Source organism: Cornus florida, unplaced genomic scaffold, assembly GCF_030987335.1.
Source record: "Cornus florida cultivar Cherokee Brave unplaced genomic scaffold, ASM3098733v1 CherokeeBrave_3.0.0_Hap2_Chr02, whole genome shotgun sequence".
In the NCBI taxonomy this organism is placed as follows: Eukaryota; Viridiplantae; Streptophyta; class Magnoliopsida; order Cornales; family Cornaceae; genus Cornus; species Cornus florida.
The window spans coordinates 25,814,369-25,870,568 of NW_026775572.1; the positions used below are offsets into that span (position 1 = coordinate 25,814,369).

General features: G+C 35.1%; 2 protein-coding genes and 1 non-coding gene across 3 annotated transcripts; 2 read left to right on the forward strand and 1 right to left on the reverse strand.

The window, feature by feature from the left end:
- Positions 1-4,585: 4,585 nt before the first annotated feature.
- On the forward strand, positions 4,586-8,568 carry LOC132295884 (multiple organellar RNA editing factor 1, mitochondrial-like). Its single transcript, XM_059794149.1, has 4 exons — positions 4,586-4,980; positions 7,395-7,492; positions 7,573-7,638; positions 7,802-8,568. The coding sequence occupies exons 1-4, from the start codon at positions 4,586-4,588 to the stop codon at positions 8,566-8,568; spliced, it is 1,326 nt and encodes a 441-aa protein (XP_059650132.1).
- A 1,599-nt stretch (positions 8,569-10,167) lies between these two features.
- LOC132294373 (phospholipase D delta-like) lies at positions 10,168-28,450 on the forward strand. Its single transcript, XM_059792200.1, has 13 exons — positions 10,168-10,207; positions 10,301-10,434; positions 10,839-12,686; positions 13,967-15,758; positions 15,963-16,079; positions 16,298-16,492; positions 18,081-18,353; positions 18,458-18,526; positions 18,693-18,840; positions 23,339-23,487; positions 24,205-24,378; positions 25,287-25,484; positions 27,324-28,450. The coding sequence occupies exons 4-13, from the start codon at positions 14,799-14,801 to the stop codon at positions 27,615-27,617; spliced, it is 2,577 nt and encodes an 858-aa protein (XP_059648183.1). The 5' UTR covers positions 10,168-10,207; positions 10,301-10,434; positions 10,839-12,686; positions 13,967-14,798; the 3' UTR covers positions 27,618-28,450.
- Positions 28,451-36,017: 7,567 nt separating this feature from the next.
- On the reverse strand, positions 36,018-36,124 carry LOC132297780 (small nucleolar RNA R71). Its single transcript, XR_009479407.1, has one exon. It is a non-coding gene; the product is annotated as a small nucleolar RNA R71 (small nucleolar RNA).
- Between the last annotated feature and the right edge of the window lie 20,076 nt (positions 36,125-56,200).

Sequence of the window (56,200 nt, forward strand, 5' to 3'; positions counted from 1 at the left end):
GGAGGTCTGCATAATTTCTGAAACATGAAGGGTGCTGCCTGTAATTATGGCAAACCATAGGGGTAGTCTGTGTAAATTACCCCTTAATAAAAAGTCACCTATATGAGTATGAAGTGGGGCCGCTTTTATGAGAACTTCTAAGGCTAAGTATTTTAGAGCACTTATGAAATACCAGGAGTTGTTCAGGGCCATATAAACACAACCGTGAGAACCGACCTTGTGCGGGAAGGAACTGTGTGTTTGCTATTGTCTTGATTTATATCAATGGTTGAACAGTTCAAAACATCATGTTTACTGGTTAGCCAGTAAATACGATAGTAATACACTAGGGAAGGTTCAAGGCTAAAAACTACCTATCCCGATGTAGTTATTTTCCAATAGTACTCTCTTCAGTGTCTGTATCTTCTTCATTTGCAATTTACGTAAATTTCCATTCATGTGGGGGATTCTTAGAAACGGAGGCATTAAAAACATAAACTTTGGATGAGATTTTGAATAGATTTCGCTTATAATTTTTTGTGGATCTATAGACGAGCGCGTTCTTCTCCGCAAGGAGATGAATATGGTATATTTACTTTCTCAAATCCGTTTCCGGGTGAATGAGAAATTAGCTCCAAAGTAAGGTGTTTAATAAGCCTAAATGGGTTTGTAAAATGTGAGAAGTATTTGTCCCACATCGGAAAAATATTAAAACCAAAAGGCACCATGAGGCTTATATAACCCCCCATTGGGTTCATTCTAAAGCACTCTAATTCAGAATCATTTTCTCTAATTCTGAATTCACTATTTCCTCCCACTTCTTCTATAAGTGTCTGTGGGTATGAGCCTTGTCTTTGGGTTCGAGCTTTAGTCAGTCGCTCCGAGTCTAAGTTTGAGTCAGAGAGTACTATACTGAGCCGGTTCGCCTATTCCTTTAGTTTGCAGTGCTACTACCGAAGGAAGTAAAAGTAGTTGTATTATGAGAGATAGACGCCACTGAGTCTGTTAGCACCATAGCGGGGCAAATCTGTCTTAAAGACATAGAATCAAATTCTAGCCTCGACTTATTTTCATGTTTTTTTTAATTTAATTTAATTTAATTTTATAAGATATTATATATATAGATTATTATTTATATTTTATAATAATAATTATATATACACACACACATTATATTTATGCATAATATTTAAATAGTAATACTATAGTGTATGGTATACTTAGACCATATTTTGGATAACACAAACAACTATATTCCATGCAAAATAATGTTGGGTTATCTCAAGTGAGGGTATGCCTTCACGTAAAGTAATAATAAAATTACTTTATTATGACATAAAAATCAGGAGTTGAAAATAAAACACTCTCTTGTGCATATGAAAGTAAGGTGCATACTACATGCAATCAAACTCTTTCTTGCAAAGTGACTCGGAATCTCACAGGGAGACTTTCTATTGAGCCTTTTTCGAGAGGTAAGGATGCATAGTTTTGGCATTCCAAATTGGACATGAAATATAATAGATATTGCCCACTAAGGTTTATTGTTTCTTTTTTTCCCACCATTTAAACTTAAAAATTAAATTTCACCCTAGTATATTATAAATAATATTGCTCGCAATTCTATCACAATAAATGGCTTCATCACAAAAATTGGAAACCATTTCTTAAATGATGGCATAGTAGAGCATCTCCAATGGCTCTTTAGAATTAGGCTCTCCGAATTTGTCACATCAATATTTTTCAATAACCAAGACAGCGTTTTAGAGTATCCAAATTTTAGCTATCGGATGTAGATGCATTTTCGCTCTCCAAAAATTTTAATATTTTTTAAATTTTTAATAAATTTTATTTTAAAAATTTTTCCTAACTGATTATATTTTTAAAATGGCTATATCATACAAAAAAAATTAAACAATACAATATTTATTATGAATTATAAAAATAAAAAATAATACAATACGACTTGAATTTTCAAAAAATAATAATAATATAATACCATTATTAAAATCAACTAGGAAAAACAGAACAACTAGGAAAAATAGAATAATCATATGGAATGCTTGAGATAATCCTATGGAAAGCTTGAGTTACCATGTGAGCATATAGATTTTAATATTTCATTTTAGGGTTCAATTAGCCATGCTTTCCCTGCTTGTGTTGGCATCGATTCTGGATCTTTTTGCATGATCAACATCTGTTCAGCTCTTTGTTTGTTTTCTATCTTTCTTAGTTTGCTTTGAAGCTCGAGTTATCTGGCTTTTCTTTATCTGCTTTGCGTGCCTCTCATGCTATTTGAGCGGCTTCAAGACTTTCAAATTTAGGTTGATAAAGGGTTATTGCATGATCGAATTCGTTAATGAAATCATTCTGAATTTGGTAAGAACATTTATTCTTATTTTGCCTCTGCTTCGTTGCTTTTCGTCCTTGTGGTTGCTGACATTCTTCAACATCCGTCGGATCTTTTTCACCTATGTGTGCCAATCCTTCAACTGAACTTGGTGTCATTGTTGCATTACTTGATGGAGTAGATGTGTTTGAATAAACAATAGGCTCACTATCCTCAATGTGGATTCCACTCCCCTTCTTTGGTTGTTGTTTTTTTTTTTGGATGTCAATTCTTTTTGACAATGTAAATACCATTTATTGTTGCTCTTCAAAATGTTTCAACAACTGTCAAACTTAAATTTAGTATTATTTTGACGAGCGAACAACTTTTCGGCTACTATCATCTAAAAAACTAAAAATCAATAATTATTAGAAGACAAATCTTTAAAATATCTATCAATTAAATTTAATATAATAAATAACTTACCTTGTACTCATTGTCTTACCCACTAGGGTAATTCCTTTCGATATGGGCCATGCATCCAGAAAATTTGGTAATCATTTGTTGCATAAAAGACTAACTATTCAAACAGACGTTATGTTTCTTTTAGGTGTACTAGCACCCCTAACTTGTTGCTTGAAACTTTCATAAATTTGGCTCTATAACGCTGTCTTTTGTTGGTCTGAATCGATGACCGCATCAGTGTTAATGGCCATCCACGGATAACATAAAGCCTTATCTTCAATCGTGGACCAATTAGGAAACCGAATAACCCTTTGTTTTTTCGGAGGTTGGGAGTTACTGGATTGTGGCACTTCAGTAGGAATGTTGGAAATCTGAGAAGGTTGATGAGACGGAAATTGAAATTCTTCTCTAACAAATAAAAATGGATCAAAATTATCATTTGATTGGTTGAATTGGGAGTTGTAGTTGTAATATGGTGGTGGATGATCATGGAATTGAACTTGAGTAAAAAATATAACTAAAAGATTGAGAAAATGACTTAGTGGTTGTAGTTGTAGGTTGAAAACTAGAGAGGATGTGTTGGATATGAGGTAAATAATAGTAGGGGTTGATGTATTTATTGAGGAAAAATGAAAAGTTTATATATATATATATATATATATATGTATATATATATATATATAATTATTTTTAAAAAAATAAAAAAATACGTTTTTGTGTCAGTATAGCCGTTAAGGCACTCTTTGGGTCAGCCAAACAGTGCTTAAAACGGTTATAATGTCAGTAAGAATATTTTAAAAAGTAAAGTTATTTTAAAAAAACACTTTTCTCTATTTTTTTTAAACTTTTTTTTTGCCCAAAAAAGCCTTTAAGGCACTGTTTGTGTCAGTCAAATAGTGCCTTAATGGTTCTTTGGTTCAATTATTTTGAAGAAAAAAAAAGGAAAAAGATACCAAAATAAGCCAAAAATATGATTTTTACCTTCTATTTTAGCCAAACATGCCCTTAAGAATAGTGTTCTGGGCTAAAATAGTGTTCTGGGCTAGAATTATAAAAAGAAAAGAAATAGAGGCAGGCCTGCGGCTCACTGAAAATCGCGACCCATTGGATGGGACACATTTTTTGGAAACTCTATTGGGGCAGTCCAATAGCAAAAAAAGGCCCAGAATTTCTAAATTATGAGGCATTGGAGCTACTCTTAAGGCCATGTAATGCATGCTAGAGAGGGCTTTCTAGATATTTTGCTTTATATATATATATATTTTATTTCTTTAAAAAAAATTAATTATACAGAGTAGTTTAGTAAATGCACTATAATATCGAACAAAAAGTGATCTGCTCATTTCGTAAAACAAAAGGAAGTTGTTTTTTTTTTTTTTATAAAAAAAGCGCCCTACATTTATCTTTAAAAAAAAAAAAATTATTGCTATATACAGATATATTTTCTCGCCTCTTAATATTATTTTTATTATTAATTTTTTTGTCCTTTATTTATTCAAAGGAAGCCATAATTTTCAATTTTATCAACCAATATTAAATTCGCTAAAAAAAAAAAAAAAAACCCAATATTAAATTAGTACGGAGTAATATACATATATATAGACACACACACAAACGGACTATATTTTTTATTCATTAATCAAGCGAACGGTGAAATGGTAAAACTTTCATTTCTTTTCTCTATCTCTTCTATTTTATTATCGTCCAAACGTAAGCTGATAGACACACGACACTGATACCCAAACCTCTGTGCTAAAACCCTAGTTTATCTCTCTTCACGTCTCTCTCTAACCCCTACCATCGCCACCGCTTCTCATGGCGCTCTGCTCTATTCGTCTCCGCCGAGCCCTGACACTCTCTTCCTCTCTCATCAATCATCACCGACCCTTCTCCTCAATCCCTGCAATCTCCGGATCACCTTCTCTCTCCTCACTCACTCCCAACTCTCAAAATCGTCGGCTCGATCCATCTCTACCACGCCTCCTCGGCCCTCCATTTCACTCCAGACCTTTCATATCAACCGCCGTCTCTCTCGCACGGCCCAGGTCGTTCGACAACGGCAACAGTGAGATAGGGCCGGACTCGATTCTGTTCGAGGGATGTGATTACAATCATTGGCTCATTACCATGGACTTTCCGAAGGACCCAGAACCCACTTCTGAGGTGAAGGTTGAAACCTACGTTCAAACAGCAGCCAAAGTGTTTGGAAGGTGAGATTTTCCCTTTTTTTTTTTTTTTTTTTTTTTTTGTTTTTTTTTTTTTGGTTTTTTTTTTTTTCTTTCTCATTTTATGTGTAGGGAAATGTTTGTTATATTCATTGTTTAGTTTCCGAGAAGAATATGGAAGTTAATAGGAATTGATTTTTTTTTTTTGAATAATGTTTTGTTTGTTTTATTTACAAAGACCAAGTGCTTTTGAATGAGTGAAGGGTTTTGATTTACAGGGTGTTATGAGATTCATTTTCGATTTACAGGGCGTTATGAGATTCATTTTCTTGTCATTTCTTCATTTTCCAGACGACCAAACAGAGTTCATGGTGAATTGGACTGTATTGTTTGTATTGTGTTAGGATTGGTTTGTAAGTTATTGTTTTTGTTCCAGATAATTACTTATGAAAGCTAAAAGAATTAGATGTTCTTTAATCATGTGTTTTCATGTGTAAAATTTTGGATTATTTTTATGGCAATATTGACAAATGGGATATTGGTAATTTTCTTGGCCGAGTAGGTGTATAAGCCTCAGTTTGGCTGACTGTTTTATCTTTTTTATTTTTGTTTTCATTTGGTCATTGTAAAAATTTGGATTTGTTTGATTTCTTCAATTTAGTAAGTTTTGAAGATAAAAATGACACATTCTGAAAACTCAAATTTTCTTTTGTAAGTTTGAATATATTTACTTTTTTCTATGGTAGTGCTTTTCAAAGGAGCTGATTGATAAAACAGTACTCAATATTTCCTTCATTTCTCTCATTTCCTTTGTCTTTTGTTGTCCAGAAACCATTGATGAATGTGCATGTTTTCTGAATTGAGTTATAAGATATTGCGCTCCATATGATGTTGCCCTCTTTGTGGGTTAAGACTAGTATTTAGTTGATAATATCCTTACCAATACAGATTAGAAAAAAGTGAAAAATATGATGAAGGATCTTTAATCTCAGCACTGAAAGTGAGTAATTACTTCTAGGGAAAAAATGATGTTAAGGGCTTGAGACTTGAGAGAGAGATGGAGTAAAAGAAGTCAAAATTGGAGGAAGAAGCCTTGGAAATTGCGCCTAAGTTCTTAGGCACTCCCGCGTAAAGAAAGATGCTACACATATTGGAAGCAAGAGGATGGAGAAGAATTATTCAAAACAAGTCCAATAAACTGTGTATATAGAGGACTTTAACAAAAGGAACTTAGTGATCAAGCAGATTTGGTGGCTGAGTAGTTTTGGTGGTTGAGTTTGACACTTCGTCAGTATATATATAAGCCCAGAATAAAAAAAATTCCAACATGGCGCCAAATGAAAGATCATCACAAATCACAAGTGATAGGCTTACAAAAATTTCATTTCATACTAAAAGATAAAGTGGATTTATCTTTTTTAGATTGGATTGGAGTTTGTAGACCAGGGAACTTGATGACCAATTCAACTTGGTGGCCGTTTGACTAAAAGACTTCTTTCATAGGTCAAAGTAATTCTCGAAAAATACCAAGGCTAAGCTACCAATTTACAAAGAAAGTATACATAAGCAGGCAAAAAGGAAGAAACAGTAACCTGTAACCTAAATTATTGCCTAGACAACATAAACCAGAAAACTAACAAGGTCCTTGAAAGAATCAAACACCTTGCTGAAACCCTCTTCCAGGCCACTAGTCATTAACCTCCTTCAAACAAATTTAGATACCTCGGCTTCAAACATATAAACTTTCCGATACTACTTATCCCTTCATTATATGTAATTTCTTAATTTTGCTCATTCATTTATACCTAGACCCCCATCTTCTTTAGCCCATCACTCCCATTGATCCCAATATGCAATCTATATGACTGAGTAAATTCACGGTTTCAGACTCAAACTCCTCGTATGAAAGATCTAGAAATATTCTCACTTTCTTAGTACTCTCCAACACAGGCATTTTTTTTATTATATATATAGATCCTCATGGCCAGGGACCCATTTTCTTGTAGGAAAATTCCCTTCAAATATTCATGTCAAATCACTAGTAAAATATTGTCACCAGTAAATCACTGCTGGTGTTATTGGTTTTTATATCCTTTATTTTGCAATTATTACTGGGACCTCTTCCAGTTACGTGCTTTGGATATATTGCACACCTCTGCCTGCTGTCGGTAGTTTACTGGGTGTAGCTGTTATTTTGTGTGATTAATACTGACAGTTATACTGCTCAAATTTCATTGACATTAGATTGGTACAGTATAATCTAAGCAGCTTGTAGTTTGACTTCTGCTGTGGCTTAAGATTTCCATGTTGATTAAGTTGTAAAATTGTATTATTACGTCAATACATTGTGTATGGTTGCCGCTCATTTCTGGCAATATAGGTTGATTATTACTTTATAGTGTTTGGATCTCTGGCATACAAATAATTGAGATGAATTTGGTTTAATCGTATGTTTGCAGTGTGGAAGAGGCAAAAAAGCGAATATATGCATGTAGTACATCCACCTATCACGGTTTCCAGGTTGAGGCGTCAGAAGAAATGTCAGAAAAGTTTAGAGGTACGCGTCCATACATTTGACCATAAAATTGAGGGTGATTTTGGCTCCTGATTCTGATATTCAAGCTTTGCTGTAATCAGGATTGCCTGGAGTTGTATTTATATTACCAGATTCCTACATTGATCCTGTAAACAAAGAGTATGGAGGTAGGAAGTTTACTTTACAGTTGGTTACTTTTATATTTTGGTTTTACTGATCAAAATGAATAATTAATGAGTGTTACATTTTGGTTTTGCTGATGAAAATAAATAAGCTCTCATATTTTTCTATTCATTTTGGATTCAAATCTTTGTGCTGTATATATATTAGGAGACAAGTACATTAATGGAACCATCATACCGAGACCGCCTCCAGTTCGTTATGGGAGGCAATGGGGAAGATTCAATGATCGAAATAGAGGTTTTGACCGACGGCCAAGTGGTCCAGCACCAAATCAACAAGGCAATTCGGCATATGACAACCGGGGATCCATGCGTGGTGAAACAGGGACCTATGGGCCACAACGAAATTTTACGCCACAGCAAAACTATGTTCCCGCTGGACCAGGAGAAAGAAGAGGGCCTATGCCACTAAATAATGCCCCTGTAGGAAGGGACACTTATCAGGGGGATAGAAGAGATTCAATGCCTTCATATCAGGCCAATAACAATCAAGGGGGACAGGGAAACTATCATCCGCAAGGGCAAAGGGATTTTCCACCAGGAAATCAGGGGGACCATATGCCTCCTGAGCAGAGAGATTTCCGAGGAGACAATAGGAATTATTCACCTTCACAAGGTGGAACTATTGGGCAGGGAGCGAGTGGCACTCACATACAAGGAGCTAGTGGACCTTACATGCAAGGACCAGGCGGAACCCAAGGAGTTGGCGGATCTCCTGGGCAAGAAATGGATGCTGGCTATGGGCAGAGTTACCCGAGGCATGGAGGAGATCAGAGGTTCTCACAGCCGGAGCAAAGGAACCATGCAGCCATGGAACATACATGGACAGACCAAGTAAGATATCTTTTATTTCAATTATTACTTCACAAACCTGGTTATTCTTACAGTATTGGTAGTCAGTCAAGATTCAGCTAACATATGTTAGAAAATTTGAAATCCTTAATATATTCCTTCATTGTTCAAATGTTACAAGAAGTTGAACATGAATATTACTTGATAGGTTAAATCATCAAGCAAGCTCCTTAGTGAGAGAAATTAAACGCTCCATGATAGCATGAATCTGTATTAAAATGGGATCAGATGGCCCATTTTAATTAGTATAAGGGTATCAATTTGATAAGGCTGCTCATCCCACATGCATTAAGGTTCTCTGTTCTCGTGGTATTTTCTTGAAGTTTCGCCCCTTCTTTTTTACTTTTGTAGAAAAGGACATTATTCAAGTCTGATCCGGTCAAGGCATGTTTTTGCGGAATGCGGTAATCCTGAACTTTGGTATTTTTATAATATGTTTTAGTAAAAAACTTTTAACTTCATGGATGTGATAAGAGTGATAATGTAAGAAAATGCAATATGGATAACATATAAGATTCTTCATGAGAAGAGTTTTACCATAAAAAAAATAAAAAATAAAAAATAGAATATTCATGAGAAGAGATATAATCCTAACCTATTTAGTTGTCACTTATAAGAAAGGAGTGTTTTTTGGTGTGCGACTGTGTAGAAGAGGATATGAATCTTTGCTTTCAAATGATGTCAACTTCTTGTGGGGAGGGGTCAAAATTTGAGTAAATGTATTTCCTCATATTTTACAAGTTTATGTGAAAAAAGGATGAAATTATTCTCCCTTTTTTTTTTTTTACTCTCCGTCTCTCTCTCTGTGCTTTCAAATGAATGGCAACTTTTTGCGGGGAGGAGTCAAAATTTGAGTAAAAGTGTTTCCTCAGTTTCATTTGTTCTTCACCTCACTTATTTTATGAGTTTATGTGGAAAAAGGATTAAGATATTTTGTGTTCGTGTGTGTGTGTGTGTTTTTTGCTCTCTCTCTCTCAAGTGCACACACAAGCACAATCATATCATTTGTTAGTGTGTTAATTCTATGAAGTTGTAGCCGTTATTTATTCACACAACTGAACTGCGATATCTGACAATAGGTTAAAGTGATGTTTTTCTATTGCTTGTAAAACAATTTATTTCTAAACACATTATCTTTATTTATTTTTCATTTCTTTCTTTGAAGAATTAGTCTGATATACTATTGCATTATTTGTCTCTCTAGTTTTAATGGCTAATCTTTTGTTTTGATAAGTAAGCATTTAATGGCTAATCTAAATCACAAAGTGTGCCTATCTAATAATAAATTAATAGAAGAAGAATCTTTTCAAGTTCATTAAGATAGAACCCTATGAGAAGAAATGAAAATTTGATCATCTGATTGTGCCTATCTACAAAATGAAAAAAAAAAAATACTAGAGAGATCTTCTACCATCGAATTGTACCTCGATCATCCCTTCTAGATAGATATCACATAATGGTATTATTTATTCAAAATTTCACCCAATTGTAAATAGTTCATTGACATATTAAAATTCCTCCTCTCTTCTTCAATAGTTTAATTGTATTGCAGTTCAATTCACCCTGCACCTAAATGTTAACCCTTCTCTCCCTATTCTTGCCTTGAAGGACTCGGGTGAGAGGCATGACCTTGTTTACGTGGTAGCTTCTCAAGGAGACACGGACAGTTTGGAGCTTCCTCTATTTAGTACTTTTTTTGGGTGTATGTCTATTGGTGTATTTTTTGGATTATTAAAATGACTTAAGCAGGCAAAGAATTTTAAAGCTAGAATTATCATAGAAATGAAATGAACAGGCCCTGGAAGTGATATCCATGAAGACCAGTAGTTTTTCTGTATGGACAATCAATGGAAGGCCTACTTTGAAGAAGATATAGAAGTTTTTCTGCTTTTTTCAACTGCACCAGTTGAAAAGCTTTCTTTAGCAAAGGTATCATATCACCTGAGAACGAATTTGGAAGTATGCTTTCCCTTGAATTAGTCTCTAGTGGATGCTTGGTGCAATTGTAGAAGGCTTGAATTAGTCTCTAGGGGATGCTTGGTGCAATGATAAAAGCTTGGGACCTTGGGTTGACAAACGTGAGAAGTACTTGTTCGAGTCTAAAAGCAGCTACTTTTTGCATTATAAAATCAAAATTGGGTCTGTCTCCAGATTGTCATGCTTGTCACCTTGTGTAGGTCGAGGGCTAGTACTAAATCATAGCTTTTTGTTGATGGTGTCACATTGCAAACTTCTGTGAAAATTAATAGTTCTACTAATTATCTTTCATGATGCCCCTTTTACTTCATGACCTCGGGCAAAGTTTGTTGACCATGTTTGTTTTGATTTTGCAGGGAAGATATTAAGAAGATTTGAGCTGCATAGTGAGATGATGGGAGGTTATATACTAGAAAGCCATTGAAGGTGATGCAACCGCTTCACATCTCCATACCAGCTCATCAATCAAGGGACAAAAAAAAGAAAAAGAAAAGAAAAGAGGACATAAATAAAAACCTTTCTTAAGGCTTTTCATGGTAAATAGTATCCGGTTGTCTTTTTGTGTTACTTGTAGTGACTCGCAACTCAAAATGAACTTACAACTGTGATGCTGCTGAATCATGTGCAACGATGTGGATTGTGATGTTCACTAATTTAACCTTCACCTAAGAGTTGCAAGAAAACATGCTTTGACCTATGTTTTATCTGGTCTGTTCAGTTGATGAACCCAGCTTTTGAGTTCGTGGTGCACGAAGAGTGATTTGGTGTCTGAAGTATCTACTATGACAATGGTTTACTGTTTAAATTTTTTATTTTATTTTTAAAATTTTCTCCTGAAGTCCGTTATTGATATTGTTGATTGCTTCTTTTGTTAGGGTTCTTTGTTTTTTTTTTTTAGTCTGCAAAGCCAGCGCTAGATGATGTCATGCGCGTCTTTCGTTTGCAGGAACCCAATCTGTTGTAGTTCAAAATGGGGGAAAAGGACCTCAATGGGATTATCCTAGTGATGAATTTGAAAAGATTGGATTTGGCTATATTATTAGTTTCGGGTCATGGCTTGGTTTTGGATCTCAACAGTCCCATAGATGGATTTTAGAGTCTTATTTTGTGATTAAAGTTTAAAAATTTTCATTTCCGCAACACCAAATTAAGCTTTAATTTGTATTCTTTCATTACCTTTTCTTTTTTCCTCACTAGATTTTTAAGTCACATCTAAAACATTAAAAATTTGACGACTATATACTAAAATAATCTATGTAGTGTCAATCTAATATGGATTTCCATTCAAACACAACTACTACTCCAAAATTTCAATTTATAACTTTTTTGTTTTTCTTTTCCTCTTTACAGAAAGCTTTCAGAATGCATGGGGATACTTGAACTTCCTATTTTTCATGTTGAACATGGAAGAGATTACATTAAGATTGCGTTTGTTCCGTTGTTTTGACGTAAAATATTTTTTTTAAAAAATATTTTTTATTTTGTTTTATTTTATTTTTTATTTTTACATATTCGATGTTCGGCAAAAGTCTAAGTTGAGGTTAATGTTGAGTTTATCAGGCGGGACATGTAAAATAATTTATTAAAAATTGATCGTTAAGTTATATTTGTTAGATTTTAATATTTTTTTTTCTTAGTAAATATTTTACAACAAGAAATAAAAAAATATTTTACACCCAAACAAACAGAACCTAAAAGGAGAGAAAATTTCATGAAGTCGTAGATCTGAAAACAATCACTATTTTATTTTTTCTTATATCGGACATAATTTTTTTTAGGCGAGAATTATATCTAGTGAAAAAAAAGAAAGAAAGAAAAAAAAAACAGAATTATTTAACTTGTGATTGAGAGTACTAACATTATTGTTAGTACTTAGTACCCATTGAACTTTCCAGATCTGACGGCTGTCATATATTCTCCGAAAAAGTTAGTTATTTTGTTTTTGTTTTCTTTCGGAAAATAAAAATATTTATTTTGGTTTCAACTTTAAAAGCACAAAAGCAGCCTCCTCTCTCCTCTCAAGTCCTTAAAAGAAAAGAAACAATGGCTTCCATACGTTGTCCGAGATTTCCCGCCAAATTAGCTTGTGGATGTGGCTGTGGCACTCTCTCTTCGAGAAGAAGCAACACATTATGCTCATCTCCTCTCCGCCATTTCCCTGTCGCTCTGTTTCTGATCCTCCGATTGTCACCTCTCTTCTTCAGGTATCGCATTAGCCCCTTCTCTCTCTCTCTAAATTAACGTCACTGATGTTGAAATGTAAAAGTGGATTTCGCATTCTTTATTATGTTGTATCTTTTTCTTCTTCAATCTGTAGATTTTGTGTAATGGCTGATATCATGTATGAATTTGATTTTTTTTTTTGGATATATCTATATATATACATATATAATTTTTCTTGACATTCTAGTGGCTATATTGAATAATTTTGTTATTTGGGTTTCAAGACTGGTGTAGAAAATTGAATAATCATGCTTGCTGGTTTCACATTTTTCTTAACCAGAAAAGTCTTAAGGATCTTGTTCAAATAGGATCTAAGAAAGTATTGAGAAATAAAAGGAACCAACCACACAATCATACAAAGTTGCATAAAATGCATTATTGAGTCAGTTACCAAGGGACATCCCATAAGGATTGGATTTCATTGAGAAATTGAATATGGGATAATGTAAAACCTGGATCACAGTCCCCTCCTTCCTCCAATACATCTTAACAATGAGAAAATGACTCAAAATAAATGGATAAGAAGGAAGAAAAACTATAAAATCGCTAGATTGCCTTAACGATGGAACTTTTAATAAATGCGAATGACCCAATGTTGGTCCTGCCAACATGGACTGTTTGGAGGAATTGAGTGGAGACAAACTTGACATTTGGAATTATTTTTCACAATGAGGAAACTATTCATGAGGCACGTAAGGTAGGACAATGGTTAGCTTTATGATTATTTATCATTTGATGGAAATGACAATCAACTCATATTCCATATATTTTATAGAACAGGCACATAGTTGTTCCAATTATTTATTACACTTACAGTGGATTACATGCTTATGTTTTGATTCAAACTTCATTCTACATTGGGATGGTCAACAATCTTCCTATAATTCTTTGTTCAGTACGTTTATTAATTATTTTCATGGTAGGAGCATTTTTTTTTTTTTTCTTGAGATTTTGAGACTTATTCGTTTTAAGTACTAAAAGAGTTTTTCCCCCCCTCGCCCATTGTAAAGGAATTATGGCAATGCTTTGCATCTATACAATCATCACCCTTGGTATCTTTTTTATATAAAATTAGTATTACTTTTTCTTGTCTGCTTCCTTTGGCCAGTGTAAACATTTTACTCACCATTGCAAACATGAATTCACTTATATGCATGGCTATGTCTGTGTCATTATTGATCTGTCTACAATGTCGACATGTGAGTGCTTACATATGTATAAACATCAAGTGCATTACCCAATGTATGCCTTACATATGCAGGGTGCCAGGAGGAGAAGATCAGAGACAGACCTAGCATTTGCAATTCTTTTGCAAAAATTGGCTGCTCTTAGACTCAAACCCGCGTCCTCACGCTTGTGAGTTTTAGTTTTTACCATTGCAGCAAGGAATGACCCATATATATGTATATACACGGTTCTGTTAGTAGGTGGTTTTTGATCTCATTTTTCTGTACCTCTGTTCTTTTTTATTTTTTTCTCGATATTTCAGTGGCTGGCCAAATTTTAGATAAGTTCCATCATATTGGGGCCCCTAAGGAATGGTTTTGTACAAATGCATTTTGGGACTCATGTTTCAGCTTGCAAGGGATGTTCAGTCATGATGATGATGAAGGGTATCTATCTACGTAAAATTTATGAAGCGCTTCATTTTAGCAGTGAAACATATGAACTTTGTAAATAGGCATCGATCATAGACTTTGCAAATAGACAGTGAACATTCTGGATGGCTGTGTGAATCTTTTGTTTATTAAGGAAGACAAAGTTGTTTCTCCCTATCATTGTTGCTTCTCGGGCAGTGTGCTTTGAATATGAATTTGGCATGATTTGATATGAATGCAGGAAACGATTCCTGAAATTATATTCAGGGAAAAAAATCCTGATAGTATTTGTCTAGAAGTGCATAGTTTCTGGTTTGTACATAAATTTGTACGTATCATCTGGGGATGGGGAAGACATTGGATGGATTCTGTATTTTATTAGTGTAGCTATTCATGCCTGATGTTATTTTTATGATTGATGATGTGATGGACCTATTTACAGCAAAAATAAGGTTCATTCAGCATTTGGTGTGTGTTTAGGCTCCAAAGTCTCAAATGGCTAGGGATTCTTATTCCCAAAAACCTCTGGATGATGGGCCTGGGTTTTCTAAGGGATCTGTACTTTTACATGGAGAATTAGATTTATGGATTATAGAAGCAAAATCTCTTCCGAATATGGATTTAGCTTCAGAAAGAATAAGAACGTTTGCTACTATGTTTGGGGCATTCAGAATTCCTTTCACGAAAAAGAGTAAGAAACCAGACAAGTATTCAGGAAGACACTCAATCAATACAAGTGATCCCTACGTGTCTGTTTGCCTAGCAGGGGCTACTATTGCTCAAACTAGAGTAATTGCTAACTCTGAGAACCCTTTGTGGGATGAGCATTTTTGTGTACCGGTTGCTCACCATGTCTTGGAACTCGAGTTTCAGGTCAAGGATAATGATGTTTTCGGAGCTCAACTTATTGGAATTGTGGGGATATCTGCCGAGAAAATTCTTTCAGGAATTGCAGTAATTGGTTGGTTCCCTATAGTGGGACCTCATGGGAATCCTTTGAAACCATATCCTGAATTGCATCTTTGTGTTCAATTCAGGCCAGTTGGAGAGAACCCTTTCTACAAGGATGGTGTTGGCATTGGGCCGGACTATGCAGGAGTGCCTAATACATATTTTCCCCTCCGTCAAGGAGGGAGTGTAACTCTTTATCAGGATGCCCATGTTCCTGACGCGATGCTCCCTGAAATTTTACTAGATGGTGGAAAAGTTTTTCAGCAAAATAAATGCTGGGAAGACATTTGTCATGCCATATTGGAAGCTCACCACCTGATTTATATTGTTGGGTGGTCCATATACCACCCTGTAAAGCTCGTGCGGGAGCCAACAAGGCCGTTGCCTTCTGGAGGAGAGCTTTCCCTTGGAGATTTGTTGAAATACAAATCGCAGGAAGGAGTTCGTGTGATTCTGCTAATTTGGGATGATAAAACTTCACATGATAATTTTTTTCTGAGAACGGTAATGGCTGTTGCTTTCTGAAAAAAATTGTTTCTATTTACATTGTCTGTTAATTAATTATGTGATTGCATTTTCTTTTTTGAGTACTGAACCCTTTTTCTTAGTGGTGTATATGGATATTTGGATGGATGGAATGTGGAGTTCCTTGTGAAGTTCATGATAGATACATTTATGCATCATATTAAATAATAGGCTTGAATGCAGGAAGGTGTCATGCAGACTCATGATGAAGAAACCAGAAAATTTTTCAGACACTCAAGCGTCCATTGTGTGCTCTGTCCTCGTTATGCCAGCAATAAGCTTAGTATTGTCAAACAACAGGTGCAGAATACTTTTTCTATATTTGTACAATATAAATATGTGGTTATGGAAAAGCTACTTTGATGTATCCCTTTGAAACTTTCATATTTGTGAAGGAATTGTATTCATTCAGCTATGCTTTTATTACATACTAATTAGATACCAAACAACAGATTGTCTAATTTGATGAATTTAAATAAGATTCCGTTCACTGATTTGGATGAACCTTTCTAGTCCAGGTCGTGGGAACTCTTTTTACACATCATCAGAAGTGTGTGCTTCTTGACACTCAAGCTAGTGGAAATAATAGAAAAATTATTGCTTTTATTGGTGGTCTGGATTTATGTGATGGCCGATACGATACTCCGGAGCACAGGCTCTTTAATGATCTGGACACCGTCTTTGCAAATGATTTTCATAATCCTACATTTACTGTAAGTGGTTGTTGAATTTATGTTTTGGCTGCATGATTATTTGAAATTGAGCCTTTTTGGCATTGATCGCTTCTATTATGTTTGAATCACATTTATTTAATGGGTTTATTCGATTTCTGGAAAATTATTTGGCTATCATGCTATTAAATTATTTGTCAAAAAGAACAAGTTTTCTTTTTTAGATGTGCAAATTTTAATATATGAGCTTCTGTGACATCTTGTCATGCATGTATATGACATTTATACACATATTGTTTACAACCATCTACTCTAAGAGCTTAAGCTTTTAAAGTAGATGGTTGTTAACATGGTATCAGAGCAGGCAATGTCTTGTGTTCAAACCTCACCTTCACCCTGGGGTTTTGTATTGAAGGATATAAATATTAAAGTTACACCCTCTCTAACAGTTTAAGCTTTTAGAGGAGATGGTTGTTAACACACACACGTATATATTAAAATCTTCTTTTCGTAGATGAGTTTTAATTTGTATGAACACTGGCTGAGAAAACAATATGTGTTTGTAAGTAGAAAGGATAGATGTGTTTGAAAACTTCTACCTAAATAATCTATTCCAGAGATAATATATTGGCATGTCAGAAATTTTGATTTAGCGAAACCCAATTTGATTTGCTAGGAACTATATGGATGAGTTCGGTAAGATTTAATTTTAAATAGAAGAATTTTATTCATACTGGGATCAATTTTGTATCCATTTTGGATATTGTATTTCAATATAAGAAGCGTCAGAGACGTGATTATGGACATGAATGTAGTTCTTATGTATTCAAATGACCATAACAGTTTTATATCATTTTCATCAAGGAATATCCTTAATACGTCGGCAATAACCTAGCACTTGTGAGCATGCTATTATGTAGTAAAGTAATCAAAATCAGACCACCTGATATGGCCCTGAATTGCAGCCAGCCTCTTTTTCCTCTTAACAGTACAAATGAGTAGTTGTCAGCTTGTTCATTGGAAGGCAAGGTTGTTTACTCCCATGTATCATTATGAATTGCTGCTGCTATCATTTCATCTATTGCATTTTTAACCTAAAAGACGATAACAGTCTTCACGAATAGCCATACTGCATTTTCCATAGCATTTGAAGTGAAAATTTATCTTCTGGAAGGGGCCATTACGGGAAAGGGGAGGCTCTGCAAGTTCATTTTTTATAGTGTGGAATAATTTTATTATCTTTTGGGATGTCTGAAGTTTAAAATAGTTTACTGGATGTGTGACATGGCTTCCAGTTTTACTAACGGCTCCATGTAGACGATGAATTTCTAAGGTGGTTGTCATGGACAATGTAATGAGGCCATGCAATATCCGTATTATCAAACGGCATCTGTTTGTATCCTTGTTCCTTCCCCTAGTGTTGGATGTCATAAGGTGATCACATGGTGAATGTCTTTGTAATATTTCTTTAGGCTGCCATCATGTACTGGATATTTCATTGTGTATCTGCTGTGTTGCATTTACTTTTATATACCATCATAGATTACAAAAAATTGCAGAACACAGCTTTAAAAAGTTGTATTGCAAAATCTACTGCTTTGACAGTTGGTATTCCCGGTAACATGTACAGTCTCATGCCCGTGGCCCAAGGGAACCATGGCATGATATACACTGTAAAATTGAGGGTCCTGCTGCTTATGATATATTGACAAATTTTGAACAAAGATGGAGAAAAGCCACAAAATGGCGCCAATTCAAGTTGAAGAAGGTTGCACATTGGCATGATGACGCCTTGATAAAGCTAGATCGGATATCATGGATACTCACTCCTTCTTCTGGTCCTGACGGTGACCGAGTTGTGCGAGTTACTGATGAAGAAGATTCTGAGAGTTGGCATGTGCAGGTAGGGGAATGTGTACTTCTCTACAGTATCATTTACCTACCACCTTACCTTTTGCTAGATTGATTAAACATAAATTGTGATTAGTGGTTAATTGTTCTTTCCAGGTGTTCCGGTCAATTGATTCTGGATCTGTGAAGGGATTCCCAAAGGATGTTATGGAAGCTGAGCAACAGGTTAGACTAAGCTTATGCAATGCTTATGGAGTTCATTATCTAATCGAGTAGTTTCAACCAGGTTTTTGTCAATGACTCTTGTGCCTGTTGGTGTATATTATGGGAAGTGCGCTGAATGAAAATTTATACACGTAATATGGCGTCTTTAATCACCCTTCTATTGCAGAATCTTGTCTGTGGAAAGAACTTGCAAATAGAAAGAAGCATACATACTGCATATGTAAAAGCAATTAGATCAGCTCAGCACTTTGTATACATAGAAAACCAGTATTTTCTGGGATCTTCATATTACTGGCCATCATACAAAAATGCAGGTGGGTAAAGCATTGTGTTTTGAATTTCATGTTCTGGTGAATTTTTGTTGGTACTGGGCTATGACCTTTAGACTTAACTTGATTGCTGGATGACTATATCATTCTTTAACACAAATATTGTTGTCATCTATGGATATATGAGATTGAATGTTTATGATCCAAAAATCTCATAGAGGTATGAAAGTAGGTAATATATGGTTTGGTATCACTATCTTTTACTAGGATCATCTCATATTCATTGGTTTAATTGTTACTAGTTGTGAATTTAGGAATCAGCAGGTAATTCGGTTCCAGCTTCTTGTGTAGGGAAACATAAAACCTAGATAATTTAACTGAAGTCCAAAGAAATAGTTTCGTTACTGATGCAAATAAATAGAAAAAAATGAAAAAGGAAAAGGAAAAATGGAATTTGGAAAACCAAATTGGTGTCTGCCCCCAAAATTCCATCAAAGGGTCAAATGGACAAACTAGAAGCACTCTAGTGAATGCTCGGAGTATGCTCTGATACCACTTGATGTAGGACGAAAATACGTGATACCCACTGATGAAGGACGAGGACAATCTGATAGCAATTGATGTTGAAAACAAAGAAAGAAGGGTTTGAGAAGACAAAAGATGAACGGGGCTAGAAGAAAGGGAATGAGAAGGCCAATGAAGGAGTTGAGTAAATAGATTGAAAAGGTAGACTGCAGAGACTGAAGGGCTTGAAAGGAGCAAGAACAATAGAGAGAGAAAAACAAGAAAAGAGAATTATGAAATCACGATAGTATTCCAATAATCAAAGCTGAGTAGTTTAGTTACATAATAGCCTTTATATAGGAACCTTAAAATAATAAGTACTAAAATGACCCTAAATTCAGATGAACCCTAATTTCACATATCTTTGTCTCTTATCCAAAATTAAAGGGGAATACGATGCTGCTCGCGCATGCGAGTCATTATATGATCTCTAAGACTCTATCAATTCTCCTTGACTGAGAAGAACCTTTCCTTTGGAGAATAAAACTGATTATTGTGTCGAAAGGTTGAAATGAGAAACACCACTCTGATGCTCAAATATCTCCCCAATCTATTCCATGTATTATGGCTGAAATGATGGAATAACATGTGATGTTGCAGAACAAGATTTAACTCCATTGTGGGAAAACAAGCTAACAAAGTAAGCGGCTCAAAGGTGTCTTAGTTAGCTGACAAACACTCCATGTGAAAAACTAGACTGATACTATTATCTGATGGCAATTCAAATAAATATGATTAGGTCTTGATTTGTAGATGATGTGGAAACTGGAAAGGTCCAGTAACTTGGGCAATGGGCATTTAATGTCTGGAAAATTAAAAGAAAATTGTGGGTGTACATGATTTATTACATAATCTCCTACAATGAATTCATGATTCCAACTATGAAAATGGGCAACAAGTTTGTAATTTTTGTTACTTGCACCATATTTTAGTCGTGTATCAGCATAAAGTTCATGAACAAGTTGAGAATACATTTAAATCCATAAAAGTATGGAGGCGAAGGAATATGATCAATGGACTGGCAAGAAAGAAAATCATATATAATCTCAAAAGAGCAATTACCATTATTCCATTTGACTAAATTATTATAAACAAACTCCATAATAGGTAAAAACAAGTCCCAAGGTTCCAACCACTTTCCTACAAGAAACTTAACCAAATTTTCTAGACCTTGCTTAATAACCTCAATTTGCCTATCAATCCGAGGATGCAATGAGGAGGAAAATTTCAAATTCGTTCCTAGAAGTGTCTTTCAAAAATTGTTTTTGCTTGACATCTCTATCTGACACAACAGAAGTGGGTAACTCATAAGTACAACACGTTTCCTACAGTGTATGGGATAATGTAGGGTGGTGGAGCATTTAACACCTTATCAGATGGGACATGAGAAGCTTCCTTAGCCAATTTTGTTTCTTCTTTGGTTAAAATGTGTTCTTTAGCACAAGGCTGAGAAGAAGACCTATGTGGTGCATTAGAGTCCTTTTTTAAATGTCTTTGCAGGTCTTAACATGAGAGCTCTACTGTTATACTTTAAGCTATAGGTATTCTCTTTGCTATGATGAGTCCCATTTGAAAATCATAGATTCAAGGGCAACCAAGTAGCACGTGAACTACATTCAAGGACAGACATCACAACAAATCTTATCATAGTAATCACCCATTTGAATAAGAACTAAACATCTCTAGGAGACAGTCAAGTAAGATTCTTCCACCAAGGCAACGTTATATGGTTGTGGGTGAAGTTGATGGTTCATTCTACTTTCACCTAATTTTAACACTACATTTATTGAACTTTCTCACAGACACGGGACACGGATACATTACGATACAAATACGATGATACGAAAAATCTAAAAAGAAATAGGACATGGACATGGACATGGCAGGAATACGTCAGTAAAATAATAATATAATAGTATATAAAAAAGAATTATTTTTGCTCATTTTATCCAAATTATCATCTATATAGTTACTAATTTGGAGCTTAAAGTTGCATTAGTGTTGTTTTTTGTTTTATAAAATTTGATATTATTTTTCTATTAACTCATAGCATCTCTTAAAATTGTTTAAAAAAACAATTACAAACTCCCTCATGGTGTCCCAAACATGTCCTAACTGTATCCATGTCATGCGTTCAACCTGGTTCCACACGTGTTCGTGTCAGGCACGTGCTGGACACAACCAAGACATTCCCTAGAGGAGTGTCTCTGCTTCCTAGTCCTCCATCAATAATGGTTTTAAAGATTTTATTTCCGCATTTAAGTCATGTTTGAAATAGGCTAGTGTAAAAGAATTTGATGGAATGTGCAGGAATGCACATGAACAATGAGAAGCGAAACATTGTTCCTGTTCTCATTTTCTTTCCAATTTTTTGCATGGCCAGAAAATGTTTCAATCTTATTCTAGTCATCTAGGAACTCAGGTGGATACCTACATTCGAACACTCGATGGGGTTTAGACAATTGAGTGTCTTTTAGAAGGCTTATGGACTTGACCTTTTCTAAAGTTGGTGTTTCTCGTTTCAAGATATCTAGATGATCATGGAACAGAGAAAAATACCAAAATGGTGGTCTCAAAGAAATTGTGAAGGGCTAACAATGGATATTACTGGAATGTGCTGATATATGAATTAAAACTGAATTTAGTAATGAAATTATAAGTACAGAAATGCTACACAGGTGACTGCAAAATCTGTGGAATTAAATGTAGGTGACAATAGCCAAATTAAGCATGGTAGTGGTTATAGGCAAATAAAGAGAGAGAGAGTTACGTAGTGAAGGTCAATGAACAGGGAAACAATGGATAAGGAGAAAATATTAGATGATCTTGTATTAAAATATTAAACATGGATTTAATATTACAAAGACATCTAAACATGAATTAAATATTATCACAATTCTCAAGGGAGTAGCATATCTTTTCCAAGACCAAAGGTAATTTGTCTAAACGAAAGAACACTCCAAAGTCCAGAGTAACTCCACAAGTTCACTGGTAAGTACTGGACTGGGTTTGGGTTGCTCTAGTTCATTAGGTTCTGGGCTCAGTCCGTGTTTAGAACATGGTGAACGAAGTTGGGCTAGTCCGGGGCTAAAATAGGGTTTTATTGAAAATTGATTTACATAATATAGTCTACATTAATTTGGATTTATACCAGGGGGCTAATAATGGAAGTCATTTACTTACTAAGGAGACCAATGGAAAGGCACTGAAATGCGAGGATATATCTTCATATGGTTTTATACATTTGATGAAAACTCTGATTGGTAAAGATAATATACAGTGGGTTAGCATGTATTATGGAATTATAATTATAATAAGAATGACTAGTGAAACAACAAGTGGAATTCCAACTACTATTAGCTTATATCAAGGATGAACATTAAACCCATCTCTCTTGATCAAATCATGACCAATCATTGCATTAATAAGGAAGAGTAATGTGGTCCTCATTTAGTGTAATTTTATGGGAATGAAAAAACAAAAGATAACGAGGATTGAGATGGTATGAAAAGATATGATAGCATGTAGTTTGGCCGAGGTTATGATTGTAACTACAATGGAATGGCCAAAACAGGATTAATGTTGTCAATGAGGAAATGGTTTTGATGAGTTGATTTCTTTAAAAAGAAAAATTGTATGTGCTCAAATATTTATTTCTACTTTGCACAACTCATGTATGTGTCCTGAGACTATGCTAGCTTCCCTGTAACAATATGAAATTTAACTGTCAATATTTGGCAGTTTCCTCATCCTTTTGTTTTGCTTTTTCTTCCTTTTACTATCCTTTGATCATTTCTGTATTCTCCCCTGTAACTTGGCTCATGCTAGACCTTCTTACTGAATTGTGAAGACACTATATTCTAATGCCTCTTAAAACCTTTTTCGCTTGGATCAAGTTTAAGAATCATATATATTTGTCAAAAAATGCTAGCATATGCGCTTGGGAGTGACTTTGAGATTTCAGCTTTATTGCTATCAGGTGCACATAATCTAATTCCTATGGAACTTGCCTTGAAAATTGCCAGCAAAATCAGATCAAATGAACGGTTCTCTGTGTATATTGTCATTCCAATGTGGCCTGAGGGTGTCCCCAGTAGTTCTTCCGTGCAGGAAATACTTTTTTGGCAGGTTATACTGATTTCTCATTTCTCTGTAGCCATTTTATTTTACATCCGCACCTTATTCTGTATTTAATATGCTCACCACTTTCTAGCTTCAAAATTCCTGCATTTAGCTGAGTTAGGTTGTAAATATCATATTTATTATAGACTTATAAAAAAAATATAATATTTATTAAAGACGAACAGGGCATCATCCCTGTGAAGGGGTGGGTCACTTAGTCACTGGTTCAATCATTGGGTTGTCAACTGAACCACTGATTATAACCATAAATCCTTTCAAATATATGTTATATATATTATTCTCAAACAAAATAAACTTGTTGAGCTTTTATAAGAAGTTAGAATATATTACAGCCGGAATAGTGGCAAGGCATTTGTGTAATTCACTCATTAGACCAAGGCGGCCTGCGTCTCCAAAGGCCTGCCTGTCATATTTCTGACAGTCAAAGCAGATTGGCTAACTGGTTCAATTCATTTAGTCATCTGACTGATTTCGCTGATTCACCCCCAGTTTGTTCTGGGTCATCGACTTAAATGATACAAATAGAGAATCGAATCTGCTCAGTGGCCGGTTCATAATTTCTCTGGCCTGACCAGCCAATATGGCCCACCATTTCTGATACTGTGCTAATAATCTTTTGAGCATGGCTTTTATTTATTTATTCTTTTAAGGGGTTTCCCTTGCGTGGTTTTTAAGGTTAATCTGGAATCGAAATGACCACAGGGACAAACAATGGCTATGATGTACAAAATTATTGCACAGGCTCTTGAAAAGGCAGGTCTTTCTGAAGTGTATCACCCACGGGATTATTTGAACTTCTATTGCCTTGGTAAGCGTGAAGCTTCATCTCCAAGCAGTACACAACAAACTAATCAGCCTCCTGAAAATCGTGCACTGGTATAGTATTTTTTTCTTGTTCTGGGAAACTACTAGTAAGGTGGCTATCAAATTATATACTCGCCTCGGACACTGAGTGGTTGCTTTCTTTTTCAGATAGTAATTGCTCTAATTCTATTTAGAAGTTATTCCCTATAGATCTGAATGATAGCCAAAATAGAATGCGTAGAATCGTATATAGATAAAATGATATTGTTGGATTTGTTTTTTCCTTTTTATCCTTTTTGTTCCTTCAAGGGCTTCCCTTGCATAGTTGTATTGCATGGGCTTCCCTCAATCCCACCATAAAATTGTATGATACTAAGAGGACCCAAATGAAAGAGAAATGGAAAAGAGGGATGGACTTCAGGTGGCTGTTATCGTAATTGCATTGCATGGGCTTCAGCAGCCGTTACCATTGTGCACTACCCATTATGACGAGCATTATGTTATCTGAATTCTTGAGAGAGTGTAAGAGAATAATCATGCATGAATAACTAAACTGCTTTAAATTACAATGAGGTAACCTGATATGATGGATGCTGAAAGGATTGTGATACAATGGCAATATCAGCACGAAAACTTCAAAACTGGTTACAAGAAGAAATAAAATGAAAAAGAGGTATGGACACAAGTCACACAACCACAATGTTAGTTGTGGCTCTGTCAGAAGTTGAATAAACATAATGCATTACTCTCACTTTGATTGTTCTCTCTCTCTCTCTCTCGCTCTCTCTCTCTTTTCTGAAGAAGGGGAGGGGTAAAAATGTTCTATTTGTAGACATTAACAGGTCCATGTTGGGTTTGTTTCATCATACTTCTTCACAGATTCATGTAATATTTTAGTTCATTATAAACTTCCAATCTATTTGCTCACAAAATGAACATTTTGATCCCCTTTGTTTGACTCTTCCACTTTCATGGTGCAGGCTTCAGCTCAAAAGTACCGCAGATTTATGATCTATGTACATGCCAAAGGGATGATAGTTGATGACGAGTATGTGATGATGGGATCTGCAAATATAAATCAGAGATCTTTGGATGGTTCAAGGGACACAGAACTTAACATGGGTGCCTATCAACCAAAGTACACTTGGGCAGGAAAGAAGAGTCACCCACGTGGTCAGGTTTGAAGCTTAAACTCATCTTGTCACTTGAGAATGCCCAATGTGGAAAATGTATAGTACAATGGTTTGATCCTTCGTAATGAAGATCTATGTTGGAAATTTGTTAGGAGTTCTCTGTTGTTGAAGGCATAAATTATAAATTGATTAAACTGTGATTGAAGGTTAACTATCTAATCAAATATTAATTTATAGAAATTCAAATAAAAAAGAAAGATTTGACGTTATTCAATTTTTTTTGACATAATGTTCAAGATTTAGTTGAAAAACATCAAGAAGATTGTGCTACAAGCCTAGAATTTACAAGGTTTGGACAACGATGATTGCATTCGTGTAATTCATATTAGGCGTACCATATATCATTCAGGTTTTTCTGAACTATATATCATATTTCACAGAGGTGAAACATTTGTGAAGGTGTAAAGAAGTTACGTGTGTGAATTGGAATTAGTAGTTTGTTTCCTTTTTGTTTTTCTGTTTTTTCAGGCTTGCAGCTTAATGATATAGAACATGTTAAATTGACATATAAATGTGCAATATAACATGTGATGTTCAGTAAGATCTGCTTTACCATCATAGGAACTTAGATGGAGATACTTTGAGGATGGAGAACCAAAAAAGGGAAGAAAAAGAAGTGAATTAATGGAAGAAGAGAAGAGGGTAATATGTATTGGTTCTCTTACCCTCTTAGTTGGCCATCCCTTGACCAATTGGCAGTTTGTACGTGGCATGACATTTGTTTAATTTCTTTACACATCCCACTTAAAAAATAAAATAAAAAACCTTTACACATAAAATGATTAGTTTATTTACTTTTTTTCCCTGAAAACTTAATCTTGGAATTCAATGATGGAATGTTCATTCAGTTGGCTAATTTGAAACTATGTTCAGTTTCTCCAGGATGGAATGTTGTCAGTGCCTTTATATTTTCTTTTCGCACTGCGATGATATTTCTTTGGGTGGGGTTGGATGGGTATAGGAGGGGTTAATATTGGGTTTCCGTTGGAGGGATTTGAACATAACATGGTTTTTGGTACATAGGGCTTGCAACACAAGATATTAGAATTCATGTCCTGAACTGAGCTCTGGTGGCTGGATATGTGGCTTCTCTGACATTCCATGTTATATCTGTAGCAGTAAAGTTTCTATTATTTTATTTATTTATTTATTTTTTCTGAGAAGTCCAGATCATAACCCAATGCTCTCAAACGTCAGAGTACGTATGGTTCAATTTAGACCTAGGGGTGAATTAAAATTCCGTGATAAAAAACCTTAATTTTGAAAAACATGTTTAAAACATTATTTTGAGCCTTTTCAAAGTTCAAACCAAGGTCATAGATGGTCAATCAAGTCTCATCTTACCTTAATCTAGATATATAATTGAGCTCGGGAGATCTTTGGTGTGTTCTTCGTTATCTCCATCATCTTCTTTTGGTTGTAAGACAAATGACTCGACATTTAGAACAAAATTTGACCCTAGTTTTGACTAGGAATTTGCCAACGTATGATTCAATAACCTAAGTTAACTAAATATTTGTTTGGTGGATACCATATTGGTAACCCATACTGTTCCACCTAGAAACGTCATTTAGGACTAAAATAATATTTCATATTAATCAGAAACGTAAAGTTCTATATGTAAAGGTAAATCATGATGTGTCTATATTAGTATATTGGACATATTACCAGCAAAGGGTAATTGTCTAATTGACTCATATAGAAGTGCACATCAATAACAGAGCATGAATATCAATGACCGATCAAAGTATCTAAGATCTAAATATATGCTCACGTCATTGCATATTTATCCATTTCAACAATGTTGTTGGAACTTGGATGCAGGTTTATGGGTATCGGATGTCTCTCTGGGCTGAACACCTTGGCCATCTGGAGGATATCTTCCGCGAGCCGGAGACTCTTAAATGTGTTAAGCTTGTAAATAAGATTGCAAAACATAATTGGGAGGCATATGTGGCGGAGGAGGACAAGGAGATGAGAGGTCATCTTATGCAATATCCAGTTCAGGTATGTAGAAGCGGAAAGGTCTGTGCATTGCGGGGTCATGAATACTTTCCTGATGTTGGTGGTAAGATTCTCGGAGCACCTACCAGTCTTCCTGATGCTCTCACAACGTAGTAATCTCATCAGTGCTAGATGAAGTCAAAACACAAATTGCTGCAAGTTCAAATGCCCAAGTACTTTTGAAGGAAAAAAGGGCACGATACATGGTTCGAAAAGAAAGGCAGCTAAGGAGGAGGGTTGAGGAAGGATGCAATGCTAAACAAGGTTCCTGAAAAGGTTCCACATCCGTCAATTCGCCTGACTGATCATCATTGAGAACTGAGAGCAATGGGGTCGAGTGTAACTCAATTATGTATATGCTCTGTGTTTCTTAATGACATTTCCTGTAAAGGAAGGGTATGATGTTAAACTTTGAAGTCAGCAAATGGATGGAACTTTGTATATTGATACAATGGCAGTGTAACTATTGAGTTCTGTGGTATCTGAAGTTTCATTGAGATGAATTGCCAAGCATTTATCTCGTCTTTGACATCCGATTAAATGTTCCATGAACAAAAAGATGAATGCACAAACCGGTGCATCTGAATGTGTATGCACAGGGATTCTGAGAATGGAGAGCAACGCATATCATTTGTGTATACTATCAACAAAAGCGATAGGCCGGCTTTTTGAGGTTACAAGTTGGATGAAGAAAACGTAGACAATCAAGGGTATAATGGGTTCTTGTGTTCGGTGTCCAACCAGTTTTTTGAATGAATTTTTAGTGGAAAGACTTGATACAAATTATGTGGAGTTCCAAATAATAGAAGACAACGAAATTAGATTGTAAGGCATGTTATTTATATTTGATGAGATCCATCTAGTAATGTAAAAAAGAAGAATAAAAAGTGAGATCTGTCACTAAAAGTATACTTATCTGTTCATAAACTTATTGTGGGGAGCAGTTTTGAAAGCACTGAAACTCGTTATACTCTTTCTCAACATAGTGAATTGTTTTGACATGATTATAATTTGAACATGGTTAAATCAAACCTAAAGCCATTTCTTCCATGTCGTATTCGGATCGTGTTAACTTATTGATGTCAAATATTGCATCGTTCACTACCATCATCATCCAAAAACACAGTTATATATTATTTCACTGACAAGGAGAAACTCATTATTGACCTTGCTCCACTCGGGCCATTGTTAACCTTTAAGACAGCCTATACAGCTCCTGCAGTTGAGGACAGCATAGAAGACCTCTCACAGTCTGATTTTGAAGATGGCCCTGACTCTGAATCCAACTCACCTGTTGCAGATAAAGAAAAACCCCCTCAAGAAGAGACAACCACCAGTAGGAAAATGAAGAAAAAGCATAGGGGCTCAGGGAACAGCAAGAAGGGAATAATGCTCCCAAGTGGCAAATTCTTTAACAGTGCTAAATGGTACTAGCCATTTGGAACATTAGAGGACTTAATGGCCTTGACAAGCAGAGAGAAGTCAAAGCTCTCATGAAGGACAACAAGGTTTAGGTAATGTCCATTATTGAAACAAAAATTAGCTTGCATAACTTGGAATCGGTTCACAAGTTTCTAGCCAGTTCATGGAACCTAGCCCATAACTACAATCATTCACCACTTGGAAGAATATGGATCCTTTGGAGCCAGAACACAATTGACTTACATGTCATCCACCAAACAAGGCAAATGATTCATTGTTCAGCCACCATTTTGAGCTCAAGAACTAAATTTTATATCTCATTCATCTATGGAGCCAATGCTGCTGAAGAGAGGAAATCACTTTGGAATGATATCTTTAGCCTTTCACCCACTTTGTCTACATCTCCTTGGATCTTGGCTGGGGACTTCAATATCATTAAGTTTCCACATGAGAATTTTGGGGGCTCTGATAGGGTTTCTCAACTTATGATTGAGTTTCGAGAATGCTTACACAAGGCTAACCTTGAAGATCTCAAATTTACTGGCCTTCTCTTCTCATGGACTAATAAAAGCTTGGGGGTAGCCAATATCTCAAGGAAATTAGATAGAGTACTAATCAATGAAGCATGGCACAGAATCTTTCCACTTTCAAGTTGTCATTTCCACTCCTATGGCATTTCTGATCACAGCCCAGTCATTATTACCTTGGGCACACCCAATCCTCAGAGGAAAACCCCTTTCAGGTTCTTTAATTGCTGGAGCAAGCATGAGAATTTTTTAGCAATTGTGAAGGCTGTACGGGACACTCTAGTCTCAGGGCATAAAATGTTTCAAGTTGTCTCTAAACTCAAAATGCTTAAACACCCTCTCAAGCAACAATTGGCCACATCCTACTCAGAAATCTCTGAGAAAGTGAAGATTGCAAAAAATGATCTCCATGCATGCTAATCAACCCTTGATTCTCTACCCACAGACAACCAGTTGAGATTGAAGGAAAAGGAACTCCTATACAACTACAAGAAGCTTAAGGAAGCTGAGGAGTTAACATTCAAGCAAAAATCCAGGATTCAATGGCTCAAGGTAGGTGATTCTAATACTTCATATTTCTTTAAATCCATGAATTCCAGATTCAACAAGAATAAGATCACCAGCATCTTGGATTCTAATGGCTCTCTACTTGACACTGAAGTGCTAATCAAGCAAGAAGTAATAAGTTACTTCAAAGGCTCTTTAAGTTCTTCATCTCACAACTATCCTGGCCCACAAAGCCTCTCTCCCTACATCAACCAAACTATCCACCCTGATTACATTCCCTCACTCCTTGCAATACCATTCATTGAAGAAATCCATAAATGTATGTTCTCTATGAACAATGAAAAATCTCCTGGCCCTGATGGATACAATGCTGTATTCTTTAAGCAAGCTTGGCCAATCATTGGTTCTGATGTCACTAAGGCAATTCAACAATTCTTCACTTCAGGTAAGCTACTTCAGGAAATCAACAATTCATATATTTCCTTGGTCCCCAAAATTCCAAATCCTTCCTCAATGCAAGATTTCAGACCAATCTCATGCTGCTCTATATTGTATAAATGTAATTCAAAGCTACTAGCCAACAAGATGAAACCAGTTCTACCATCTATTGTTAGTCAATCACAATCAGCATTTGTTCAGGGCAGAAGTATAGATGACAGTATTTTACTGGCCCAAGAGCTTTTCAAAGGGTATCATAGGAGTTTCTGCTCTCCTAGATGTGCTCTAAAGCTTGATTTGAGGAAAGCTTTTGACTCTATTTCATGGAGTTTTATTCTGGACACCCTTAGATTGCTTGGCTTCCCCTTTACATTTGTTAATTGGATTCAGGCCTGTATTATTTCCCCTTCATTTACCATCTCTCTCAATGGGGAGTTCAATGGTTTCTTCAAGGTTGCTAAAGGACTTAGGCAAGGGGACCCTCTTTCTCCCTTCCTTTTTGTAATTGTAATGCAGGTGTTCTCATCAATTCTAAACATGACTACAGCTACCAACACATTTAAATATCATTAGAGATGCAGAGAGTTGAGTCTTACTCACTTGGTTTTTGTTGATGATGTCATGTTGTTTTGCCATGGTAGCCTCCCCTCTGTCCAAATCTTGCTCAATGCCACAGAAATCGTCACTAGTCTGTCTGGACTCCAAATCAATCAACACAAGAGTAACATATTTCTTGCTGGAGTGAAGCCTGATGTTGAAGTTGCATTTCTCAACTTGGTTGGGTTTGAAAAAGGATCACTTCCTATCAGATATCTTGGAGTTCCCCTTATCTCAACTATGTTTAAAGCAACAGATTGCAGGGCCCTCACAGACAAAATCACAGCCAGGATTAGGCACTGAACAAACAAGTTTTTATCCTTTGCTGGAAGACGTCAACTCCTCAAATCCATTCTCCACAGCACACAAGTTTATTGGAGTTCCAAATTCATACTTCCAGTTTCTGTTATTAATAAAATGACTTGCATTTTTAGATCATTTCTTTGGATAGGTCCTGAACTCAAAAAACATGGAGCAAAAATCCTATGGCCATCTGTTTGCTTACCAATTAAAGCTGGTGGTCTGGGGATTCCCTCTCTCAGGCCTTAGAACAGGGTTGCAATCATGAAGCATCTATGGAACATCATCAACCAGAAGGAAGGAATGCTTTGGGTCACTTGGGTTAATATATATCTTTTGAAAGGAAGAAGCATTTTGGAGGTCCACATCCCTGGCCAATGTTCATGGACTTGGAGGAAATTACTTCAACTTAGAGCAGCTATTAGACCTCTTGTCAGATTCGAAATTGGTGATGGAATGCTTACCAATTTCTGGTATGACAATTGGTCTTCCATTGGTCCACTCCATCTCAGGATCTCCAGTCAACAGTTGGATCAATCTTCTTTTGATACCAAGACAAAGGTTCAATCATTTATAGTAGGGTAATCATGGTCTTTCCCCACAGCAATCACTGATCTCATCCCCGAACTCCTCTCTCTAAGCTCACTTTCATCTCCAAACCCCAACATTACTGACAAAATTCTTTGGAACCCATCTCCCTCAGGAAAATTTTCAATAGCCCATACACTAAAATCCATGTCACAACATATCCCCTCTGTTCCATGTTCTAAGCTAATTTGGTCTAAACTAATGATCGCTAAACACTCTTTCATACTTTGGCTAGCAATTCAATCTAGACTGTCCACACTTGACCGAAGATGCACTTATTTCCTTAATTCCCCTAACCTCTGCCCACCCCGCTTATCTTCACCTGAATCCCATAACCACCTATTCTTTCAATGTGTGTTCCATAGCCCTATTTGGTCTTTCATTCAAGTTAGGTGTGGTTTTTACATTTTGCCATCTAACTGGAATGTATTGGTAGCTTGGGCGACTCAACACTTAAGAAACAATGCATCAGACTTCAGAGGATCACTTTCTCGCCTTGCACTATCTTCATTGGTCTATAATATCTGGGTAGAAAGGAACCGGCGAATCTTCAAGAAGAAGAAGACCTCTGCTAACTCTCTTCTCCATCGAACCATTGAACCAGTCAAATTTAAGATCATGGCTGAACCTCCTCTAAACACACCAATCAACAGATGCATTCTCCAGGAGTGGGAAATCCCAATCTCAATCCTTCGACCCCCTCCCAAACCACCAGATTAGATGGAAACGATGGAACATCCACCTTGCTATATCCACTGCTGTTCACCGGATTGCTGACTTGGTTCTTCTAAGTTTTGTTCTGTGACGGCCCAAGTTTTTCAACCCGGTGCGTCAGTGATGAACCAAAAGTTAATCTGATAACAGATCTGAAATGCGGAAGTAAAAGATAAAACAATAGTCCCTAGAGGTACAACACGTCTCTAAGACACTAATATGATCCTCAATGAGGTCACAAAACCAAAAGAAAACAAGTGCGGAAGTGACGCTTCAAAAATGGACAAAAAGGGACCTAGGGGTAAAATGGTCATTTCTAATATAAAGGTGAGTGTTACCGAGCACACCGTTGGAAAGACAATGAAAAATTAATTAATTTTTTAAAAAAATTCACTTGATTTGAAATCCGGATGAAGAAGTTATGGCTAACGGAAGAAGAAGGGGCAAAAAGATCAAAAGTAGCTAACCCTAGGTCATCTAAACGTTTAGGAAGCCTTTCTAACAGGTTAGAAGGCTAAAAATCACGTCCAACCCACTGATAAGTGCTTAAATGTTGCACATTTCAGCACCTAAGCTAAGGTATTTCAATCTTTGCATCTATCTTAATTTTATGTTTTAGTTCTAATTTATGTTTATGTGTATTTCAGGGCAATAAAGTTAAAATGAGCTAAGAACGGTCCAATTAAGTCTTTTTGGAGTTAAGCAAAGATTTTCAGACAATGGCACAAAGCGGTCAATTTCGGGCCTTTGATGATGTTCCCAAAGATGGAGAAGCAAACCAAATAGCCCGGGGCAAAAATGGAGCTGAATAAGGCTTAAAGGAATTTGTCAACTCTGGGGGGATCGATCCCCAGGGTGGGGGATCGATCCCCCAGGACTTAGCAACATTACAGCTTTTATTTAATTTTTGGGCTCATTTTGGGAACTATTGGGCTTTAATGAGATTGTTACTTAAGGCTCAGTGAGCCATTAGATTAGGGTTAGTTTTAGTTTTTATTTAGGTAAAGATTATTAGAGAAAAAAAAGAAAGAAGTTTTATTTTATTATTTTTTTCTGTATCGTAGTATCGTATTTTCTCTCTGGAAAAACACGCGAAAAAAGAGAAAAAGCAAGAACAGGTTAGGGTTTGGAAGAAAAAGTTCAGAGAAGATGAAACAGATGATGGGGATTGTCCTATCTTCGACTCCATCAACCATGAGTGGCTGATTCTTCTACTTAGGGTTGGATAAACCCTAAGCATGTAACCTATTCTCTCTCTCTTTTCATACTTTTTGGGGATTAATTTATGTAATTAGTGTATAGTCTTGAATATTATGAATTAAATTCTTCCAATTGATTATCTGTATTAATCTCATATTGTCTTATGTGCGGTTGATTGATAAACAAATTTTACACATGAATTCTTTGTTAATTGATTCTTGTGATGGCTATGCATGGTATTGCTTAGTTGTAATTGTGTTTCAAATTGATGAAAAATGCTTTCATTTGATGGATGGTACTACATGTTTAGGTTAATTTGTTGTTTAATTAGTTTTAAATTCATGTTTAATTAGTTTAATTTAAGTTTAATTAATTTAATTGCAATTCAATTATTAGGTAAGTAGACCATCCATACTTATGTTTGAATTCCATACTTTTTGTCATAATTGCATTATCTTCTAGATTAATGTGTGTTAAATTTGAAACTTGGATTGATAAATCATGCTTTGAATGGGTGAATTGCACTACACTTAGTTTAATTGTCATTAGGTAGTTGATTCATGCTTGAAATTGATGGTTTACACTTTTCATTGCACTTGTTAGCCACATATAGATTACATAGTATTATTTCCCCAATTAGTTGAAAGTGAGTGAGTTAGGGAATGTGCTTAGTGGTGAATCCTACACCCTAAGTCTCTTTCTAATCTCTTAAACTCTATTTCTTTATTGCAATCATTTAGTTTAAAATTAGTTTTAATCACAAACAAAACCCTTTTGGCAATCACAGAAGCACTAAAGTATAATTCAATTCTGGAAAACCTATAATTGTTTAGATCTCTTGGGACGATCCCTGCTCACTTCATACTCCATAGTATAAGTGTTTAGTGGTTTTATAAATTTTAAAATATGGTGCCCACTTGACATTATTTCTAAACCTAAAGTGTTGTGCATTATTTTGTGCACACGCTCGGTCGCACCATAGTTTTGGCGCCATTGCCGGGGATCTAACGGTTTTGAAGAATTGAATGAAACATTAGTTCTTTGTTGATTGTCTACTTTTAAGTCATTTTAAATTTTAATTTTTTTTTATTTGATTTGTCAATTAGGTACTTGAAGCAAAGTGGAGCAAACGCTGGACTTAGAAGCAATTAAAAAAAAAATTTGAAGTTGCTTAAGGACCATCTGTAAGTTCTCTTTAATTTTAGTACTTTAATTGTATACCAATTTGCATGATTTGGACAGCCCAAGTGGAGGCTTAAATTGAATTGTTTTATTTTTAAGTCCAAGCATACCTTCTTATAGAAGGCATCGGCCCGTGTGGAGGCATTTATTTGTTTTAAGTGGATTGATATTATTGAGGAGTTTGGGAACATCGTATGTGGAGGTTGAAATTTTGAAATGTTGGTGTGTTGACTTGTTCTAGTGCATGCATGGTCGTAGATCACTTAATCGTCCTCTTGCTCCTGTAAATCAAAATCTCGAAATTTTTCTTCGGCGTTTAAGAAGTAGTACTAGGGATAGTCATTTTAATCTTTTAAATTTTGATCTTCCATCACCTTTAATGGAAGATCCAATTGAAGATCCCATTGTAGATCTTGGTCATGTGGATCATAATGGTGTGCACCACCCACCACAAGTTCATATTGTGGATCCTCAAGGTGTGCATCCACCCTTGGGAATGCCACAACCAGTTAATCATGCGGTGCAACAACCTAATCTAGGGATGCCAAGGCCAAATGTTGTTCCCCCAATTGGTGAGCAACAACAACAATATGTTCAAATGGCATACCCTCAACAAGGTCAAATGGCATATCATCAACAAGGTCAAATGCCATATCCTCCTCTCAATCCTCTCAATCCTCCAATGGTCCTTAGGGATCGTTACACTCCAAATCAATATAATGCACCTACTTGCATTCAATTGCCAAATTTTCGTGCTCATCATTATGAGATTAAGGCTTCCACCATTAACATGTGCCCCCTTTTCTATGGGTTGAGCAATGAAGAGCCTTATAAACATTTAGATGAGTTCTTGGAAGTTTGTTCCACCGTGAAAATCACGGATGTTCCGGAAGAAGTCCTAAAAATGAAGCTTTTCCCTTTCACTCTTCGGGATAAAGCTAAATATTGGTTCAACAACTTGCGGCCAAATACAATCACCTCTTGGGCACAATTGCAACAAGAGTTCTTAAAAAAGTATTACCCTGCAAGTCGAATTGATGCCATGAGAACTTCCATTCGTGAATTTAAACAACAAGAAGGAGAACCCCTTCATGAAGCATGGGAACGTTTGAATGACTTGCTACAGAAGTGTCCACATCATGACATTCCTAAGTGGCAATTAGTTCAATGTTTCTTTTCAAGTTTATCCGATGCCAATAAGGGCATTGTTGATGCTTCTTGTGGCGGAAGCTACACAGAAAGAAATGAAGATGAAATTTGGCTTCTTTTCGAAAAAATGAGTGAAAACTCAATGCATAGATCTTCATCTTCTAGGGGTAGTCACTTAGCACATATGGGAGGAAAGAAAGCTATAAATCAAATAGACTCTTCCATGGAAATTGCCGCTGAGGTCAAAAATCTTACTCAAAGGTTTGATACATTCCTTTTGAATCAAGGTCTGGCAACTCAATCATATCCTCACCATTCCAATGAAATGTGCATGACTTGTTCTAGTTACACTCACCATACTTCAAATTGCCCTCTTGGACAAATTATACCAAGTGAGTCTCAAGAACAAGCAAATGCAGCTTTCATTCATCAAGGGAACAACCCTTATTCCAATACATACAATCCGGGGTGGAAAAATCATCCTAACTTTGCATGGAGAAATCAAGGAGATGGTGCAAACCCTCCTCAAAATCAAGGTTACCAAGCAAAGTATGTTCCCCCACATCTCCAAAATCAAAATCAGAATTCTCAAGGTTACCGTCCTTCATTCTATCCTCAGAATGTGAATCAATACTCTCAACCTCAAGCATCAAATTCTCAATCTTACTCTAATCCAAATCAAGCACCTCCTAAAAGTTTAGCTTTTGAGGACAAAGTCTTGCAAGCTTTAGGTAATCTTCAAAAAGATAATCAACTGTTTCATTCTCACTCTCAATCAATTGCAAAGCTTGAAGCTCAAATTGGGCAATTAGCTAATTCTTTAAATGTGAGAGAGAAAGGTAAGTTGCCTAGTCAAACTGAGACCAATCCTAAAGGGCAATTTATGGCGCAAGCAAGTCCTTCATCAGAATTTTCTGGAAATGAGCAAGTTCAAGCAATTACTACCTTGAGGAGTGGTAGGAAAGTGGATAATAAGGTAGAGGTACCTAAGGAGGATAATGAATTAGCACAACCAAGTGGTTGCATCCATCCCATTCCAAATTCTATTCCAATTTCCTTGGATGCTAGTGGTTCCAAAAAGGACATTCCATCATCTTCATCACAATCTCCCCAATTAGAGAAGCCTTATGAGCCAAAAGCTCCATTTCCTCAAGCTTTGAGAGAGACTTCATCATTTGGGAGACAAGAAGGGAAAATTCATGATATGATGGAAGTGTTTAAACAAGTAAAAATCAATCTTCCTCTTCTAGATGCAATTAAGCAAATTCCACCATATGCAAAGTTCTTGAAGGACTTGTGCACACAAAAGAGGAAGAGCAAGGGAAAGGACCTTAAGAAAGTGCTTTTAACAGAACAAGTGAGTTCCATCATTCTTTCTAACACTCCTCCTAAGTTCAAGGATCCGGGTGCTCCGACTATTTCTTGTGTTATTGGAAACCAAGAGGTTCGTAGAGCTCTCCTTGATTTAGGTGCAAGTATCAATCTCATTCCATACTCTGTTAACTTGCAATTAGGATTAGGGGACTTGAAGCCAACATCGGTAGTCATCCAACTAGCCGATAGATCAATTAAAAAACCAAGGGGAATTGTTGAGGACATTCTAATTAAGGTTGATAAATTTTATTTCCCGGTTGATTTTGTGGTACTAGATACTGAGCCAGTCCCTAATCTCACCAATCACATTCCAGTCATCCTAGGAAGGCCATTCCTTGCCACTGCCACTGCCACCATTAATTGTAGATTTGGCATTATGGATATCTCATTTGGCAACATGATGGTTAAGCTTAATGTATTCAATGCGAGTCAACATCCCACAGATGAAGACGAGTGTTTCCTAGTGAATGTCTTGGATGAAACCATAGAGGAGACTCTTCCCTCTATTCTATCTAAGGACCCTCTTGAGGCGTGCCTTTGTGAAATGTTTGAAAGTTGTGGTTTTGACACAGAAGGATCCATAAGTGAGGTGAATGCTTTGATGGACTCTGTGGCCACTTTGGATTACCCACCTTGGAAAAGCAAGAAAGAACCTCTTCCTTCACTCTCTAGTACTCCACCAGTTCCATCTCTCATCTCTCTTCCTATTCTTGAGCTTAAGCCTCTTCCATCAAATCTGAAATACGCCTTCTTAGGCCCAAAAGGGACTCTTCCGGTCATCATTGCTTCCAATCTTGAAAATGACCAAGAGAATGATCTTTTGGAAGTGCTTAAAGCTAACAAAGAAGCCATTGGATGGAGTGTGGCTGACCTAAAAGGCATTGACCCTTCTATTTGTATGCATCGCATACACATGGAAGAGGATGAAAGGCCATTTAGGGATGCTCAAAGGAGATTGAACCCAAATATGAAGGAAGTTGTCATGAAGGAGGTTGTGAAACTTCTAGATGCGGGAATCATTTATCCTATCTCTGATTCCAAGTGGGTTAGTCCAACTCAACTGGTTCCTAAAAAGTCGGGAATCACAGTTGTTGAAAATGCTAAGGGTGATCTTATTTCGAAACGCACCGCCACTTCATGGCGTGTTTGTATAGATTACCGAAAGCTGAATTCTGCCACTAGGAAGGACCATTTTCCATTGCCTTTCATTGACCAAATCTTGGAAAGATTGGCTGGGCAACGATACTATTGCTTCCTAGATGGTTACTCGGGGTACAATCAAGTGGCCTTAGATCCATTGGATCAAGAAAACACCACATTCACATGTCCTTTCGGTACATTTGCTTATCGACGGATGCCTTTCGGATTGTGCAATGCTCCTGCCACTTTCCAAAGGTGTATGATGTCAATTTTTTCGGACATGGTGGAGAAGTATTTAGAAGTCTTCATGGATGACTTCTCGGTTTTTGGGTCCTCATTTGATTCGTGTCTCCAAAATCTCAAAAAAGTGCTTCAAAGATGTCGTGAGACTAATCTTGTGTTAAGTTGAGAAAAGAGCAATTTCATGGTTCAAGAAGGAATCGTGCTTGGACATGTCATCTCTAAAAGAGGAATAGAAGTAGATAGAGCGAAAGTTGAGCTAATTTCTGAATTGTCTCCACCTACTACGGTGAGAGAAATCCGCTCCTTTCTAGGACATGCCAGTTTTTATCGCCGATTCATCAAAGACTTTAGCAAAATTGCTAGACTCTTGTGTAACCTTCTTGCCAAGGAGACTCCATTTGTCTTTGATGAAGCATGCCTAAATGCTTTTCATCAACTTTGCACTCTTCTATCATCCGAACCTATCATGCAACCTCCAAATTGGTCCTTACCATTTGAGATTATGTGTGATGCTTCCGACTTCGCAATGGGTGCTGTTTTGGGGCAAAGGATAGGTAAACTACCATATGCTATATACTATGCGAGTAAGACTTTTTCAGGTGCCCAATTGAACTATTCTACCACCGAGAAAGAGTTACTTGCCGTAGTATATGCCCTTGATAAATTTCGGTCATATCTCTTAGGATCCAAGGTAATTGTGTTTTCCGATCATGCCGCTCTTAGGCATCTTTTAATGAAAAAGGAAACCAAACCTCGCTTGATAAGATGGATTCTACTTCTTCAAGAATTTGACTTTGAAATCAAGGATAAAAAGGGCTCCGACAATGTCGTTGCCGATCATCTGTCTAGATTAATGGTTGAATCTTCTCCAAATCTTGAAATTCATGAATCATTTTCGGATGAACAACTCTTTCAAATCTCAAATGGGACGTTGCCTTGGTTCGCCGACATTGTTAACTATCTTGCAACCAGCAAACTTCCCATTAATTGGTCAAAACAAGAAAAGGACCGATTCTTTGCTAACATCCGAAAATACTATTGGGAAGATCCCATTCTGTTTCGCTATTGCCCGGATCAAATCATTAGGAGATGTGTGCCGGAAAGTGAAGTTCCGAGCGTTCTTGCGTTTTGTCACACACTTGCTTGTGGTGGGCATTTTAGTGGAAAAAAGACCGCGTTGAAGGTTCTTCAAAGTGGGCTCTTCTGGCCCACTATCCACCGAGATGCCTATAACTTTTGTAAGGTGTGTGTTCGGTGTCAAAAGTTGGGATCAATGTCAAAGAGAGACATGATGCCCTTAACTTCAATCTTTGTAGTTGAAATCTTCGATGTATGGGGCATAGACTTTATGGGACCATTCCCAATGTCTTATGGCTTTCAATATATCCTCGTTCCCGTTGATTATGTTTCAAAGTGGGTTGAGGCTTGTGCTACCAAAACGAATGACCACTCCGTGGTAATTGCATTCGTTAAATCAAATATCTTTGCTCGTTTTGGTATGCCAAGGGCTATGATAAGTGATGGAGGAAAACATTTCTGTAATCAATTCTTGAAGCAACTTTTCTTGAAATACTCCGTCACACATAAAGTGGCCACTCCCTACCATCCCCAAACAAGTGGGCAAGTCGAGGTGTCAAATAGGGAAATCAAGCATATTCTTGAGAAAATTGTCAATCCGACCCGAAAAGATTGGTCAAGAAAATTGAACGATGCTTTGTGGGCTTACCGGACAGCTTACAAGACTCCAATAGGCATGTCTCCATATAGACTTGTTTATGGGAAGCCTTGTCATCTTCCGGTTGAGCTAGAACACAAAGCACTTTGGGCAATAAAAAGGCTCAACTTTGATCTTGATAAGGCTGGAAAGGACCGTTTACTCCAACTCAATGAGCTAGAGGAATTGAGAAATGATGCCTATGATAGTTCAAAAATTTACAAAGCAAGGACAAAAGCATTTCATGATAAACATATTGTGAAAAAGTCCTTTGAAGCCGGTCAAAAGGCTTGGTTATTCAACTCTAGGCTCAAATTTTTTCCTGGAAAGCTTCGAACCAAATGGGAAAGCCCTTATCAAATTATCTCCGTTTCACCTCATGGGGCTGTTGAACTTAAAAATCTAAAAGATGAAGGGACCTTCAAAGTTAATGGTCAAAGGCTTAAACCATACATTGATGGACAAAATTTTCAAAGAAATGTGGAATCTGCCCTCTTGGTAGATCCCATTTATTTTGAAGATTGAGAACATCTCACGTCTTTCTAGCGACGTTAAACACTAGTTGTATCGAGTTTCTCCTTTGTTACATTTTAATTTTCATTTTATTATTATTTTATTTCTATTTTTCCTTTTGTACATTTATGCATTTTTAAATTTAAAAAAAATTAAAAAAAAAAAAATTGTAAATGAGTAATGTAGGTTGGTGTTTGATTTTATTTCTATTTTATTATTATTATTTTTATTATTTTTGTATATATTTCATGTTAATTTTGATTTATTCAAAAACATAAAAAAAAAATTTTTAAAAAGTATTAATTAGTATAGGTTGATAAGTGATTTTATTTCAATTTTATTTATTATTATTTTTATTTTATTTTTTATCTATTTTTCATTTTAGTGTATATATTCTTTTTAGTTTTGTTTTGTTTTATTTTTTATTTTTGTTTATTATTATTATTATTATTATTATTATTATTATTTTTAAAGAAAAAAAAAATTAAAAAATTGAAAAAAAAGGAAAAAAGAAAGATCGATCCCCAAAATATGTAGGAGATCGATCCCATTTTCTTGGCAGAGAGCAACAAAAAAATAGGCCAAGTGGATTGATCCCCCATCCAAAGGGATCGATCCCATTTTACTTATGTTTCTCCCTTCTTATTAAACAGTGAAGGGGACAATTTTTGCCTAAAATTGTCGATCCCCCGTCAAAGCAGATCGATCGCACCTTAGCCCTTGAAACCACGAATACATTCCTCTCTGTTGCTTGAAATTCTGCTTCTTCCCCCAAAAATCTCTAAACCCAATTTCATTGTCCAACCCTCACGGTTCGCTCTTCTCTTCTCTTGGCTGTTCATAGTTCTTCTCTGGCGTCGAGGCTGAGTTTTTCCAGCGATTTAGGCTGGTGTTCTCCAGCGATCAAGGCTGTTTCGGCCTTTATTTTTCCGCCGTCAGATCTGGGTCACGGCTATTTCATATGCCGGCGAGACCCAGCAGCGGATTCGCAGCTGGGTTCATCTTTCCGGCGATCTGTTTCGTCATCCGATGACGCGGTTGTTCGTTGCTTTCCTGCGTGGCATCTGGGTTCGTCTTTCCGACGCCGTTTGCCGTTTTCTGGGTTCGTTAGCCGGTAATTCCGGCTAGTGGGTTCGCGGCTCGTTATTCTCCAGCGAGGTCGCGGCTGCATCGGCATCATATTCCAGCGATCTCGGCTTCATCGGCGTCCCTTTTCTCCCAGCGATCGCGGCTGGTTTACGGCTGCATCGGCGTCGTCTCTCCAGCGATTGCTGCTGGTTCGTCCAACGGCGTAGCGGCTGGGTTCTTCTACGATCGCTGCTGGGTCGCTGTTCTCCGACGAATGTCGGTTGCGTCTCGCCGGCGGCTTTTGATTAGGCTTTCTCCGGCGACCTCGTGTTAAAAAAAAAAAAAAAAAATGGTGTCTGAGCCATTTTTCCGGCGTCGCAACTGGGTTCGTTCTCCGGCATCGCGGCTGTGTCTCTCTAGCAATTTCGGCTGGATCTCTCCGGCGCTTTCGACTGGGATCTTCGCCGGCGAGTTTGCAGGTTCCTTCCGGCCGTGCGTCATTCTCCGATGAGCACGTGTTGTCAATAAATTAAAAAAAAAGAAAAAGAAAAGATAAGAAAAGAAAAGAAAAGAAAAAAAAAAATAAATAATAATAAAAAATGAAAAAATTAAATAAAATAATAATAATAATAAAAAATAAGAAAAAAAACAAAAATAAAAAAAAGGGTTAAATTGATGATTAAAAAAAAAAAAAAAAAAAATGGACTTGATTATTTAAAAAACAAAAAAAATGTGCTTTCATGAAAAAAAAAAAAAAAAAAACAAAAAAAAATAAATTTAAAAAAAAAAAAATTTAATTAAATTGTTGACTCAAACTAAATAAATAATAATAAAAAAACCAATTCAGTAGATTTTGAAATAATGTTTTTATTTATTTAATTATTTCCTTTAAAATGTCCAAAAAAAAAAAAAAAAAAATTCAAAATTTTTCAAAGTCGCATTCCGTCTTACTAAAGACGTTAAATTTAGTCCATGTTATTTATTTATTTATTATATCTTGTATACTTATTCTTTTTCACAAAAAAAAAAAAATAAAAAATAAAAAATATATTACTAGTATACCCTTATGCTTGGTTATACATGTTCATCTTTTATCCAGAGTTTCATCTCATATCTCTTTGCATCCTGTTCTATATTGTTTTTGATTGTATGCATTGCTTATCCTATATGATATTTGATGTGAGTTTGCTAGTATGGTTTTACGGCTAGGTTTTTGCATCCAAGTTTGGGGGAGACATCTTTCCTACTGGATCATTGCTGGACTTCATAATCTTTGCCATCACGGTATACTCTTTCCATCATTTTTCATTGTTCTCTTTACACATTGAGGACAATGTACAGTTTAAGTTTGGGGGTAAGGTTATCATGCTTCATTCTATTTTAAGTCGAGTTTTAAATGCATGATGCAATTTGAGATGTATTTGGCAATGATTTTGAACTTTTGAAGCATAGTACTTTTAAAAAACAAGTTGTTAAAGTCTAATACTTCTTGTATGCTCTAGGATGCCATTTAGGGGTAAATTTTTAATTTTTGATATCATGTTTGGTCTTGTGGTACACATCATCTTGTTGGTTGAAAATGCTTTGAGAGTTGATTCTAGAATTCTACACTTGCACTTGCGCACACTAGCATTCAATTTGTGGGGTACATGCTTAGTTGATTATTGTCTTGGTTTATCCCAATTGAGCTAGTATGCTTTGGAAGCTTTCATTCTTGATAAAATGACCTTGCAAAGAAAAGAAATAAAAGCACTCACCAAATGTGAGGAACAAAAAAAAAAAAAAAAAAAAAAAAAAAAAAAAAAAAACTGCATTATTTCAACATGTCAACTGATTAAAAAGGAAGACAAGGAAAGAATGTAAGATGTATGATTAGTTTGAGTTCGTAGCCTAGTCATCCCGAGTCATTACGCCCTTAAGAGTGTCTTTACACTTAACACCCTAAGACCATCTGGTTTGGGAGTCGTTGGCTCAACGCTTGTTACGTGGGGTGATTAGAGAGCTTAAGGAACTTGGACATTGCACATGGTCATACATATATATATATAAAATTGATGAAATCAAATATAAAAAAAAAAAATGTTTGATTGAATAACAAGGTTCATTCAATGTCTTGATGTCTGGTACTATATCTGTATGCTAGTTTGAGGGTAAGGCTATGCCATTACTTTGATTTGCTAGGATAGCAACACATTTTGATGCCGGTTCACTAAAAAAGGATGATAAAATTGATTCAATTTGCATGATTAACTTGCTTGATGTGTGGAGGACCATTTTTGCTTACATGATGTTGAAATATTGAGAATAGCTTAGAAATGGCAGAAATTTGCATACTTGAAGTAGTCTACTTTAAACACTTATTTGATATGTGTCGTTACTTATCAAGTAAGAAAGAGCTGTTGATGTTTGTGGGTACCATTTCTGGAAACCCTCACGAGACTTCACTCGTCCACTAGGAGTAACCTAGGGGTTTAAAAGGCTTGTTGCATATGCTAAATGCAACCGTGATCCCTACGAAAGTGGTGTTATCTTTATTTGCTTAATTAGTTCATAGTTGTATATATGTTTGTTTCATTTCCATGTTGTAGTTCATTGCTAGGGACTAGCAATATCTAAGTTTGGGGGCGTGATAAGTGCTTAAATGTTGCACATTTCAGCACCTAAGTTAAGGTATTTCAATCTTTGCATCTATCTTAATTTTATGTTTTAGTTCTAATTTATGTTTATGTGTATTTCAGGGCAATAAAGTTAAAATGAGCTAAGAACGGTCCAATTAAGTCTTTTTGGAGTTAAGCAAAGATTTTCAGACAATGGCACAAAGCGGTCAATTTCAGGCCTTTGATGATGTTCCCAAAGATGGAGAAGCAAACCAAATAGCCCGGGGCAAAAATGGAGCTGAATAAGGCTTAAAGGAATTTGTAAACTCTGGGGGGATCGATCCCCAGGGTGGGGGATCGATCCCCCAGGACTTAGCAACATTACAGCTTTTATTTAATTTTTGGGCTCATTTTGGGAACTGTTGGGCTTTAATGAGATTATTACTTAAGGCCCAGTGAGCCATTAGATTAGGGTTAGTTTTAGTTTTTATTTAGGTAAAGATTATTAGAGAAAAAAAAAGAAAGAAGTTTTATTTTATTATTTTTTTTCTGTATCGTAGTATCGTATTTTCTCTCTGGAAAAACACGCGAAAAAAGAGAAAAAGCAAGAACAGGTTAGGGTTTGGAAGAAAAAGTTCAGAGAAGATGAAACAGATGATGGGGATTGTCCTATCTTCGACTCCATCAACCATGAGTGGCTGATTCTTCTACTTAGGGTTGGATAAACCCTAAGCATGTAACCTATTCTCTCTCTCTTTTCATACTTTTTGGGGATTAATTTATGTAATTAGTGTATAGTCTTGAATATTATGAATTAAATTCTTCCAATTGATTATCTGTATTAATCTCATATTGTCTTATGTGCGGTTGATTGATAAACAAATTTTACACATGAATTCTTTGTTAATTGATTCTTGTGATGGCTATGCATGGTATTGCTTAGTTGTAATTGTGTTTCAAATTGATGAAAAATGCTTTCATTTGATGGATGGTACTACATGTTTAGGTTAATTTGTTGTTTAATTAGTTTTAAATTCATGTTTAATTAGTTTAATTTAAGTTTAATTAATTTAATTGCAATTCAATTATTAGGTAAGTAGACCATCCATACTTATGTTTGAATTCCATACTTTTTGTCATAATTGCATTATCTTCTAGATTAATGTGTGTTAAATTTGAAACTTGGATTGATAAATCATGCTTTGAATGGATGAATTGCACTACACTTAGTTTAATTGTCATTAGGTAGTTGATTCATGCTTGAAATTGATGGTTTACACTTTTCATTGCACTTGTTAGCCACATATAGATTACATAGTATTATTTCCCCAATTAGTTGAAAGTGAGTGAGTTAGGGAATGTGCTTAGTGGTGAATCCTACACCCTAAGTCTCTTTCCAATCTCTTAAACTCTATTTCTTTATTGCAATCATTTAGTTTAAAATTAGTTTTAATCACAAACAAAACCCTTTTGGCAATCACAGAAGCACTAAAGTGTAATTCAATTCTGGAAAACCTATAATTGTTTAGTTCTCTTGGGACGATCCCTGCTCACTTCATACTCCATAGTATAAGTGTTTAGTGGTTTTATAAATTTTAAAATATGGTGCCCACTTGACATTATTTCTAAACCTAAAGTGTTGTGCATTATTTTGTGCACACGCTCGGTCGCACCACCCACTGCCCAAGCACATGGAACCGTTTACATAGCCCCATGTAACCTGTTACGAAGCAAAAAACAGAATAGGCAACAAGGAAAACTGGCAGCAAGGGTTTTTCGGCAAAAAATGTGATTTTGAGGGCTAAGATGACATTTTCTGGAAAAACACAAAAAATAAACCCCCCTCAAAATTGAGTTTTCTACGTGACTAGAGAGGAAAAATGAAAAAAATATATTTTAAAATACCCAAAATGCCCCTGGAACAGAATAGGGTCAAAACTAAAAAATACGTAACTTTAGGTTTTTGTTTTATCAAGGAAGGTATTGTTTGCCAAAGTAAGTATGCAAGTGCATTCAATATGATAAAATAGATGCACCAACATGGCCTAAATCCTCTTTACATTCCATTAACAAGTTTTAGCATGCAAAGCCTCCATTTCTCATAAATAAGCTTCAATGGCAATACTTGAGTTTTGAAGAGAACATACTTGTAATCTTTCATATTAATGGCTCTTGGCCTCATGCTATACATACAAAACAAGCATCAAAAAGAGTACTTAGATACACATTACATGAAGGAAGCCATCTTAGCTTCTAAAATACCATACATCCATGGTATGCAAAAGTATTAAATCCAAAAGATAAAACATGCTAAACAAGTGCATGCTAATATACAAAAATGCTTCAACTAGCTCAAAAGCTTCTAAGGATAATGAGCATCCATGAACATGGTCTCTTTACCTGAAAAATAACCTAAACCACTAGGGTGAGTAATCAAGTTACTCGTAGGAGAAGCATATGCGTATACCCTAAAATTTCAATATCATTGCAAGATCAATGTAGACGAATACAAGGGAGCATTCCACTTAACGTCTATGTTCAAGGTGTTCTAAGGGATCATCTAAAACTTAATGCAATGATTCTATTACAACACAATATCAAAAGGATGTACTTAACAACATCAAATCGCATGAAACAAAAATTACAAGTTACAACTTAAGCATTGATTGTCAACTTGGAATTGAATGCGAAATCAAAAGTGGAATCCTTGGACACTTAAGCTCGGAATTCTGCCGAGACCTCAACGGTTATTCCGGGCATTAACCCGCAGGGAAGACCACCCTAAGTGCGCACTATCTTAATTAGGGAGAACTCATACCTCCCGCACTAGAGCCAAACTCTAGCCATGTTACTAGTAACCATGTCCCAAGAGAATCCAAAGTATATATCAAGTTCAAAACTTATATATAGATAACAAGGCATATAAACCACCTTTCATGCACAAGTACTTTGAAACCATACAAACCATGTCTTAGTGTTCCAAGTCTAGAATGGCATGCCAAACGACAATTCCTCATTATGGTACTATGCACAATAAAATACCATTAACTTAACAACTTAGGTCATGCCTCAACAATAAGTTTCATATACTAAATATCAACATTATAGCAATAAGCTTCCAAATAATTACAATTAGTAATTCACAAGGACATAGAATTATTGTAACAACAAATATAGCAATTCATATCAATAGAGATTGCATATAACATCAATAATTCTACAAGTGTTCCATATTACTAACACATGTGAAATTTCTAGAATTTACATACTACTAAATTTTATAATCCTCTACACATGGTTTATACATAACATACATGCTTAATCCAATAAACCCTATGTCAAGAAGTAAGGGTTTCCTATAATATGTAAAACTATCATATTAAAAGCATGTATACAATATATATTAAACCCTAAGGATTATAAAACACTTAAACTATAAACATACTACCACCCCTACCTTAAAAGAGAATTATATCTCTATAATCCAAGCTACCAAGCACAAAATAGAAAACAAGTTTAGGGTTCTTGAAGAGGAGAATGAGAGGAAACTTTTCTCTCCTAAGGTTTTTAGTCTAAGCTGTATGGAAGTGAGCCAAATTGAAGGGGTAAGCTATCGACTAAGCTTTCCTCCAATGGTGGATTTGTTAGGGTTCATGTGAGATAATGTAAGAAGGTAAAGTGTAAAAATAGTGAGTGGAAGGGTTAGAGATCCTCCACTCACTATGTGCTCTTGCACTACCTCACACACACACACAATGCAAGACTACATCATGGCCTTACACTTATCACTAATCCAATGCCTCTTCCAAGACTTAATCCTAAGCTTACACTTGTCACTAATCCAATGGTTACATGTGCACCAATCCTAAGCCAACAAATGGATGACTCTCCACCTTCCAATTGTCAAGAAACTATGGTACCAAGTCTCTTCACTCAATTGCCAACAAGTGGCACCATGAGAATGTGACACTTGTCACATTTTCCAAAAATTGTAAAATGATTCTTTTTCAAAATATCTTTCAAAATAAATTGTAAAAAGGCCCCTCAAACGAAAAATAATTATTTTACATCATTAAATTAAAACCCCAAATTTAAGAATAATTACACTAAAGTATGCATTCATACCCTTTATGAAAAATAAAGGCAACAAGCATGCTTTTCAACAAAGTGAAAATACCAATGTTATGGAAATCAAGTATCATGAATGCATGCAAAACTGGAATCAAATCCGAACACCCGAAGTAAGGTTAAGCAAGGAAAAACGATAAACGAGTAAAAGACGAAATAGGGAAAAAAAACGAAAAAAAAAAATCATCGAAAATGGAAAAGGAGGAAAAAGTCTGGGTCATTACATGTTCCTCCTTTGGAGATTGTTTGATGTTTGGGTCTTGTTTCTGTATTGGTTTGGGTCGGGGTTGTTTTTTATCAGTAGTCCTCCTCAGACTATTGTACGTTTTTCAATATTATAAAGGGCAAATTTCTCAAAACCCCCAAAACTATTAAAAAGTGATCATAAAACCCCAACCAATTTTTAAAACCCCCAATAATATAACAACGTTATCATTTTACCCCAACTCTGTCAATTGGGGCTGTTAACCAGCACGTGGTTAACAATTGCTTTGCCAAATTGACTTTTGTGACGAAAATACCCCTGCTGTCACATGTGCCAAACAAGTGATATTTATTTATATCTGTTATTCCGAAAATACCCCTAAGCATCCCTTCTCTCCTCCATGCCTGAAATAGTTTTAGGAAACCCTAGTTCATCCCATTTTCTTGATTTTGGATGGCAATTTATAATTAAAAAATTACAGCATTTACGATCTATTAGTTTTCTAGAGTGAAGTTCTTGATTTTGGTTGGCAATTTATAATTAAAATACTACAACATACAAAAACCCAATGAATAATTTTGTTCTTGATTGTAATTTGAATGCGGCACACATTTGCAGAGCTTTCATTTTGAAATTTGAAAAACTCAAAACCACATCCATTGCCCTCTTATCATTCTTGTAATCAATCCAAGCCACGATCAGATTCCCACTCTTGAGAAACTTGAATAACTCAAAACCACATCCAATGTCTCTCTCTTCTTCTTCTCTATCATGACTTTCTCTATTTCGCCGACCATTTTTTTTCCCGAAAAAGTGTAGGAAAATCCGAAATTACACCCTCTGAGCTTCATGGGGATTTTGTTGAATTTTGTTTCAACTCAATGCAAATGGGAAACTCGTAAGTTTTTTGTGTTCTTCATTCAAAATCTGTAACTTTACTAGATTTTCCTGAGAAATTATTTTGGAAATTGACTTCCTAACAAAAATCAACCATCTGGGTATTTGAAATTTTGTTTCAACTCAATGCAACATGTGGAACTCATATGATTTTTTGTGTTGTTCGTTCAAAATCTCCAACTTTACTAGATTTTCTTTCTTATTTTCCCAAGGGATTCTGCTGGAAATTGGCTTCCTAACCAAAAACACCCATCTGGGTATTTCAAAAATTTACCAAATTTAGCTTTATTTGTGTAATAAATGGCGGAGGCTAAGGGAAAAAGGGAAACGAACCATGTTTCTCTGCAGGAGGTGGAGGAAGAAGATGTGGAGCTGAGTCTCAGGCTTTCGTTAAACGTTTGATTTGGGGTGGACCCAAATAAAGAGAGGAAGCTAGTTCGCTCGTCGTCCATACCGGAGTTCATGATGGTAGAGAATAACTACACGGCGTGGGTCACGGCGCCGGTGGAGGTGTACGCGCCGCTGGGATTTCTGAATTTGAGTCTCAACCAATTAAAGGTATCAAGATTGAATGGCAACTACACCAACCAGTGGCCTTTCTTTCCTGCTCTCGAATCCCTAATCAGCTACTCCTACAAGCCCTCGCCGTCGTCTACGCCTCACCGGAAAACACCATCGGATTTTAACACATTCTTAGACCCAAGACCAGAAAACCCAGTTACCCGCCGGATTTTCATGCTTCTTTCCCATTCCAATTCCTAACAAAAAGGGGTTGAAAAAGGCGAAGAGTGTTGATTCCATTGCTCACCGACTTCGTGCATTGCCGAACATCACCGATTCCCTTTCACAGACCCATTGATCCTGGGTTCGCAATTTTGGCATTGAGATCCGGCCACCGCCACCTCCAATCCACAACTCACAAGCCATCGATACCGCCGTGGTACCCTGATTCGCAGCCGCCGTGTATATATATAGAGATATATATATGTGTGCGTGTGTGTGTGTGTGTATATATATATATATATATATATATATATATATATATATATATATAGATTGATATATATGTGTGTGTATACTGCTGAATTGTAATTAATTGTTAATTAATTATTAATTATAATTATTAATTACAATGCTGGATTAAATCAAAAGGATAATATTGTAATTTGTAAAATATGATTTTTTGATTTTTTAAATAAAATGGAATATCTTAAGGATAATTTAGTCATTTCACATACCTTTAACGGTTCATTGACAGAGTTGGGGTAAAATGATAACGTTGTTATATTGTTAGGGGTTTTTAAAACTGGTTGGGGTTTTATGATTACTTTTTAATAGTTTTGGGAGTTTTGAGAAATTTGCCCTATTATAAATTTAATTTCACCTTTCAAAAAAAAAAAAAAAATATTGCCACAAAGCTGACACTAAATAATGAGATAGCTGAATCTCGTTTTTCGAAGGAGACACTAATAGGCCATAGACAGTTAGACACAATGCTATAGATATAAAATGCAATCTAAATTACTGGTATGTGGAATCTTGGACCCAAATTAAAAGAAAAGTAGGTTGGCTATGGCACTCAAAATAAGGGGGTGACAATGACAAATGCAACATGGTATAATTAGTTATGACTGAAGATAAGATCCTTGAATAAAATTACAAAGCAATATAATATTATTGAAGATTGAATTAATTCAATCTCAAAACAAATTAGCAACACAAAGAAATTACTCAGAATTCAACTTTTTCTAAAAATTATAAAAAAATAAACAAGACACTTAATATCAAATTATTCTCAGAAAAAAGTCACAAATTAATAATCCTATTACTCACAAATTTTTTTTTTTAAACAAAAAAAAACTGCAAGATGGCCAGAGTTACTATTGGCAATAAAATTATGCAGTTCTTACAAAGTTTGTTTTTGCTCTTGAATTGTGTGGCTTAGAAATCAACAGATTGGGTCATGCTCTTTCTGATACACATACATACAGGGTATGCTTTGGCACTTTGTGAACTGACCTAATACAAAATCAGTTAGCATATATATATATATATATATATATATATATATATATATATATATATATATATATACTTAAAACAATCCTTGTAGCTAGTTTCCAAGACTTAAAAAGACCTTTCTCAAGCTTTGGCACTTTATGAAGGACAATAATAAAATAAAATAGAGAAAGAAAATACAGGACAATAATAAAATAAAATAGAGAAAGAAAATACAGGAGCTGAGCAACCGTATATACCTGGCTCGTGCACTCTGGTGAGCACACAACAATGAAACTGTTGACTCAACATACAATTTGGCCATCCCCCAATAATAATACAATATTGTGTAAGATTATTTATTTAATTGTGGCCCACGTGATTTGGACATGTGACATATTACTTGGTGGTTAAGTAAATAGATATCAATTAATATTATTTATTTTTGGTCAACTTATAATTACCTTTTTGGTAATTACTTATTAGAGAAGTGTTTTCCTTTCTTATTCCTTACTTTGATGGAAAGTAGAATTATATTACTAAAAGGAAAACTGGTCCTCTCTCTGCCTTTATAAAAGTGCATATATTCCATCAATTATGTACAATTAATGATACAACACGTAAAAGTTTTATGTGTGCAAAAGGCCAAGAGAGAGAAACCAGTTTCCACCTTTGCCTGTTGATCAGAGTTGCAGATTAGTTCGTGGCAGAAAGGATCTCGATGTTGGACTTGATCTCTACGATATTTGCAATCACAGATCGAGGTATTTATATCTAACTATATTTATTTATGTGTTATAGATTATGTGAAAATAATGAAGTTATAAGATTATGGAATTTATATTTATTTGTAATTAATGGCTTAACATGAATAATTATAGTTTACATGTGGTATCAGAGCTAATGGTTTAGGAACTCTTTATTTTTCACTAAAGTTTGCATAAATAATATATGTATAAAAAATAATGTAAAATTAAATAACTATATAATGAAATTTTCTTTTCGAATTACATATACACTGTATGTGTTTATTTATTAGTCTCATGGGCTATTCACGGATTATGATAAATTTGAGTACATATTGTGAATCGTCAGTTTGTATTATACTTCAAGCAAGATGCAGAATGTTTATAGATAGACAAACAATGCAATTTGTATTACTGATTTCATACATAATGGATTATTGGTCTTCGTGCATGATTTGAATTGTATAAAGTATGAAAGACTTTATTTTTAATTATCTAAAAAATAATAAATAATTAAATACATAAAGTATATGTATTTATTTATATGTGTGAGTTTAAAAATTTAATCTAATTGTAAATAAATTATCGTTTTGTACCCATACATACATACATATTGGAGAATCAATTTTAAATTGATTTAATTATGATCTTCAAGTCTGAAAATAAAAATAACATATTTTATTATGTATATAAAGTAAAAGGATATTTTTTTTATTAATTTTTTGGACTATTAAGTTTCTGGGATCGAACTTACCTAAATTTGGATCGATCAGTATGAGTATGTGTGTATAATATTAAATAGGTAAATAATGATTAATTAGTTACTAACTAATTCAATATTCATATTATGTGAGGGTTAGTAGCTACCAAAGTGGCCTAACCATAATGGTCGATGAATATTAATTTTAGTAGTAAATATAACTTAATGATGAATTAATCTCTGTCTAATTTAATATTCATATTATGTGAAGATTGGTAGCTACCAAAGTGGCCCAATCATAATGATTGATGAATATTAATTTTTGTACTAGACATAATTAATCATAAATTAGTTACTATCTAATTTAATATTCATATTATGTAAAGGTTGGTAGCTACCAAAGTGGCCTAACCATAATGGTTGATGAATATTAATTTTAGTAGTAAATATAATTACAATATTTCATAAATTATGATACTTATTATTTTTTGTGATATTCATGAATATTGAGTTTATTTAATTATGAGAAATAATTTTTCAAAGGGAATTAATTTTCAAGTGATTAAATGAATATTAAGGGATTGTATGTATTTTTTAATTGGGTAGATATAGGATATCCAAAGGTAACTTATCTGTTTAATTAAAAAAATGCATCACCAATAAAGGTATACATATAAATACATATAAGTATCATTATTAGTATTTTATAGTTGCCACTCAAAGGGGTACTATAGTTATACATTGTATTTTAAATTTTAAGTTATACATACGTGTTGTTAACTCAAAGTATTATTGTTGTGAGTATTTTATCTTATCATGTTTGTTTTATTATATCCCTTAATTCGCATGCTACATCTGTTATGATTCTTGATAGGACTAACTTCTTATAATGGAATGAGTAAGTTGGGTTTAAAATTTAGATGTGTTAAATTTTGATTTAACATTTTAAATTGAGAAACCTACTGTTATTACTGAAAAAAACAGTGAGGAAGAAAAGATTCTCCATAAAGCTTGGGAGAGATCGAACAGATTAAGTATTATGGTTATGCGAATAATTGTTCCCTATAGTGATAGTGCTAAAGAATATTCGATTATAAGAATGTTTTCGTATTGTAGATAAATATCTAAAACTAAAATTATTAATTGATATAACTACTATGCATTTTTTGTTGGTACCGTACCATGTATGATCGTATTTTTAGATGACTAATGTTACTGTAAAATTTAGAACCTTATGGATGATTGTGAATGAGAATTTTCTTATTCAATTTATTCTCAGTTTCTTGTTTATTCAGTATGGGTCATTTCAAATTAACATTATTAAGACAAGTGATAGTGAATGAATTGACTATTATATTAATTTAGGAGGAGACAAGGCTTAAGTAGCAAGTAATCATTAAGTTCATCTCATGACTCAAGAAGTTAGAAAGAAATTTGGGAATAAGCCTGAAAGGGCATTAAATGAGCAACACCCAAAATTAAAAAGATTTAGGTCAATCTACTAAAAGAAATGAATGTAATAATGAAAAAATGTCATTAATGTATTTAACACTTTTAGAAAGATTACATGACATATAAAGAATGATTCGAAAAAGAAAAGTACGTTTTTGGTTTTTGTATATTGCGAATTACTTATTGAAATTCTTTTTAATACATGATAGGTTGACTTAAGTATTAATATTTACGTTTCTAATAGATGCAAGAATTTTTTATGGCCTAAACCACAAATTCAAATAAGAATTTCTTATTTATGATAATTGGGAAAAAGTTTTGTTGAAACCATTGTGACACTATGTTTAATGTTAGACAATGGATTTTATTTAAATTATTTTAAAATTTTTATGTTTATTCAATTTCCTATAATTTGATTTTATTTCAAAAATTTTATATTAATTTTTTTCATTTAAATTTGGTAATGATATTTATTTAAGAAATTATAATTTGTGAGTTATGGTATTATTGTTGATGATTTCTGTAAATTCAAATTTGATGGTTTATTTATAAAAATCCTTTTGATCTTGTATCATAATGTTAGAATTAAGCGTAACTCAATTAATAGAAAATTTATCTTTGGCATAAAAGACTAGGTCAATATCTAGTGAAAGGTTAGGAAAATTAGTAAAGGATGTGATTCTTCTGAATCTAAACTTTACTGATTTTGATGTGTGTGTAGATTGTATTAAGGGTAGGCAAACTAAATGCACAAAGAAATAAGCCACAATAAGTACATAACTTCTTCAAATTATTATTTGTAGACCTTCTGATGTTCCATTTTTTGGAGGAGAAAAGTATTTTATCGCCTTTATAGTTGATTTTTCACATTATGGATATATCTATTTATTGTATGAAAAATCTCAATCAGTGGGTACTCTTGAACTCTTAAAGTATACATAAATGAGGTTGAAAAACAATTAGATAGAAAAGTGAAAATCATAAGGTCATATAGAGGTAGAGAATATTATGGAAAATATGATAAAACGGGTTAATACTCTAACTGTTTGTTAAATTCCTTGAAATATATGACATTTGTGCTTAATACACTTTGTTATATATGCCACAGCAGAAGCGTGTAGCTGTAAGGCGTAAAAGTACTCTTATGGAATTGGTTAGGAGTATGTTAAGTAATTCCTCGTTACCCATAATGTTATGGATATTAAGTAATCTAAATGGTACAAGTTTTACTATCCTAAACATAGTACGATAATTATTGAAACCGGTAATGACAGATTCATTAAGAATGATGAAATCAG

Bases quoted from the DNA above. Each gene is read 5' to 3' on its own strand.
- LOC132294373 (XM_059792200.1), top strand. From the start codon at position 14,799: ATGGCTAGGGATTCTTATTCCCAAAAACCTCTGGATGATGGGCCTGGG. The intron at 23,488-24,204 runs GTTATACTGATT...AAATGACCACAG, and splicing joins AGGAAATACTTTTTTGGCAG to GGACAAACAATGGCTATGAT. The intron at 25,485-27,323 runs GTTTGAAGCTTA...ACTTGGATGCAG, and splicing joins AGAGTCACCCACGTGGTCAG to GTTTATGGGTATCGGATGTC.
- LOC132295884 (XM_059794149.1), top strand. From the start codon at position 4,586: ATGGCGCTCTGCTCTATTCGTCTCCGCCGAGCCCTGACACTCTCTTCC. The intron at 7,493-7,572 runs GTACGCGTCCAT...TGCTGTAATCAG, and splicing joins AATGTCAGAAAAGTTTAGAG to GATTGCCTGGAGTTGTATTT. The intron at 7,639-7,801 runs GTAGGAAGTTTA...TATATATATTAG, and splicing joins TGTAAACAAAGAGTATGGAG to GAGACAAGTACATTAATGGA.